This window comes from Lathamus discolor, chromosome Z, assembly GCF_037157495.1.
Source record: "Lathamus discolor isolate bLatDis1 chromosome Z, bLatDis1.hap1, whole genome shotgun sequence".
NCBI lineage: Eukaryota > Metazoa > Chordata > Aves > Psittaciformes > Psittacidae > Lathamus > Lathamus discolor.
Genome location: NC_088909.1, coordinates 47391464 through 47463552, shown reverse-complemented (window position 1 = coordinate 47463552; position 72089 = coordinate 47391464). Strand labels below are relative to the sequence as shown.

General features: G+C 36.9%; 1 long non-coding RNA gene across 1 annotated transcript; it reads left to right on the top strand.

The window, feature by feature from the left end:
* Positions 1-15180: 15180 nt before the first annotated feature.
* LOC136005615 (uncharacterized) lies at positions 15181-49882 on the top strand. Its single transcript, XR_010608815.1, has 4 exons — positions 15181-15257; positions 46251-46382; positions 47942-48064; positions 49185-49882. It is a non-coding gene; the product is annotated as an uncharacterized LOC136005615 (long non-coding RNA).
* The last annotated feature ends 22207 nt before the right edge of the window (positions 49883-72089 follow it).

Here is a 72089-nt window from a genome sequence, read left to right as displayed (position 1 = left end):
AGCTGTGCCAGGGGAGGTTTAGATTAGATATCAGGAAACATTTCTCCACCAAGAGAGTTATCAAGCACTGGAACAGGCATCCTGGAGAGGTGGTCCGTGCCCAAACATGTCAGTGTTTAAGAGGCATTTGGACATTGCCCTTAATAATATTCTTTAAGTTTTGGTCAGCTCTGAAGTGGTCAGGCTGTTGGACTAAATGATTGTTGTAGGTCCCAAGTGAAATAATACTATGCAATGCAATGCTATGCTATACTATGCTATGCTATGCGTACAAGTAAATGTTAGGAAAGTAACTAAGACAAACCCACATACACACATATATAAATATATAAAAGAAATGTTGTAGTACTGCTTATGCACTAACGGTAAAAATTGTGACAGCTGCCCTTGTCTGAATACACATTTGCTGAGATACAATGTAGTTCATAACCAAAACCAAATCATCGACGTTTTAGCCTAAGTCAGAATCATTGCAGTAGGCCTTCAAAGTGTGTGTTTTTTTGCTTTCATTTGTAGTATCCAAATAATGCGATTGTCTCAGTGATTTCACTGATTTCAAGTTAAAATGATGAAACATTCATGGAACTAGATATTTTGATGGGGTATTTGGCACCTAACACCAAAACCATAGATGTTAAGAATGTTTTCATATCTGAAATGTACATACTTTTTACTTTCAGGTATGAAGCAACATGAATCCAGGCAAAATGTACCTAAATAATTACTTAAATTTCTGAAAGGCAGTATGTTTCTATCTGCTTCATTCACCTGCCTGAAAGGCCATTCTGCCTCAGAACCAGCACATTTATTCCTGGCAATTACCATTGTCTTTCCACATAATTAAAATATATTTACCTGCAAAATAAATCACAGAAAAGCTTGTTTTTTCTGATTAGCATTTTAAAATTAAATAAGAGCTATAGATGCAAACCATCATAAAATGACAGCATCAGGAGGCTGATTTAAAAATGAATGGGAATGGAATGTGATTAATAGCTGCTGCTTTCTTTGTGCAGATAGTTTCAATGCAAGGCAAAGTACCTAAAAACACTTCCTGTAAAGTATACAAATAGCTGGCTTTCCTCATCAAACAAAAATAATTAATGCAGCAGAGCTCAAGAAACAAATGTCAGATATTTCTTATGAGAAATAGTCATGAAAGCCTCACTAATCTTCCCTCTTCTGGGGACACAGTCATGCACTGTAATAACTTCTCAAAATATTGGTTCATAATGCATAAAAAATCATCAGTTTTCATTCCTTTCCTGTACTTTTAACCTTAGAAAATAAAAGCAAAAGCCAATGGTTTGCCAAAGAAGTTAGACAAAAGCATGAGAACAAAAATGACATCAAGAAAAGCAAATAGTTTACTAAATGCTCTAAGTCAAAGTCTGTATATGTTTTCAGTGAGCCAAATTTAACCTTCTGGTATATGAACTTTAAGCTAGACAAACTAATACATGATTTTAAAACTAAATGTAAGTTGCATGCCTATGGTCATGTAGGAATCTGACCCTCTTGTTACCTGGAAAATGATTGCTCAGTGACATTAGTATTTGTAATAGGCAAAACATTACAGGGTTTTTGTACTTACGGAAAAACTACTAAAAGTAGGGTGAGCTCAAAAATACGTAACATATGAGAGACTTCACAACTAAAGGTACTAGTTATCAGTTACAGACTGACAACAGAATCTCAGACTCCCATAGCTGTTATTTATTCAAGATACAAAAGCTTCAAAGAGGGCTCCATAGAAATGACTCCTTTCTAGACAGATAAACAAAGAATATTTCAAAGCTATGAAATAATTTATATTAATCCTTTTAAGAAACATGAATTAATTACCCAACTGTGGTTGCATCTGGTTCCAAGTCACTAAGGCTGGCTAATGCACCACACCACCTTGGACACAGAAGTGTCATAGGAAGTGTGTCTCTCAGTGCTTCATAGTGTGAAGATATTTTCAACTATCTGGCTCAAGCACTGATGTTACTGCAGTTATTGTGAACATTTTTCAGTGATCCTTGGCAGTACCTCAGTATTCATCAGTTGTCCACAAATTACAGTGGACAGTGACTTTCATAACTACAGCTCATAATTAGCAGGTAGAACAAATACTAGCTGAAAAAATAGTCAATGTGTCTTTTACCATACACAGACTTGTCCTTCACTCACAATTTTTATTATGGCTTCCACAAATTACACAGATACATAATTGGAACATTTAGCCCTCCATCTCAATCTGCTGAAAAAGGATTTGAAAGTTATTAGGATAGTACTGTCAGAGGGAAATAGCCAGTACACAAAAGAGTGGAACTGTATGATTCACTTACCTGGGAAACCAAAATAATCCTAAAGCGAATGGATCAGATTCTGAAACTTGTCTGCAGTTCTCTTATTAAGAGAACTTGAAAAATTTTTATAAACAGAAACAAAAACTAAAAAAATAATTTACACATTGACCTCCAAATCTTCGTATAGTTAGTTGACTAGCTTACTAACTACAGGGACTTCTTCTGAGTACAAAAATGTGTCAGACCTCTGCTTGTGACCATTCTTTCAGCATTTTGTTCTACTAGGTTATATTATGCCTATAGTAAGCAAAATTAAAAATATTTAGCACAAAATCCAATGCAGACAGGAGAATATGTTTTAAAAATTAACAGCTAAAAATGACTAGAACTTAATGTAGCATGACAGATATATTTGACACTCCTCAAAATCAAACAAAATACGCAATTTTTGTGAAATGAATCCAGGTTGTACTTGAATGTCGCCAAACTAGAGAATGGCAAATATCAAACTGTGACAACTCAACCTTTCACCTTATTTTTCTGAAAGAAAATGGTTCCTGTGCAAGAATACTGCGTACAAAACAAAGATATGCTTTATAGTGAAATTAAAATAGGAAAGCTATTGTTAAAGTAACTTTCTACTGCAGATGCCTAAACACTGAAGTTGAAGCCATATGTTGTTTAGGATTGTTATGTAAACTTCTTTTTCCTTAAGAAACCCCTTAGGTATAGTAGTTTGAATGAATATTTAACATTATTTTTCAGAAATAGGGTAAGCCCTTACCAGAAAAGCTTACTTTTCATTATACTGTATGAAACAAAACAACACAAAACAAAACAAAAAAAAAAAACCCTGACAACCCGCAACAGAACAAAATGCAGTTTGTGGAGAATGTAGAGGGTTTTTTTTTGTCACTGAATAAACAAAAAAAATAATAGCTGTTGCTGTTGCAGGAAGCTTAACACAGTATATTTTTTAATGACAGTTTTCTCTCTAATTTTTAAATTTATCTGTCTTAGTAAAAAGTAGTTGGCAATCATTTAAGAGAGGAAAACACTTTGGAACCCTCCCCATCCCTCCAAATGGCACCAAAGATCTGAAATCTTCCTGCAGTCCCTTTGTCTTCAGTAAGGTTCTGATAATTTATCTTCTCACAGTTGTGTTCCCCTGTAACTATGTATAGTAATTCAGATTATTTTGTTCACTAGAAATTGCTTTTTGTTAATCACAAAATATGTTAAAGTCCATTTAAAGTTCTTTTGTGGAAATTAAATGGAAATTCATTTCAGTTGGTCGGAGGGCTCAGGATTTTGTGAAATCACTTGCATTTTGGATCTTCTTTTGAAGATTGTAATAAGACCAGGTAGCACTAAGGTTTTTGAAAACAGGAGTTCCATACTGGAAAAACCTTTGACATACACTCTAAAGCAATGCAGAGGGGATGAATTATGTTGTTATGGCAGATACTGTACTAAACTTAAACTTTATTCAAGATGCTACTATTGCACATGATGTTTGACCATATTCAACTTCCTTTTTATGCATGGTGTTCCCCTTCCAGAGGAAAACACATTTTTCCTTAAGATCATGCAGTGCTTTCCCCTCTACACATGTGGGATTCTCTTCAAAATAGCCAGGCAATCTGGGATGACTGAACTGAAGCCAGTTAGGTACAGGCAAGTATACAAATATGTTCCCCAAACCTAGGGCTGCAAAGTGTCACAACTCTCACTGTTACTAAACAGAAACATGGATGTAATCTTCCTAGAAGCATAACAGATGTCAGCAAATCACATTCCAGTATTTTCATCGCTATGTCATATCTGCTACTGCTGAAAATGTATCTGTATATGCAATCATAAATATGTTGTAGTGTCATTATTAATATTACACAAAAAAGCAAGTTTCCATTGCTCCTCAAAACTACCAGAATACACACAGTGAAGAACAGAGGTTGATACTGTGCATAGATTAATGAAGCATACAGAATACCTTTCGTTATGAAATCCTGACAGCCTGAACAGTGTTTAATCAACGATTATTTTCTTTATGCCTATATGTTGCATTTTTTTCTGTGCCAACATGATATTTCACTAAAACATATCATTATGTAGAAGAGTAATTTGTTCCTGTGCTTAACCACCCTCTCCATAATTCCCTACCCTCAAATGTTTAGTTAGTTTCCTTTACTGCAGTCTTGTTCTTCAGCTGTGCATCTCCCAGAAGAATCCAAATCTTGTCTTCCTTATAACTGCTCATAAGTCCTAGACAGCAGAAAGACACCAACCCACCCCACCTCACCCCACCTCCGTCCTTAGATTTTCCATTCTCACAATAACCAGATTTCAGACTCTCTTTGTACATCACATGCTCCAGCTCTCTGGCCAGCTTAGTGGTGCTCTGCTGGACTCTACTCAGTTTGTCAGTGCCCTTCTTGCACTGGAGTACTCCAAGTATAATGGTATCCCACATGCAGTCTCACAAGTGGGAAGTCACTTACATAATCTGCTTTTGTCCGTCCTCTGGGACATTTCTTGTACAAAGCTCTAATCAGTGCCCCCACTGTGTTAGATTAGCTAACAGACACAGCTGGGATATCACTTGCCCGTTCTCTGCTGTGCTGAAATGTATGTCCGTCAGAGTAGTGGCCTCGGCAAGCAAGTTTCTGCACCTTGGCTGAAGGGCTTTCTTCTTAATTGTAGTCTACTCTCTTCTTTTACCCTCCCCACCACAGACTGCTTCAAGCTCTTCCTGAGCATAACACAGTACTTTCTCCATTGCTAGACCAAGTGGATCTATAACCTTTACACATTTAGAAACTGGCAAATAAACAGAAGAGCTATTTTTCATCAGTGAGTGTGATGCTGTGATCCCACCCACACCCTCCTTAGGACATGAGTCACCATGAAGGACCAGGCTCTTGAGAAGAACAATAATGCATGACTCAGCCTAGTCAGTTTGTGAGTGCCAGTCAGGATGTGAGTTTACAAATCCAGATAAGATATAATTAAGTGCCAAGTGTTGCTCCGTCTTTTAACTTCTCTTAAGAAGAAGGGTATTGCATAGATGACTTTTTCAAGATATGGGAGAAGAGGTACTGTTATATCAACCTCCTACCAGGTACTAACTCTGGTGCTTGCCTCCAGGAGTTAGCTGTGATACAGACTTAGCTTTTCTATATCATGGAATAATCAGTATGTGTATGAGAATAAATATTTTATAATTTATGCAGGAAGAACTTTTTATATGTGATTAGAACTAAACCGACCATCTTATTTCTCTCCAAATTATATACATTAAAAAAAAAAAAAAACCCACACAAGCAAAAAAAAATTAAACTCTTCTCCAAAAGAATAGAGGAAGAATTCTAAAAATGTCAAAAAAATTGTCAAAAATTCAATGTTTCTGAATCTCTTAGAAAAAAATGTTACCAATGGACATACTGCTTCCCCTGCACATCACTCCTCTCCCTAGGTTTTTTCTGTAATTACAGCACATACGTACTATTGGAAGGCTCCTGATAAGAAGCATTTGGTGCAGAATATTCAGGAAATTTCAGAAAAAAGAATAAAATGTCTAGTTTGCTGAATTGACCATGCAAGACAAATGTGCTATATTTGTGCTGCCAAAGTTATTCATAATTCCCTTTGCTAAGAGCTATATGAGGCTTTCTGTTCTAAACCCTGTCCTACTTTCCTTCAATTTCCTGTCCCAGATCAAAAAATCATTAGCTGTCTGTGTTTTAGTGTGACTATGCTGTTATATTGTCACATGTAGATCTACAGTCAAATGCAGTTAGATTGACAGATGGTGCAAGTTGACTTTGTGATTCAAAAACATGGGAAATGCTTGGCTAGACATGCACTTGTGCAGCTGAAGAAGAGCAGCTTTTCTCTGTGCATGAAGTATTTGTATGTCCACCAAGAAAGATTTCTTTAGTTTATCCTTAGCCATTACTCCTGTCCAGTTTTAAATCATGCCCTAAATTGCAAGATCATCCTTCTATTTGTAGAGATAAATAAATGATGAGATGTCTTATAATATCACCATTTTTCACTTTGACACTAAACTCCCAGCTGTATCATTTCTTTGTGATCTTTCAGTTTGCATTAGACTAATTCACTGCTCCTCTTTGAGAGGTTCTAAGCCACCTAATGTAGAGTACGAGAGCAATGATAAATTTAGAGAGAGAAGAGTGGAAAGTTATTACTGAAATGATCGAATGAAGACTACAGAAAAGCAATCTACTTTAAAATAATAGTACAATATTTTCATTAAAAAAAAAAAAAACATAACTGAAACTGTATAGCTCTGAATACTCAGATGTTACATACTATTTTTCTTGGCTTGCTTCTGTTAGAAAGTTGTTTCATTAAAGAAAAAGAAAGCAAACCCCAAACCACCAGCAATCTTGTTGCATTAGAATAATTTTTCAAGTAGCTTAATTTATAATTCTTACCATCAGATGTACCTGCTTTTCTCTTCAAGGGCCATAAAAAATTAAGTTTTAACTCTCTGAATATAATATGTATTAGTCAGCATATGATGGCTGGAAGCTATTATTTCAATATTAATTTACATCTTGCCAAGCATTAGGGACTTAGAAACATTCAAGTATACAGATTTTTGTTACTTACATTCCCTTTGTGCACTTATTATGTAAATTACATTCTCACTAGTAAAAAAAAAGTATAACTGAAAGAAGTATAATTAAGATTCAAACTGTACTGTGTTCCATTACAGATAGTCCATGCTGAATAACTAGAGGGCTTTATTACTATATGAATTCATATTATATTTAGCTTTTGAAATGTAATTTTCAAAACCCTGTACAACTACCCACTCATGAAAACAGAGAGCAATATAATCTGAATTTTGGTGTAATTTTACGTGAAGGCATACCTGATTCTCATAGATAAAACTCATAGATACTCAACAATGCCAAGATTAGAATCAAAGATTTTTGGTTGAAGAGCAGGTAAAAGCCAAGGAGTATAGCACACCACAGCAGAAACACACGTGGAGAAATAATTTTTCTTGAAAAATAGTACCTTTAATTGGTTCAGAAACAAGACAGAAAGGAAGTAGTCATTTGTATTTTTGAAGTTAGGAAAAAAAAATATTGAAAAGTGTTGTATGGAGTCCAGAGTATAGATGGAAAAAACAATTTTTCACCACTTAAGTGCTCCATAATGCATAACTGGTTATAGTTCCTGCAAATGTGAGGAAAATTGCCCTGTCTTTTTCAATGACAGAGGGGTGAGCCATCTGAATTTGTAGTTGAATATGGTATGTATAGCTGGCTGTTATAAAAGAGTTTGTGGTTAATAAACTCATAATCTATGATTTATGCCTACTATGCAATAACTTCTTCATATGTCTGTACCCTAATATAGTCTCTGCTAGATTTTTCAGCTGAGCTTAATGGACAGTCACTAAATACATTATCCCTTACTGTTTACTCATTTGATCTGTAGACCTCAGCATGAAAAAAGGATGGCTCTTCTCACATTGTTGGTGTGAAAATATGTCACACATAGTAAGTATATGGCTATATAAAAGCATGGAAGACTAGAACTGAGGGTTATCTGCTGTATTTTAAAGATGTGTACTGAATGTGCAATAAAGTGCTGTTACAAATTTCACTAATGCTGAGGACTTCAACGATTGTAGTATAAGTAAAATCTTTATTTTCTTTCAAATCCTCTCAAGTTGTCAGCATATAATTTATTTTACAATATACTGTGCCAGGTTTTGAAAATAAAAATAAAGATATGGAGTTGTATAGAAATGCCACTATGTGCTTTTAAGAAAGGTTTTTTTGTAAAACCCTGTTCTTCTGCAAGCTAAAAAAAAAAAAAAAAAAAAAGAAAAAAGGTTTTAACATTTTCCCGTACTAGGATGCAATAGTTTTACCATTAAATGGATCGACAAAAGAAACAAAAAAACCCAAAAAGACAACCGCCCCCCAAAAAAACCCACAAACCAAAACACAACACACACACACACAGAAAAAAAAACCACAAAAAAATCCAAACACAACTGAGCAGTTCTTTGTAGAATCATATTGACATACAGTTCAGAGACACCATGATTTATTTTTTCAGTCTGATTACAAAGCACCCTCCATTATTGTCCTCTGTTAGTCTGAACAACTCACAGAATGTAACTTAACTTTCCTTTAGTAGCTAAAGTAGCATGAAGAGACTTAGAGTCTCTACTTACACATTTTCACCTGTTCCATTTTCAGCTCCTTACAGGCTTATACATTACATAGAGCAAATGCTGATTTTGTTGTCCTATCTGCACACTCTTTAAAAGTCTAGCCTGTAGTTTTTTGATATAGAATACAAACATTTTGTGTGAGTACTGTTTTGCAGAATTAAGTATTTCTAAATAATCTTTGTGGGTAGAAGCTAGATTCCCCACAAAATCATCAGGTTTACCTGTGTAAAAAGTAGCACGTGTTTATATTGCACTTTGAAGGTCCTCATTACACCTGGAAATTGATTTCCTGCCCTTTTCCCTTTCCTTCTGAATGCATGTCCATATTCCAAATTGAAAACTTAAGTTATATTCTACACTGCTGTTGCATACTATAAGCAATTATCTGTTATATGAGTTAGTATCATAAGATTATCAACCCATATTTAATTTTGGTAGACTGACCAACAACAAATGTATGCTTATTGAAGAACCTAGGTGTGGGTCACCAATCTAATGAAGTGCATTTCACCTATAAAGTTTTACATAAAACATATTGTTTAGAATTAATTGAGAAAATACACAACTTATATTTTCTTCCTACTGTTTTTTGTATTTTTACATGAGGAAAATTAAGAGCAAGGATACCCAGTCTGTGAGTGTGCATCTTCATTATTGGCTTTATAATGACAAAGTCTTATTTTTGTATTTTTTCATTTCTGTTATTGTTGTGCGGAAATTAATAAAAGATCACCATAAATTTATAATGATTCTTTCAGAATTGCACCACATGTATAAGGAAAGTTAATACTATTTTATCTTCTTATGTGACATGGAATTAATTCAGTTGCTCCTAAGTAAAATATTGTACTGTTCTCAATCTAACATATGAAGTAAATCCACATAATGCCTGTTCTGCAACTGTTTCAGATGCAAGTAACAAGTGTAAAGTGATTACACCATCAAACATAGCTGTTATTGTAAACTACACTTCATTATAATTTGAGAGGTTTTTCTTGGAAAACTGCCTTAAGCATTATAAACACGAGGTATCATGTTAAACATGAGCTTATCATCTGCATGCATTAGGGATCACAGTTTGTGTCCTGTGAAGTCTTTTCTTACGTAATTCCACCCCCAGAATCCCAGGTAAGATTTCATGCTTTCTATGTACAATTTATAACACTTGGTTACATTAAAATTGTGGCATATCAATAGCAAAAGCTAAAATGGAAAAGTGGACTTAAAAAAAAAATGTTTATGTTCCTTTTTATAATGCTGGTTAATTTCTATTTCAAAGCAGAAATATATGGGTTATATTCCAGTCAAGTCACTAGAAGTTTGAACATCAATTTTTCAAGGGTGGAGGTAAAACAACACTAGAAATGTCTGAAAAATAATCTTATTAGATTAAGTAGAGCCAACGTGATACTTTAAAAAACCCTGATTCATGAATCAATTCAAGAAGACATATGGTAATTTAGTTTTGCAGTAAGAAGCAATTTGTATCAGCTTTGTGAATCTTTTAATATAATAGAATTTTAAATGGGCTATCCAAATGCTTGTGAATCGTACAAGCTATTATCTGTCATCTGCGATCATTCTGATTAAAAAGATGGTATTTATCTGTACAGCAGAAATAATGCCTTTTTTAACATCACAATAGTTATAACCAAAACTAGTTCAAAGGTTTTCACCGCTGTGAATGGGTGTGGAAAAAGCTGCATGCATTATTAATGCATGAGAAATTATTTTAACTCTGAACAAAACAAGTGGCTTCTGGCTCTGGTCACCCACTGAGGAGATTCTGCACAGCAGCAAGCTGCCACTGGCACTCAACAGAGTGCCAGAAATCGCTCGGCACAGGGACAAGATACCAATTCCATCCTGTGCAAACTGGTCTGATTCACTGTACTTCAGTGCCTGCATCCCATCATCTCACAGGCACAAGACACTGCGGATCATCTGTTCTTACCTGAAGTTGATAATCAGCCAGTATTATGAAGAAGGATTGGTTGCACTTTACTTGTGTGCTAGCCATGATCTGTTACAGGGATGAATAATCACTGATCAAGTTACTTCCTGCCTCTGCTTAGCATGAATACTAGGATTGTCAGGCTTCAAACATATGCCCCTTGTGATAAACAAAGTTTACCTATACAAACTAAATAATACATATTTGAATTTGCCTTTACTGGATTCTATCCCCACCTTCTTTCTTGTTCTGATTAAATTGAAAATGAGGCTTATTCACAATGGAGTTGCATCCTTGGGGTGTTCCTGTAAGTACACTTCAATTACCACCACTGAGTATAGCAAGACATGTCCACTAAAATCCAGAGTGCTACAGAAGAGTGACAAATTTGAGGCCTCCAGATGAATGCCACTGGGGTAACACTTCACAACATGTATGGAGCTGGAGTTTGAAGATCAGAAGCAGGCTGGACAAAACAGAAAGAGAAGCCAGCAGGTGAGAGAGGAAGAATGAGAATGGTGTCTTCACCTGAGAGTTAGATGGGAAGTAGAAACTTTATGAGTTTGGGTGGAGTTGCTCCCAGAGTTTTTCATAGTGATCTGACTTACAGAGTTATATTTCTAAAGCAGTACTTGATTGGCTCTTTTCCTGAATATCTTTTAAGTGCAAACTTAAGAGTCTGTTGCGGGCATCAGTTTGTTGAGACCCAAGAATGGTAAAGCTATGATCCAGGTTGCATGTGCTCAGCCCAGTTTCTGGAGCAGAGGTGTGACCCAGTATATTCTCTGAGATATCTGGGCATTAAAGCTGTCAAGTAGTTTTTCTAGGAGATGCATAAGCTTATACCAGAAAATATTTTTTATCGCATTCATAGTATCACAAATATTTGACTTGCTATGACTCAAAGGCACTGATTTAAAATCTCTGCCAACTTAGAAGCTTGTTTTTAGACTTATATTTGTTGTGACTGAACAATGAAGTTGTAGGGTTAAGAGTCAGAGGAAAAACAGGTAGGTCTGAATGAGTGAGAGCTCTTTGTTCTTCAATGATGATTGCAGTGTCTCCCACCAGAGATACAGGTTAGAACCAGTACTGCTCACTAGGCATATGAATGTACGCATACTCTATAAAAATATGTTTGCATCCTACCAGCTGATTCATCCCATGTGTTCACTAGTATCTGGGTAAACAAAATTACTATATATGGCATTATTTAAGTGTAAAAACTTCTCAGCAATTTTAAATTAAAAGATATTTATTCTCTATCAGAAGGAATACTTCAGCAATTGTAAAGTAATTTGTCATCATAAATGTTATTGGGAAAATTTAACTCCTTGGAGATTATAATAATGTGAATGTTAAGTTCAGAGACAGTTTTGAAGGAGAAGAATGGCAGATGCAAGGAAAAAAAGGATGTAAACTTTTTCATAAAAGTTGAAAGCAAAATTTCAGTTTATAGAAAATACACATGGTCGTACCTAGTACAACCATATATATCTAAATTAAGATGAAGGTTTTCTCTCCAAAGTGACAGTATCACATATCGAAAGTAGCAAGTTACATTGTATTATTGCTAAAATAATGTTTTAAGCAATAAAGTACATTTAATGGGTATGATTTTTCTAACACTCAGAATTTTTAATTGCTTTCTTTTACAGCTCATTACTGAAATAGAAAATGTTCAGACTCTCAAAACAAGAGTGAAAAAGGCATAGTGTGATTTCCTAGAAGAATCTTTTACCTTTAAAAATATAAGGCTCTATTCCTCAAAAATTAAACATAATTATCATAGATTTTACACTTTTCTTAGTGGACCAAAGTACTGGTAGACTTTCAGATAAAGTCTTTTTAACAATTTTAGAAAACTCTAGCATCTTATAGGTCATATTTTCCTAGTGTGATTTCGTTGATTTTCCCATGATCAGTCTTCAGAATGATCTTTGTCCTGGGTTCAGCTATAGCAGTCATCTTTTTCCTTCTTAGTAGCTGGTGCAGTGCTGTGGTTTTGACTTTCAGCCTGGGAACAATGCTGATAACACTGATGTTTTTAGTTGTTGCTGAATAGACAACTGACCCAAACTAGCCAAAGGAGTATTCCATACCACAGCACATCATGCCCAGTATATAAACTGGGAGCAGTTACCTGGAAGGGCTTGATCACTGCTCGTGTCAGGCTGGGTACTGGTCAGTGGGTATATTCCCGTCCCTTGTTATTTCCCTTACCATTATTATCATTGGTGGTAGCAGTAGTAGTTTTGTGTTATACCTTAGTTACTGGACTGTTCTTATCTCAACCCGTGGGAGTTACATTCTTTTGATTCTCCTCCCCATCCCTCCGGGAGTGAGGGGAGGAAAAAGGGGGTAGAAGGCGTGAGCGGCTGCGTGGTTCTGAGTTACCAGCTGTGCTTAAACCACGACAATCTCATATGATTATTATAATAACGGTTAGATCATTTGGGCTTTCATTTTCAATTCCATACCTTTTTTTTCCTAACTTCTTTTGGAAGAAGTCTACCTTCAATCACATTGAAAACTCTTTACAGAATGAATTTGTGGGATGAAGCAACAAATCCTGCTTTCACAAAAGATTTTCCATAAGTCCCAAACCAGTCTGAAGGGAACTCTCCATATTAATAAAAGTAAAATATAGTACAGTTGGGTTTGTTGGATTTTTTTGGTTGGTTGGGTTTTGTTGTTTTTTTTTTTTTTTTTTTGGTAGGAGTGGTACAAATTATTTTTATTGGAAGGAAGCTTTTTACTGATGTGCAAACTGCATTTTGGTTTACAGTTAATCAAATAAAAGCACTAAACTGAGAGGTTACAATGTGATCCTATGACTCATTATGTACTATACAAAGAGTAATGTTTTTAATACATGAAATTGAGAATAAGAAGCTCATATGTTATGTACTAAGTTAAATGCACAGAAGTCAGATAAGACAGATACTCCATAGTATATATTCAGCAATATTTTAAGTTAAATCAAGCATTTCAGATCAATGACTCCTATCATTTCACAAAATGAACTATGTCTCGCCATGATTCTACAATCATTCATTTGATTAAACACAAACCCTATCTGCTAATGCTATTGATATGGTTATGAAAAGAGTTGTTTTAATGAGCTATTGGACCATGGCTTGGCAACCAGCACTCTATATAGAGCTGTAAATTTAATTCGTTATGCTGGCAATAGGGAACTTAAAATATGTAAAAGAATATAAATTGTTTACTTACGTTTAGTGTATGTGAACTGTGAAAGAGACCAAGCTGGCATTTTTTGTTTTATCTTGACATTCATTTCACCCATATCTTTCTCTGCAAGGGCTAAAACTGTGTTAAGATGGAATCTGAACTTTCTGATTATTCAGTAATTGAGCTGGTGGATAAAATGTGTTGTTCATGAAAAATGGGTAAACTGCACCATTTGTAAATGTAAAGGTATTTGTGTCAAAATAATCGATTTCACCAGAAATTACTAGTCTGTGCAGTCTGAGATTATTTACCAAAGTAATCTCAAATTCAGGAAAATCATAATAAATCAATCCTTGTGGATTAAAACTGCTATTTCTTGGTGCTACCCTAAGACTAGGGAGCTATCATGTGTTTCTGGAGTCTGTGGTGATGCACAGTCCCTTGCCTAAAATTCATGACATTTCAGCATTATACTGAGGAGCCACAAATGCTGCCATTTCAGGCAGCTCAGTAAAACTGACATTCCTAACAATTCCATGTTGCTGCGAGCCGTCAAACTGTGAATGTCTGCAAGACCTTTAAAGCCATTCATTCCAGTTTGCTTTGCGTAAACCAGTAAACAGAAAAACTATTCTTCCAAGCATGTTCTCTTATAAATCTTGAGACTGAATAAGGTGCCTTTTTGGATAATTTAAATAAATTAATAATCTTACCTGCAATTTCTTCTGAAGTGCTATCATGTTATGAAGGCAAACTGCAGATATTATTTGTCACTGTGTCTTTATTTCTGCATTCAGAGTGCAGTGAGGTTCTCATTCCATCACCTGTGGGATGTTATATTTGTGGAGTTTTTATTTATCATAAACTGAATACACTATGACTTGTTTAGGGAACAGCTCAGTTTATTGTTGATGAATCAACACCTATTTCTTATATACTGTGCAGCTTTTTTTTGACTCATGAGTCCTTTATCCTTAGAACAATTCATGCTCAAAAAGATGAAAGAAGCAAATTATTTTTATATATACTGTCTGTGTGTGAAATGAAAACTATTCTAGCTTTAGTCTCTTTTTTATCCCAGTGCAGTTCATAGCCTTTTTTTGTGTGTAAAAAAGAAATAAAAAAAATGCGTCTGTTATGATTTTACTCCACTAACTTTTTTACACCTCTGGAAAGAGAAATTCTCAATGTAACACACCTAGCAACTCTTCCTGGATGAGCTCCAAGAAGTTCTTATTTGTTCTTTAAATTGCTCTAATTTAACAAGTCACGTCGCAAACGATTGGATCATCACAGACACCCACAGATCTTAAAGCATTGAAAGAATTCTCAGTCATTATATACTTCAGATCCCTGAAATAAAACGTCTCGTTCATAATTACTGCAGTGTGAAATGTGTTATTTGTCACAATGTAACACTTTTATGTTCAACCTTTTGTCTTATTCTGGTTTTGGTACTAACAAAACAGGAATAATATTTGTACTGATTGCACTTGTTACCATATCTTTTAAAGATATCTTTTAAATGGAAGGGCAGATCTAGAGATGTCATCGGTATATCACGAAAACCTCTAAGCTGCACTTTACAGTAAGTATATATGTTTTATTAAAACTAGAAGATTAATGAAATGTGTTTATGGTCAATGCTATACAGTCAATATTTTCCAGAAGATTTATATATTGCTTCTGCTTTCTTTTGATGCTTTCAAAATTTTCATATCTCTTTCCTACTCTTTAGGTGACTTGTTAGCCTTGTGTAATTGAAAAATAAATTTTTTGTTACTACTGAGAAGAGTTTGGCTCCTTCTTTTTGTGACTCTCTCCCATTGACTGCTTATAAGCATGGATAAAGTACTCATGAGGCTTCTCTGCTCCAGGTTGAACAGTCCCAGCTCCTTCAACTATTCATATGAAAGATGTTCCTTTCCCTTAATTATTTTTGTGTCTCTGGCATGAACTTGCTCTGGTAAATCTGTAACCGTCTTGTAGCAGGGAGCCTGGAACTGGATCAGGGAATGCAAGCTTGACCTCGCCTGTGCTGAGTCCAGGGCATGGATCCTCTTCCTCAGCATGCTGGCAGTTTTCTTACTAATGCAGCCCAGGCAGCTTATGGTCACAACAGCAAAACGCTGGCTTGTAGTTAGCCTGGTAACCACCAGGACCCCCAAGGTCCCCTCTGTAAAACCACTTTCTAGCCGTCTGGCTCCCAGTGTGTACTGGTTCTTGGGGCTCTTTCTCCACAGATGCAGGAGTCTGGATTTCCTTTTGTTGAACTTCATGTGATTTCTCTCAGTCCAGTTCTCCAGCCTGTCCTGCTCCCTCTGAATGTCAGCACAACACCCTAGTGTACCCTCTACTCCTTCCAGTTTTCTGTCATCTGCAAACTTGCTGAGCCCATTGTCCAGGTCATTAATAATGATGTTAAATAGTACCAGCCCCGTATCAGCCCTGGGATAAAGCATTAGTGTCTTACCTCCAATCGGACTTTGTGCTACTGATCATAACCCTCTTAGCCAAGCTGTTCAGCCAGTTTTCAAGCTACCTTACTGTGCACATACCTAACTCATGCTTTATCACCTTGTTTATGAGGATACCGTTATACTGTGTGAAACATCTTACTAAAGTCAAAGTAAACAATGTCCACTGCTCTCCCCTCATCTACCAAGACTGTCACCTAATTGTAAAAGGTCGTTGCTATTGCAAATCAATGCTGACTATCCTCAGTCACTTTCTCGCCCTTCCTGTTTTGGAAGTGGTTTCCAGGTCTAGTTGCTCCATCAACTATTACTATAGTAAACACAAAGGAAACTCACACTACATCTCATGAAATTTGTGATGAAGCAGCAAGTGAGTTTTCAGCAAGTGTGTTTCTAGTCTGGGACACAGCTAAGGACATATAGCATCAAAAACCTGCTACTGGTATAAATAAAAATGATAACAAAATGTATATGTAGATACCATATCCAAACTTGAAAAGAATATGACTGAAACACAGCTCAGGGGAGCAAAAGTAAAATCCATCTTTAATATATTGGCTTGTGTTGATATCTTTGAAGTTCTGTTTTTCTCCATGAAATTTGTTAGGTGCATGTTAATAAAACACATTTAAGAGATTCACACATTTTTCTAAAAAGTCTTGATCTCTTGTAGATCATACACGATTTAATTTCACCACATTACTCCCATATGGAGCTCAATAATTAGCATTTGTTACAACAATAATTTCCTGTTTGTTACACCATTTGTTGCTCATGAAGTCAGTGAAGGTAGTTACACAAATAGCTTGGTGCACAGCAGTGTATCTGTCAAAAGAGTAGTGTTGGCCTACCTTAACTGCACAGTTAGGGTCACAAGCTTCGGAATGAAGGAAATTCTGCCAGAACATTAGGATAAATATACATGAAAACTAATTTGGAATTTAGTAATTCACACAAGTCCCTGAAATACCAGCCTCTGCTTTCTTTCTGAAAAATGAATACACAACTTTAAGTATTGAGATTTTCACATGACAGAATAGTCTGAATATTCTTCCTTCAGCACAGATGGTAGAAGTGGAATGAAAAGCTTGATTCTTATTAAGGTGTGGCTGGATTTTATTCTCACCAAAGTTGCCTGGTGTGAATGTGAATTGTTTTGACAAGAACAGTCAAGTAGAAGAGCAGCCTTCACTGAGCTGACATGTGTTGTCAATACAATAATTTAAATGAATAAATTTGACTAAACTGATCCAAAAAAAAGAATGACAGTTACATTAATGATTTTATGGGTGAAAAAAAAATAATCATACTATACAGTAGTTTTAAGAAAAATTAAGGAACTGAACAGCTGAATACATGTGCCAATGAGGAGGAGGAGGAAGAGGAAGGCAAATTAAATGTTCTAAAATTAATTTATTTCTTTGCAGTTAACAACAGCTAACTAATAACCTAGAAATGGTATTGTTATCATTGAAGGGGAACCTGCAAAACAATGCTGTCAGAGCACCTTTACACTGTTGTTTCTTTAAGTCTTTTTAGAGGTTTCTCTGGGTTAGTGATCTCCTATAAGGATACAGAATATCTATGGAAATGACCACCATAGAAATGCGATCTTTTCAGGCATTCTATTCTGAGGTGTAATGAGAAACATTTCAAGGCAAATCACAAACTGCTCTTGCATGTCACTGACTTGTTCAAAGCAGGTATTTCATAAGCTAGACAGTCCCAAGCAGTTAAAGAAAGTATATTTTTACAAATAGCAAAATGAAACAAACAAATATCTACCCTTCTGTCCAAAGTCAGTAGATAGGGCCTTCAGTAGAACATGTCTTTCAAAATGTTTCTTATACAGCATTCAGTCTTTCATAGCTTCTTTTTTTGCTTAGCCTGTATATGTAAAAACATTTTTGCTACAGAACACCTGGAAAATTTTCTCACATCACTAAACTGAACAATCCATATAATGCTTGTTTCCCATTCACTTTAGATTAGAATATGGCATTAAACTTCACAGTAGGGAATGTCTTTTTCGTGTACTCTCATTACTTCAACCATGAACACCTCGGTTATGCACACCACGTGTAAAGGAAAATTTAATTTTCATTAAGCAAACAAAAAAGAAAGGAATAGAGGATGGCTGTCAGATATGGTTATAATTTCCTCTCCTGGTTCAAATGACAGATAAATAGAGGCTCTGGTCCTACTCCCAGATGCAGTAATTATTATTACATCTGGAAATATATAATGGAGATTTTAGTATTACTATTGGGTTAAAATACCCAACACCGAAATACATTAAAAGAAAATATGATAAAATGTCCTGGGTTCAGCAGTAGCAGTCCTTTTTCTCCTTCTTGGTGGCTGGTGCAGTGCTGTGTTTTTGGTTTTTGGCCTGGGAACAGTGCTGATAACACCGATGTTTTTAGTTGCTGCTCAAATGTTTGGTCTGACCAAGGACTTTCTGAGCCTCATGCTCTGCCAGGGAGGAGCGGAGGCCAGGAGGAAGCAGAGACAGGACACCTGACCCAAACCAGCCAAAGAGGTATTCCATACCACAGCACTTCATGCCCGGGACATAACTGGGAGTTACCCGGAAGGGCTAGGGCACTGGAGGGTTGGATGAGGTATCGGTCGGTGCTCAGTTGGGTGGGGTGGGGTGAGTTATCGGTCGGCTGGTGGTGAGGTGTTGCATTCTTTCTCCTTGTTATTTTCTTTATCATTATTATTATTGGTGGTAGCAGTAGTGATTTGTGTTATACCTTAGTTACTAAATTGTTTTTATCTCAACCCATGGGAGTTGCATTCTTTTTGATTCTCCTCTCCGTCCCTCCAGGAGTAGAGGGAGTGAAAGAAGGGGGGGAGTGAGTGGACAGGCTGTGTGATTTTGTTTAAACCACGACATAAAATCTCTTTTTTTTTTGCAAAAGGTAGAAAGTTTGTAGTAAATTAATTGAATACGAAAGAGAGAAGGAATCTTTGTAGCTGAGATGACTAAATGATGCTTTAATAAGTCAATGATTCAATGCAAACCCACACCAAGCATTTGTGTGATTCTACACAAATAGCACAAGCTTTTTGCTTCACAGTAAGCAAGTTACTTGTGCCACACTTTACACACATGGTCAGTAAACGCATGTCTCTCTTCTTCTTCTGATGTAATTTGTTCTCTTGTGGTATAAATTAGATGAGTATTGATTCCTTCTCTTTTGTAACTGAAGTCATTAGGACATGTGCTTTTACAGTTTGAAACATTTCATAACATCAAGTCTCATAAAAAAAAACGATGAAACAGGTGTTTGTGTTTCAAATGCAGCCATAAGCTAGGTAGAAAACTCCCTATTTTTTTTATTAGTGCTTCAGGTTTTCATTGCTACTGACTTCCTCATCTGCGATGTGGGGATTATGTAATTCCCTAACATCACAAGAACTATTCATGGCATGACACAGAAGTATCTGAAAAAAATGTATATTTATACCTTCAGTTAAAGTCAGAACACTCTGCTTTAATCTGCCTTTTGAACCCTAAGGGAAAGATAAAGCATTGTTTAACTGAGTAGTGTGTATTACATGTCTATGGTGCAGTCACATCAAATACCAAAAGGTTTGCAGCGTTTTTCTGGTACAGTGCTTTCCAGTGTGTGACCTGAAGTCTTAATCTCATCATCATTCACAGATGTTAGACTGTTTTACAACTCATCCTCTGACACTGTGTCCATTTGGAAGGAAGCCCTGGCACTGGGATTTGACATATATATGATATATATGTATATATATATGTATATATATCTATATGTATATATATTAAACTTCATCAAGGACTGCAGTGATATGACAAGGATTTAAACGTAAACAGCAGAAGTTCGGTTAGATATAAGGAGGAAGTTCTTTACAGTGAGGATGCTGAGGCACTTGAAACAGGTTGCCAAGGAAGTTGTGAATGCTCCATCCCTGGCAGTGTTCAAAACCAGGTTGGACAGAGCCTTGAGTGACATGGTCTAGTATGAGGTGTCTCTGCCCATGGCAGGGGGGTTGTAACTAGATGATCTTAAGGTCCTTTCCAACCCAAGCCATTCTATGATTCTGTGATTCTTTGAAAACTATGTAGGCACAACCACAGGGTACATGACTTCCATAATCATGTGATTTAAAGACTGTACCAATCTTGCTGTCTTGGAGCTTAATAAAGATTAGATAGACAAAGCTAACTTCTGCTTTTCTTAATCACTGACTGAGCCTTAACAGTCTTAGTTATGATATTCTTGAGTGCAATACATGTGATTAACACTGTGAATATAAAAGGCTATGCATTAGCTGACACCCTTCCTTTTGTTTCTCTTGTCACTTTTGGTTTTATCCTAGAGTTTACAATGACCTCCATTCTACTTCTTTTGATGACAATGAGAATTTTGATTTTCGGTGGAAATCATCAGTTTATTTTAAAGATTTCTCCATCAGTTAGACCAAATGTAAAGTTCCTCTTCCCAATTTCCTTCTAATGTGTGTTTTTGCTTTAAATAATAGACTTAGTTGTGTGTTGCTAATTATTGCTTTCAAAATGCAGTGAGGTTGTAAAATTATTCTAAACAATTGTCAAAAAGCAAAATACATTTGTCTTATGATATGTGAATTAGGAATGGGGCTTGGGGTAGAAATACTTTCCAAAGACATGAATTGTTAAACTGAGCTTCTTCCATACTCAAGTTTACACACCTAGGAACAATACTTATTTCCTAGGAAAATTCTCATTAATTTGCAGATTCTTTATTACAGAAAAAGCCACCATGCTGCAAATGGTAAATTTTCCTAAATTGTATAACTGCAAATAAAACTTTCCCTATGGGGGGAAAAAAAAAAAAAGTATAAGGAGCTGTCATATGCACTGTGAAATTCTGACTTTTTTTCAATAATTAATGCAGTCATTTAACATGCCTCCTGCAGGAAAGTCCACAAAGGTCTGAAAGATTTATGCAGATTTACACAGCCAGTGCTACACACAAAACTCCTTGGAACAAGTACTTCAGCATCAGTCTTGAGTGGTAGCAGATCCTGTGTTGCCCTCAAGCTGATGTAATGCATGTATGAAGATGCAAAGAAAAAAGCTTTTGACATTGTGAATGCTCTCAGCACTGCAGCTAGTTTAGCTCCCAGTTTCCTATTTTCCTGCCATCCCACTGCTGCTGTCTTCAGTGAGGCAGTACCTGTAGAACAGTCCCCCTCAACATATGCAATTTTAGTTACATTTTGGTCCTGTTCTCTCTGAAACTCCCAGAGGAGTAGTAGATGGGCACCCTCTTTATGTTTCTCTTCTCTGCAATGGTAGTGCATGGTAAGCAAGGGAGACAACAGTACTCAAGTCTGTCTCAGCTGATTAACCTGAGCTGAGCAGGGTTAGCCAAAACCCTGGCTGGACTGTATTAGCCAAGGTGTGAGAGCAGTACTAACTTCCACCAATGACCGCGACTGAGAGGCTGAGAGCTGGAAATATATCCTGTGAGCAAAGGTCTTAATGGGTGCACTGAATATACATCAGTTCTCCCAAACAGCATGTCACTTGGACTGAAGAGCAGGTGACCCATGAAGTATTCTGTGGCAAACTATTTCCACAGTTCAAGTTTTAACCCATTACCCCTTGTCCTGTCACTACAGTCCCTAATGAAGAGTCCCTCTCCAGCATCCCTATAGGCCCCCTTCAGATACTGGAAGGCTGCTATGAGGTCTCCACGCAGCCTTCTCTTCTCCAGGCTGAACAGCCCCAACTTTCTCAGCCTATCTTCATATGGGAGTGCTCCAGTCCCCTGATCATCCTCGTGGCCCTCCTCTGGACTTGTTCCAACAGTTCCATGTCCTTTTTATGTTGCAGACACCAGAACTGCGCACAATACTCCAGGTGAGGTCTCACGAGAGCGAGTAGAGGGGCAGGATCACCTCCTTTGACCTGTTGGTCACGCTGCTTTTGATGCAGCCCAGGATACGGTTGGCTTTCTGGGCTGCGAGCGCACACTGAAGCCGGCTCATGTTCAGTTTCTCGTCGACCAACACCCCCAAGTCCTTCTCCACAGGGCTACTCTGAATCTCTGCCCAGTCTGTAGCTGTGCGTGGGATTGCTCCAACCCATGTGTAGGACCTTGCACTTGGCATGGTTAAACTTCATAAAGTTGGCATCAGCCCACCTCACAAGCGTGTCAAGTTCCTCTGGATGGCATTCCTTCCCTCCAGTCTATCAACTGAACCACACAGCTTGGTGTCATCAGGAAACTTGCTGAGATATTGACACATTAGTAATGTTTATTTGAAACATTGTGCGCATCCTCCTATATATAATGTACGATATCCTATGCAATATGAAACATCACTTGCAAATCCTTCCTTTATTCTACTGCATGTAATGATGGATGATGAGAATTAATTCTTCTTTGTGAAATAGTATGGACATGGTTTATATTTGAGGATGGGGACTTCAAAAATTTTCAGCACAACAGGGTAAAAAAGGAAAATGGAGATGTGAAAGCATTTCTGTTCAATCCAGATGACTGAGTTACTGTAAACACTGGTAGTGTGAGGTGCTTATATTATATCTTGTCATTGTTAAGCAAAAAGTGTTGAATTATATTTATCTTTACTATATCAAATCCCTGGTGTCCTGGAGAAGTTTCCTGGGGCAAAAAGGTAATATTAAGTTAATATTTTCCAAATCACTATTCAGCTCAGGAGAATCAAAGCTGCTGAAGTATAAACATCTACAACAACAATAACAAATATAAACCATGTTACCTCTTTGCCCTGGGCAACCATTTGCACTTTGTTCCCTTATTTCTAAATAAGGCAGAAAACAGTGTGTGGACCATGACTGGAACATTATTATGACAGCAAAATACAAAAGAATTTTGACAAATACGCTATGTTTATTTTTCTCTACTCTTTTGCCTTTATTTTTGGGAAAAAAAGTATCTAAAATATAAAATATATTTTAGTACACTACCTGCTGCAGTTTATTTCTGGTTCATAGCAAAATCAGATTGCTTCTCCATTAATGAAAAATGTCAGGGAATCTTGCTGGTTTAGAACCCTGTCATTGAGATCCACTGTTTCTAAAGATCAGCTGTGTTCCAAGTTAACCTACAAATTAAGTTTGATTTGTTGTTACTTTGCCAAAGCAGTTTTGTTCCTAGCACATTAATTCATGCAACTTTGTAAACTCTTACTTAATGAGGTCTTGAGTGCACGTGATGTGCATGATGGAGTCACTATTCTGAAAACAATTCTTTGGGACACTCTAAAATGGAATAGGTTAAAGTAATAAGCTCAATTTTTCATTTATGCTCAACCTGTTTTCTTGAAACATGGAATATTCATCAGCTATTCTTTTCATGTAAAAATAGCACTACAATCAAAGCCAGTTGTCCTTTCTCTTTATTGAACCATTGCTGAGTACAATAATTACAAATTCAATAAAAATGTAAGGGCAATTACCCTCTTCACAAGAGGCACAAGCTCTTATGAATCCTCATTAACTGCAAAACCATTGTTAAAGATGTCTTCTGTACCATCAATTTTCTTAAAATAGTAAGTGTTAGACAAAAGGTCCAGAGGTAAACCCCTGCACAGCACTCAGTCCTCCAGATTCTGCAGAACTTTGTGCTGGCAACACATGCATTTGTTATCTGTTAGTTTGTTCTCGTTAGATGCTTGAGCATTATGTTAAGAGTCCAGTACCAAGGTTTTGTCTAGAGTACTTCATAAAAAAAAAAAAATCTGTTGCAAAATAGCGATTATTAAAACAAAAACCAGAATATATTTCTTAGTGCCATAATCTAGGTACAGGACATGGTTCAAAGCTCCTCTATTAAATACTGAAAAAAGTTGTGACTAAAACTTAGAAAATAAAGCAACTTCTTTTTCTTAATGGAAGTGACATATTATTTTGACTTTGTGCATAGTTTCTCAGCACAGAACTACTTTTTAAACTAGCAGTAATCATTTTGCACCAGTAAAGAGTCAGTTTTTATGTTGCATATAACTCCTGAATCACCTCATACAGGCTAGATGCTACCTCATTCTCTACAGCTTTTTAGTTTGTTGGGGATTGCCCAGACTGAAGTCTTGTTATTTTTATTTCCTTTTTATTTTCTAATATCTTTGAAACATTTTATTTTCCTTTGCATATTACCAAAGTTATTGTTAGCATTGTAGTGGAAGCTTCTGAAGTGAGATGTTACCCGAGATCATTCCCACGGAAGAGACGCAATTCAAAAGAATACTATGTGAGTTACCTATGAATGAAGAGGCAAGGGATGCTTGATCAACTTATTTCTCTAGAATAAATAAAGACTTAAATGTTTTAAACAGACAAATCTTAAGGCCAAAATATTCCTACTACATTTGTATGTGTGTGTGTGTGTTTGGGTGTGCACTATGTGTGTGCGCACATGTGCATGCATGTGAGCGCACATGCATGTACACATCTGTGTTTTAAAGTAAAAGTGTCTCAGCAAAAAGAAAAAATGTTTGTTCAATTGGGATATTAATTTAATAGGTAGCAAAGGAAAAAGTACTGGACAGTCGTAATTTGGATCAGCTTATATAAATGAGGATCAGCTCCGTGAAAATAAATGACCGTATTCATCAAATTGATACATAAAGTCAAGACAGAATTAAGGCAATTTATTTTGATTAAAAAAAAATGATAAAAATACTCAGGATTTTGGCACTATTTAACCAAGATTTTCTGAACAGATAAAAGTGAATACTAAATAACCACATTTTTAACTATTCAACCATCAGTCAGTTACAAATCAAAGATGATACAGACATAGAACCACACTGAATCTAGGCAAGCAAGCCTCAAGAATAGCAGGGACCACTATCTTGAGGGTCTTAGAGTGGATCAGCTTGAAGTTCATGTGTAAGCATGAGGGAAAGATCATAAAATCGTAAAATGGCTGGGTAGGAAGGGCTTTTAAAGATCACCTACTCCACCCATCCTGCAATGATCAGGGACACCTTCAACTAGATAAAGATGTCACCAGTGACACTATGTGCACACGCTGTATTCCCAACCTCATATAATCCAAGCCAGTGAAAAGAACATTAGCAATGTTCTAAGGCCAACAAAACAACCAAAACCAAAACCCAAAACCCAACACACTTTCAGGCACATCCATTTACATTTTTAACAGTCTGCCTTAAAGTCTTTCTAAATCACTTAAAGGTGTAGTTACCACTGACATCCCTCAATGCCAGACTGGCATAAGACAAGTGTACGATAACTGTACTTTTGTCACTTTGCTGTTTGAATTAATACAAGTTTTGTGGACCAAAATATACACTGCAAGAAAAACTTTTAAGCTGATTATCTGTGAAGATTAGCACTAGTTAAATTTTATTCCAGCTAGAATACCTGCAGTATGCAAAATAAAGAGAAAAATCTTATCCTGTATATCTGATCTATGCTGCCAAGCAATGAAGGTTTAATTTTGAATATTCATTAAAACTGCATTATAATATATTTTATAAGAGGCTCCTGAAACAGAGCTGAATATTTTATAAAATTTGAGACTCTGTCTCTTCAGAAATATTCCATAAACTGAAAGATTAATGAAGTAATTAAATAAATTATTTGCTTGGCTTTAATAATTGCAATGACTAGAGTTAGAACACATTAAATCACAGAAGTAGCATTGTTTCTCTGCTAACTCACGTATTGCTGCTTAAAGCTGAGATTCAAGAACCAAATGCCAATTCTCTAAATGCTGCAATGAAAATCAAGTGATGGAAATGCTATCCCATGCAAGCAGTTTTTCTGCAAAGGCAGAAATGTTTGAGAGTAGTGAAAGAATACATGACCATATTTTTGGAAAGAGTAATAAAACTGTCATCCTGAGATTTAATCTAAATCTAAGGAGACATTCCCAGAGGCTATCAAATAAATTAAATGTCAGACATCCTGCTATAAAAAAACCCCACAACCAACCAAACTAAAAAAAACCAGAACCAGGAACAGCAACAAAAGCTAACTAGTATTGGGAGAGTTCAATTAACTGAAGTCTATCTGTGTTACCCTTCTGAAACAGCCAAAACTATTTAACTATTTTATTATTGTATTTCATGTTGAAAATAATGCAAACTGAGTACCAAACCAACCTGTTAGACAAATAAACTCCTTTTTCTTCTTTAATGTCACTTTCCAGTGACCTGCCATTTCACTATTATATACAATTCAGAACATATCTCTTTGAAGTTTTATTCACCTTCATTTTACCTCTGGATATTTTATTTAATAAAGAAATAATTCAGAGCATAATAAGTTCAGATGACTCACATCAGGATGATTAAGAAAGATCCTGTTCTATAAGTTGTGACTATATACAACAACAGATATTCTGGACTACTTAGATGACTGTGGTTTACCAGAAAGAAACACTGGACAGCTATGGCAAGTTTACTGATTACTTTCAATAAGTGCAAAGAGATAAACACAAGGAAGGTGGGAGAACTGTATAAACAAACTTGCAAACTTGTTAAAAGAACAACTAAGGCATGTACAACCTCAACTGCAAATAAATTGGATAACTGTAAGAAAAACATTTCAAATTGCTAAAATTCAGAATGACCCTGGAATAGAAACATGTAGGAAGAGAAAAATAAAGTAGGTTTTGGGTATCTTGAAGGGTTATAAAACCTGTTTGGCCATAACCACTTATAGCGATCTCATGACAGATAGTGGTATGAAATTGCTATTTCAGCAGATACCTCCTTATGCTTTTTCTTTTTTTTTTTTTTTTTGTTATTATTATTTTTTTAATTTTGTTTATTTGAATAGTTCCTGAGGTGTTTTCTACATAGTTCTGCATCTGGATCTGATTCCTTTACTGGACCTGTAATTGGTACAGTATACATGTAACCTGTTCTCCTCATACTATGTGATCACTATCTCAAAAAACGAGGCACCAAGAAACAGTCATTGAGGCATACTTCTAACAGGTTTAGAGAATATAGATTATTGTGTCTCAAGGGATGGATGGGAAGGTATTCCATGGAAGTAGGACTTTTCATATGACACCACCATTGAAACTTTTTTCTTCAAATAAACTTAACTATGTCCTTTTATTTTGATGCATCGTTGCAAAGAGAAAAAACAAGCATGAACTAACTGAAATGATTGGTGGCAAAATTACAGGCTGAATTACTGTCTGTTATTTGTTGTACTAAAATGAACAGATGGCACATACATTACAGAGCAGATTTTAGTAAAATGGGGTGCCTAATTAGTTCACTGCTAATAGTACCTGCTTTATAGAAAATATAAAATGTCTGAGTTAGTGATCCCTAGTATTTTAACCAGACTGTGCCAAGCTGGAAGAATAAGACACTCAGGCTGCCCATGACAACCTCATAAATAAGTAAGTATTTCAGATATGACAGGATACAACAAAAGTTCTCATGTGTGCTGCCAAGTAGTAGTTAAGGCACTAAATTTTTCACTGGCATTTGGCAATATTTTTTAAGCTTCCATATACCTAATTTTAAAACCAGCCAACAGGTGTTTTTAATCCAAACCAGAAACATTGCTGACAACTGCAATAAGATCAGTACATACATAATAGAAGATCTGGTCTTGCACTGTCTCAATCACGTAACTGTCCAAATCTCAAGAATCAAATGCTGGTGTTCTCCACCTACAGATGACCCACAGCAAATTTCTAGAGTGTGAGGTCACTAATTACCACTTTAGTTTCTTGTCTGTAAGGAAAACACTGAAGATTTTGACATAGAGATGTGTTTTCTTATTTTAGCCTGTGAGAAGAAACCTGTTCTGTACCCACAGCCAGGATTTTCTGGAGCTGTGTGGAGCCACTGTTATGGCTTTACAACAAAGGTAGCTAGCAGGATGGAATTATCCCCCTTCACTCTGCACTCCTTAGACCATATTTGAGCCCACCAATGCTCGAAAGACATCATGAAACAGACTGAGCTCCGCAGAAGGCCATTGAGAGGTGGTCAGGGCTGGAACATTGCCCCTTTGAGGAGAGGGTGGAGGATGGGCCAATTCACCCTAAAGAAGGCTATCAGTAGTAAAAGGTTAAGCTCTTCTCATATGTATTACATCATAAAAGTTACACAAGATATTCAAGATAGGGTCTAGCAATTGAAAAGAAACTGAGAAAACATCTTCTTGTGCATGCCTGAAGGGTCACTGGAAAGCAATAAATGACCGTATTTTAAAATGCTTCCCTTTCCCAGAGAGTTTATTGTTTCATCTCTATAATAACTAGATTAGCTGACTCATTCTTTAGTTCTCTTGTTATATGCTTGCACTGAAATCTTATTCTTCCCCACTTTGAAGGAGCCAGTTATTTCTTCCAAATTTGCTTGTGTTACCAATCTGCACTCAACTGATTTCAATTATAAAGTAAAAATTACAATTGAAAAAAAATAAAGGAGGGACAAAATTCTGTTCTTTGTGAAGAGTACCTTGTCATAGTTTTTGGTTTCATACAAATAAAGAAATACATTTTTTTAAAAATCACTGAAGTAGGATAAATACCTGCTGTGGACACATAATATTTAAAACTATGTAATTTTTTTTTTACCCTCTCTGTTCTGGACATACCTATAGAAGTAGTAATTCTATATGGAGAGCTAAAATTGTGCAATTTTGTCGATGGAAAGAAAGAGACGCAAAGATATTATTTATTCTGAATTATTACTTGTATGAATCTCACTAGAAAAGAAGCATACAACTTAACTAAAGCTTGATTTTTTGTTTTGGTTTGTGGAAGGTTTTTTTTACTCTTTTCTCATCAGACTAATATTTTGCTGTGTTTCTTCAAAGTTCATGTCACGGATCATCTCACAAAAATTCAATTATTGAAATAAAAAGAAGTAATAAGAAAAACATATCATGACATCAGCTTGGGAGAGAAAGGGAAATTAGGTCAATACTAACAAAAAATGAAATTAAAAAGACCAATATTTTCTGAAGTACTTCAGTAGAAGGGCTACAGATTTTATATTAAAAGTACCCTTAAAGTCTCTTCTGTTTCCATTTCATCTGAAACGGACCTAGTTCATGCAGTCAAGTCTGCTTTAAAATGTACACAAAAGTATGTAAGGACTACCAGAAAATTATTTTTAAAGGTTCACTGTTAATCAAAATCTTAATGTATATGAGCTCTTACATACTCTTTCTGAAGTCAGTAGAGCTATTCCTGTGTTTAAAAGCACACTTAAACAGCCCTCTGTACTTTACTAACCCTAGGCTTTATTTTCTGAGGCATCACAGGCAATGAATGACAAAGACTGAGCTATAACTATTCCTTCTAGTTTTCATAAACTCACAAACCCTTTTTTACTAAGCTGGACCTTGTCTCAAAGACAGTATAGGAATAACAATGCAGGAAAACATGATATGCTAAAATGAATGCAAATAATTTCAAAGCTTCTGTGGAGAAGCACTGTTTCATTTACAGTACTACTTGAGCCACATTAGCCTCTGAGCAACCACTGCTCCTCAGCAGACTAGTTGTGGTGGACCCTGTTGTCCAGTGTTACAGTGGAGGCTGCTGTTAGACAAATGGAAATCAGATTTCTCTGTACCGCTCTGGCCGCTTTGATAAAGTGCATGGAGCAGTGAAAGACTAGGAAAAACTTGCACATGTGAAGGAGCAGGGACACAAAACATGCCTTAATGATCAGAATGCAGAAAAAAAAAGAAAAGAGAAAGAGAAGAAAAAGAAATGTAAAAACTATAAGCAAGGCATACTTCAAAGGAGTCTACTTCCATTTGTCTTTCCAATCTTTCAGGCAGTAATAGTATTATCAGCTCATACATTGTATTTACTTGTGAAACTGTTGTTTTCTCTTACATATAAAACTTGATTTGTTTCATTTGAGTTATTGATTTATTTATTAACACTTATGTTTAGTCCCACTGTGCTTAGCATGAAAATAAACTCTTAAACTGAGGCACTGAAGATACTAAAAACATGCATCCAATAAGCTTTTTATCTAATACACTTTTTCCAAGAAAGCTGAGAATGTTATTAGGCTGATCTCTTATCAGCTGCTGATAAGGCCTGACCTTCTGTCAGCTGTGAAAACAGGATTATGCAGATCTTAACAGTAAACCTATATTCACTGCTGCTATGCCTAACATCACACTAGGGAAAAATAGCTGTAAAAGGCAGTTTTCTGATTAGGTTTGGATGTTTGCAAACTTCAGTGTGTCAGTGAAGAGGTAGTATTGGAATATTAGTGGAGCCAAGAAAGTCAGTTCTGAACAAAATATAATTGTTCTAATATGTCTGCATAGAGCGTAAAAAATCAATCAGCAGGTCCTATTTTTCCAAGAATAAAAGTTTTTAAGACACTCTATTTCATTGCCTGTGATTCAATGTTCTCATTTGTTAGCCTACTTAGTCCTCTAAAGTTGTTGCTCATTTGAAAAACATTAACAATTTGTTATTCACTTGGAGACCCATCATTAGATTGCTGCAGTTCTTCTAGAATTCTTCATCAAAACTGTAGCTGACTATGTAAAGTAATTTGTAAAGCTCTGGTGTCACACTGTTTACTACATAAATTTTAGTGGTAAACAAACTGCCTAGATAATGAGAGTGACAATAAAACTGCATGTAATACTTTAGTACAAATGAGATAATATTCAGAGGAAAAAATGCTGTTTTGAAAGTGTATATTTGACAAAAGTATCTTATTTTTCATGCAAATGGATAGAAGATGCCTCTGACTTAGAAGACAGATATAGATACAAATGGGGGAACTTACAGCTATACAAACAAAGGGACTTCTATACTGTCATGCTTCGCAGCACTGAAAATATCTGAGAACTTTGTGCACAGTTGGGAAGATATAAATTTGGTGGTTGGGTACTAAAGTCCTTCTAGAGCTTTAGGTCTAATGACCAGCTCAAAAACACTTTTGTGAAACAATCACCTATATTGTAGTCCATATAAAGTCAGAGTGACTGCCTTTATACACATGCAAACATAGCTTATCATTTCATCTTCCCTATAAAGCAAGCTCATCCAACCAAACTGAGTATCCTCCATTAAAAGGACACATGATTGTGAAGAGTATTGAATACCTAAATTCCTCTGAATATATTGGGAAGAAAAATCAAATTGGATTTCAAGGTGAAGCACAAAAAGCCCTCTACAAATTCGTAAAATCTAGCTCTTCCTCACAGAATGACATATTTCTTTGCCTCTGCTCCTGAAGGTGAAAGACACACAGGCTACAAATGTATGCTTCTTTGTAGAAAATTTATTTTAAATAACAACATATAATTATTAAAACCACATCCACTTAAATAGCTCATACAATACTAGGTTTAAGCGGAAAGAGTGGCAGTAAAACGTGCATGTCTATCAAGGAGATATATAGCATCTTCTCTTTAGGCACATGTAAACATCTGTCTAAAATGAGGACAGCTTGTTTCCAGCAGTGGATGGTGATTGCCATAAAGCTATGTATAGAAAGAAGTCTCAAGTCCAGAGGGTACCTGTGGAAAGGTCAGAAACAGCTAAAACAGTTAAAGTGATAATATAATGGTATAACTCATGGACACCATTTTCCGAATTTTCTGAAGCATTTGCAAATTGTCATTAAACCAGACTGATGTACCATTACCTGAAGTTGGAACAACAAAGTCAAGAATACTATTCCAATTTCCTATAGGCATGTTCATAGCTGAACTCAAATTCATTATTAATGCTCTCCTAAAGGATATTTTGAGAAGTATTTCAACTATTCAACCTACATTTGGGTTATCTGGGGAATTTTTAGAAGGAAAAGCCTGACTGTTAAATGAACGCTTATATATATATATATGTGTACAAGTGAAAAATATGTAGCTTACTTCATTAGCTACTGTTCAATGAACATTATTATATTATAAATATATTATAAGAAATTTGTTTCCACATCTGGCAAAACAAGTTGTTCCATTAAATATTCATATACTACCGAGTAAAGGAGAGGAGACACAGCTCCCCAGCACTCATTAGTGGAGTTCTGGCATTACACTACATATTTGCATGAATTAATTTTATATTTTTGGTTCCTGTTAATATCTAAATGCAGAAAATGTTAATCATGTTCTCAGAAGTATCACTTTCAGGAAAGAAAAGCAATCAGAAATGATCCACAAACATGCTACAAAACCCAGAAACTAACCAATTCTTGAAAAAGTGACATGTTGTATAGAACTTAGCTTATAGAAATGTAATCACAGTCTCCTCCAATAACATCACAGACATAGCTGGTACTTCTTGCATCTGTGGAATTCACAAACTTAAAAACACCTGAGTTGAACAGGTTAATTCCCATTAATGTACAGGCCCAATAACAAGTTTTCAGAGGGGCAAGGGGAGAGAAATACCTAAGTAGTAGGCAACCACTTTCAATAACACCTACTCGTTCTTAATAGTCTAGAAATTTCATGTTGTTGTGATCCAGTTTCACTTGCACATGGTTGTGGGGAGAGAAAATAAAACGTTACAGTAATATCGATAGTAATATGGGATCAAATAGAAGTACAGTCTATTACATGATTCAGGTAGCTTAAATAACTAAGTTACAAAGAATAGTTGTTTCCTTCTTTCTTAAACTAGAACATTTAAATTCTTTCTTTCCTGACTTCCCTTTCAGGCCTTGTGTGGCAAATGGCCAAAAGCCCTTAAACTGAAACACCAGTGACACTCAAGAAAATGGAACCACATCTGAACAGAAAAACAGGAACTCAAAGCAAAAGGAAAGCAGGACCTTTCTAGAAATATATGTGAGGAAATCAGAGTCCCAGATCTAGAAATCTCAATCATCAGTTGGCAGACAGTTGCGCACTTCAGCTGAGTGTCTTAATGCAAATTCCATCCTTGTCTGACCATCTAAAATATAAATTGCCTGCAAAAGTGTCAAATAATGTGTGCTGAATATCCACAACTCAAATTAATATTCTGATTGAAAAACTGCTCTTCTAAAACACAATGTTCTCGATCAGGTTGATCTAATACTTTGTCTGAAATTTCTAGGATGCCTCTCACTACATCTTTTACTGAAACAATACATTCCACTTATTAGTCTTTTACAGAACAACTTCCTTGTGCTAAAAAAAAATGCAACTTTGAACTAGCATATGTTGTTTTACATGCCTGTGTTAGTAGAGCGAGAAGAAGAATCAAAATAGTGTAATAAACTAAAAGCGGAGGAAACTTTTAAATTAATTAATTTACAGGGAGAGTTCACCTTTCAGAGTAGCATTGAGTATCTATGTACCCGTTTGGTATAAATACCTACTCATGTTGAGAAATTCTTTCATAATGTATCTATTATGAAGAAATTACATTAACATGAATAAGTATGTTGCTTTAACTCTCCGTTTTATAAATGCATCTCTAACTGTAAACTTCTCTGCTGGAAGAGGCTATTTTACCACTCATTTAACTAATGCTGAAGAATTTTCTATTTCTCCTGATCTAGGTCTGATGTTGCAAACACATTCTTTAGTAAATTCTGTCCGAAATAACTGTGACAGCTTATGATGTGATTCTTTTTCTAGAGGGACTAGTGAAATGAAAGAGTCAGATATCATAGGGTTTGGGGAATAAAGATAGTAAATAGGCATTTCTGAACTTAGTGGAGTCAATTGTATTTTTCAACATCTGTTTTAAAATAGGGGAAAATTATTCTGGCTTATGTATCTAAAATTTCTGAAGCACAAGTAGTGGGGTGAAGGACTGATACTCTGTATAAGAAACTAAAATAACCATGGCCTGTGCCATGCAGCTGCAATCTAGAAGATGTGAAGGCACTCTGAGCAAACTAATAAATTAGGAGGTGGCTGCTACTGGCTAGAGTACTCGCTGGCAACTAAATAAATGTCAGGGATGGTCTTTAAGAGATGTGAGAGGTGTTTTTTCTGTTTAATTTTTGCAGGCTATCCTAATAACAGAGTAAGCATAGGATTTTTTCAAAATAGAAGTTTGTGTTGATTTTTTCCAACTAATCTGTAATCAAAACCAGATTCAGTTTTCCATTGAAGACTGGGGTTTTTCAGTATTATTAGAATAGATAGAGTTTCATAGTATGACCAATTGCCATTAATTTTAATCTAATATTTTTATGTTGTTCATTTATTTCCCTGTGTATATACAACCTGATATTCTTTAGAGCATGAATGCATACTGATTTTTGCACATAGCTAAATGCCTAGGTCCAATTAGCATAATACCTTTTAATAACTACTAAAGGTACGCACAACATATTTCATGTAAGGAACTAGAATACACATTTTAACCCCTCCCTCCCCCCAGATCACCAATACATACATTTTTAATTATTTGGCTAATAAAAGGATTTGATTACATTTATTAAGATGGTAGGTAATGGACAAGTTTTCAAGGAACATTGATAGGTCAAGCAGTCATGAATAACAATTTCTATTGGTTCTGTCGCCCAAGGTACAAACCTTAGTGAAAACATGGTTAGGTCATTTCTGAATCTAATGTTAGTAGTACTCTCTCTAGTTTAACTCTGCATTTGCCAAGAATACAGGTTCTGCTCTCTACTCTCATACCTTTAAGTTTTATACAGCTGTTTAAATAACAGATTATTAATTATAAATTGATGAACACAGAGAATAGATCATCTTACATACAATAAAATTAAACAGGATATGTGTCAGAGCTACAAGGAAAACCTAAAAGAAAACACCATTCATACTCAGTTAACACAAACATCCTAGAATGCAGGCAGCTTTAGTAGTGAGCGGAGTAGGGGAGAGAGAAAAAAAGGCCTACAGGTCAAATAGGTACTCTGGGGTTCTGCATCTCTATGAAACAGCTTCAAGTTGTGGTCTTGTTGAACACTTAGAGGAAATTCCACAGGCAAAATAAAACTGTTCTTGATGAAGTTTCAGAATTCATAATTTATAATCTTACATAGGCTTTGTCTCACCAGAGCAAGCTGTGGTGTCAGTTTCTGAAATACAGTGTGTGAATGGCAGCATCAAATCGATGTTTTGTTTAAATCACACAGCACAATGTAAAGAACCCCTGAAGTCTCACAAGATATATATATTTATGCAACATGACATGTTCCTATGCTATCTGCTCCAGAATTTTTTATTTTCTATATCTCTATCTCTTAATTTTTCTTCTAAGGCAACAACTATCGCTACATATATGGTTTGTATTTAAATCTTCTCCAGGTTCTGTTTTCCATGTTTTTGACATGTAATTACCACGTTTGTTTCTGCACACTAGAAGGTAAAAATAGTGAGAAAAAAGAAAAAGAAGAAAAGGACAATTTTGTAGTCTGATGTCCTAAACTGTTCGTAAAACACTGTCATATTTGCTTCGCGTATCTCAGAAACTTTACCTAGAAAACAATACTGCTGCATATTAAAACCACTGGTTTACCACATTCTGTGCAGCATCACTGTAGAAAATCCGAGAGCAGAGACCAGCAGTATCTTACTCTGTTGCAGTACTGAAATTTTAGCCCAACACAACTTGCAGGCATTGTGCTTAGAAGCTTTTTGGCACAATGAGACAATCTGCTGGATGGGCGGAGGTACACAAACATGTGATGCATAGATAAGTTAAATAAGCTGCCTTCACTGAACACAATATAGATGCATAGCAGGACAACTTTCTTCACTGTCCTGTGTGTCATTATCCCCTCTTTCAACAGGACCAAAGCATGTCCTCTGCTATTCTGAAATAGAGACAGAAAACCAATTTCATTCAAAATTTTTTCATAACTGCTACATTTAATACATTTTCAATAGCATATTTTTCTCTTTGTCCAGCAGTATCCTGCAACAACTCTTAGGTAATAAAGAAAAACAGTTTTCTTTTACTCTGTTTTCTTTGCTGTAGTATTTTGTATTGCTGTTTTTTTTTTTTTTAATTTAATTTGTTTTTTAGGGTTGGTTTTATATTTGGCCTTTTTTTTTTTTTTTTTTTTTTTACTTTCCCTCATATTACTTTTTGTGACTTCTATTTCAAATAAGATTTACTGTCTTACAGTTTGGCACATATCTATGCTTGAATATTATGTGTAAATTATCTGTCAACCCTTGTGATGTAGAATTCCCAACAGTATTTTGTTCTCAGTTTGGATATATATATTTACACTTTATTATGCAACATGGAGTACTTAAGATTACATTCAAGGTCTATAAACAATGTTATAAAGAAAATCTGTAAAATGCAAAATGAAACAGCAAATTACACCTCTGTTTGAGGTTTTCTTTGTCCCTGCAAATGTCTGAAAAACATTCAGTTACGAATACGTCAAAAGACTTATGCCTAATCTCAAAGCTGGTGAAATGAGAAATCATCTTTCCTCATGTTTCAAGGTTACTGAATCAAAAACTCTTATGGTGATGGTCCCTCAGAATAAAAGGAATGTCAAAAAAAAAAAAAGAAAAAAAAATGACAGTATCTGCTTATAGGTAACGTACCATGAAATGAGACATGCCAAAATATAAGGCACCGGCAACTTTTTATGTGTGCAGCATCTGACCACTACCTTTCCTAGGTTAGTTCTACTTTTAACAGAACAGCAAAAAATCAAGGATCCCTGTCTAAATAAAAGAAACACACATATTCTATTTCTCTCTAATGAAAAACACACACACAGAGAAGGTCATGTTGAGTGAGAAAATCTTATTCATCTTTGCCTCAGATTTTCTGCCATGCTCTTTGTAGTTATTAAAAAATACATTAAAAGCAGTAATTTCTTGTGTCCATCAAATTAGAATTCACTGCGTGTTACAAAAGAATAGTGTAAGCATAGTTAACTTCAGCATTACAGCCCATAAGTAGAATACAAACTTCTCTGTAGGCAGTAAGATGGGTAACTTCACAAGTAAAAACATCTGACTGCAACACATCAAATCCTATAGCCTTTAACAGCAGAAAGGATACACTACAAGACAATCTGATTAAAATAACATAAGCTAAAAGACTGATAAAGCACTCAATTAATGATGAGCTGACACTCTTTACACAGATTCTTTCCTCTCCACTAAACTTTTTTGTCTTCTTTATTTTCAACCTGATAGCATATGGTTTAAACCAGACTATTCCAGACTGTCCGTCTTGAGATATTTTCCTACTGATCTGTTGTTTTTAAACTTCTGGGTACCAATTTAAGATATGTTTTATTTATCATCATCAATGAAAGTACAAAACGCATCCTCTACTCAAGGAAGCACAGCTATGGAAGAGAGAAAAAAAATAGAGATGCTTCTTAAAACAGCAAGTTACTTTTGTTGAATTAGTACCCAGAGATCTGTATGTGCTAGAAACCACAAGAAGACAGAGAATCAAAGCAGACCTGTGAGGAAGCAGCCACACTAACTGTATAACAGCATGAGCAGCTGCAGATTTTTTGATTTCTACGAGTAGCACTTATAACACTCAGGTGATTGTTTCTACACAGTGATCCTTAAGCATTATTTTCCTCTATCAGTATATAATTCAGTTTTATTGAAAAGAAACAGTTTTTAATTCCCTACTATTCAAGCATATACTGAAATAAAACCACAAATAATCTTTTTTTTTTTTTTTCTTTTTTTTTCACTGGAAACCCTAGGCTGTTTCCTCATTACTTTCTCCCAGGTTAACTAATTATAGTTTATATAAAAAAAAAATTATGTGAATTTACAATAGTGGGATGTGAGACATGGAGAGACAGACAGATCATTCCTATGTGTATGGGGCTGACCAATCAACACAGGTGATCTAAAAATGACCAAAGTTATAGTCTTGTTTCCTCAATGTCCAAAACTGAACAGCAGACTTCCAGTTAAATATCAGCAGAAATAAAATGCTTTCTTTTTATCTTTTTATATTAATCGATTAAGCAAAGCAAGAGAAAAAAACAACATTGAGAAATACTTGGGGATATTAATAAATGAGTGGCAGTAAATGATAACTTTCATGTTTTCTGAACTCATTAAATTCTCAAAGGTCATCATTGCAGATGGTGAAGAAAAAATATTTTAAAACCCCAGCAAACTAGATTTGCTCCATTAAAGCATTGTTAAATAAAATGTTATACAGTGACATTGCACTATTTATATAAATATAATTAAAAATGGAGTTACTAAAAAAAAAAAAAAAAAGCCCTCTGACAACCAGATATCATCTTTCCTCCTGTAATACAATCAATAAAACTGAAAATACAAGAAATAATTTTGTTCCTTGTTAGTTTCCTGATATTCAGAATTTGGGGTTGATCTAGATTGAAATAAAATCAGACCTTTATGAATTATGTCACTGTAAAAGAATTATAAGAGAATGGCCATTTTCTTTATCAAAACCACAGCTTTTCGTTTTGGGAAGGTTGAGAAGATAGACAAGGGTATTGTTTCAGCCTAGCTGTCTGAATCTGACAAATAAAAGGACTTGACTCAAGTATTCCCACAGCTCCCAGTCTGGAGAGCATGTTTTGACCCCAGATCTTCCAGAATGAGAAAATTCTGACCAACTGGTAATTTTGTAATTCCATTCTAATTATTCAAATTAAGTTGCTTTTTAAGCAGATGTGTTTATATCACAGATTTTTTTTCTCACAGATTTTTGCTCTGTTTTGAAGTCTTCCTCTGTGAAATATTATTTTACCAGTCTGTTTATTTCTTTCTCTAATCAATTGTACAGTATAAAACCAAGAATTTGGCATCTTCATCTTAAATAATCCATGAGTTGTTGCATGTGCCCTTTGCTTAAAGAATTACTTTTTAAAGCTGAATTAGAATTAATATTTAAGTCCTTACGGTTAGCAGACTCCTAATCTTCTAAATGCTATTGTAATATTGTTTATCCTCTTCTACTTAATGGAGTTGAGTAAGTGCAATCTCCTAATGTGGGGTGGGGGAGGAAGGGGAGGAAAGAGGAAGAATCCCTAAGCACCAGAACCACTAAAATCTGCTTTCCAACAGATTAGTTTTGTGGATAATGGCCTTTTCTGAATTATATGACTGTCGAATTAACTTAGTACATCCCAGCAATAACAAGAAATGTTCTGCATGAAATAATACTGAAACATTTATGATTTGTTAAGACCTAGAGTATCCAAGAAAAACAAAATGTTGTTTTCTGATGCCTCAAAAGGCAAGAGCTACATTTGCAGGTGTTTCTGGTGTGTTTATAATACCGTTTGTGTATATGCATCCTTTGATGTCTTTTAGTGAAAAGTAAATTGATGAGAATTGAATCTCCTTTGATGTGTCTTGGGTTGAAACGGGATGATTTTGCACAAAAGTTTAGTCCCATTCTGGGGTCTTTTTAAATACATTTTGGTAAGTTTTCGCAATCCTAATTTTAGTTACCACATTATCTTGCCACAATTTCAACTTCTGCACCCATTTTTCCTTCTTATGATTCTTTTTTTATTGCTGTGAAGTAGGAAAGTTTTCTTGTGGATAAAAGGCATTGTACTAGGAAAATCATAGAATCATAGAATAGTTAGGGTTGGAAAGGATCTTATCATCTAGTTCCAACACCCCGTGCCATGGGCAGGGACAACTCACACTAAACTATGTCACCCAAGACTCCATCCAACCTGGCCTTGGACACTGCCAGGGATGGAGCATTCACAACTACCTTGAGCAACCCATTCAAGTGCCTCACCACCCTCACAGTAAAGAACTTCTTCCTTATATCTAACCTAAACTTCAAACAAACAAACAAAATTCTTTACAGCTATTAGGGAAATGAAAATTCTCCCTGGGTGTTACAAGAACAGGAGATAAACCAGAGTCTCTGCAGGAGCAAGACATTACTGATGCAACTTTATTTCACAGAATCACAGAATCACAGAATCCCAAGGGTTGGAAGGGACCTAAAAAGATCATCTAGTCCAACCCCCCTGCAAGAGCAGGGTAACCTACAGTACTTGCTGTTAAAAAACATATGGTTTAACTGAAGTCTCTGTGATGCTTATACACGGAATTAATCAGTGCAGACTAGGTCCACCTCTAAACACTGGCCTGGGGGGAAGTCAGGATATGGTAGCTGATTGCCACATTAGAAAAATTAAATTATTTATTTTCTAAAGTTTTAGATACAATATGGCAATGCAATAGAGATATAAAATGTCCTTTCATGAATCATAAATTAACTATGAAATTTTTAAAATCTGTTCTCCACACTGATTTAAATTTTCTCCAGGAATAAAAACCTATACTGGAGTTCAGGATTTTGAAAGGGTTGCTTGGTTGGCTTTTTTATAAACCAACAGCCAAGTTTTGCCTTGTACTCCAGGCTCCATTTCTGGGCAACAGCCAGGCCCAAAGCAGGTTCAATGTAGCCCAGTATTGCTGCTTTTAGTATCTTTATTCTCAAAGAACTTGTCTTGGAACATAACATTCATTGCTATTTCTATGATGAAAATTAAAGGTATATTTACAGTGAATGTATTTACATACTGCATATTTCCAGAGAAATTCATCTTCAAGCTAAGTATTTTCAACACTACCTCCAGAAGCATGTTTAAAATGTCACGAAAAAAATCACACTTTCTTATTATGAGGCAAGTAACAGTTTAATTTTTAATTTCATTCAGGATTGCAACTATGCCATGTAACAGAGGCAATGTTATATACTTTGTCCTGTGCAAGTGACTGTGTGGGAGCATAACTGTCTGTCAAATACAGAAGTATCTCACACTTCAGAAAATATATTTATGAAAATGAAAAAAAAAGTCTTTGCGTTATGGTAGCTAAATAAAACTCTAAAATTATTGACTGTTGTTAAAAAAAAATCATTGGGATATAATTGATAATTTTAATTAACATGAAATGACTACACAACTTCTCTTTACCCTGCTGAAGTAGATTAATATGTCCAAATTTCAACTTTAATATTATTTTCTTTTAAATAGGATGATACCTCATTTCAGTCTTCTACTGCTTTTCCAGAAAATAGCAAATAGGTTTTTTTTAACTAAAGCAATATTTTCAATTTCAAATCTACTCAAAAAAGAGCTTAAAGAAATAAGAACGGACAAATAATAATATATAGATTATTTTTACTTATACTGCATTTTGCGAGTTGCAAGTAGCTGATCAATAAAGAGACATTACTGAAAAGTATAGTAATGCAGCATTTCTGTCATTCTCAGTTGATTTCCCATTTCCTTGAGATACAATCTTCTCCTTTACACAGGCAATGTGAAGGAAAGATGAAAGTAGAATTTTTGTTTTGCTTCAGAACAACTCCACATACAAGATCTTCCTGATGAGACAGTTAGGTCTCCTTACAGGAAGACATAAAATGATGAGGTGTTACAGTGTAGCTCTGTCTCTGTATGCCAAGAACACTGTCTACGCCTGAGTGAAAGAAACATTTACAGAGACCTACAGGGACAAAGGTCTCCCAGTTCATAAACGGTAAAATCATTTTCCAAAGTAGACCCAAATGGGAAGTACTGGTGTCTTTCAGCCATTGCTGCAGTCCCTGAATTCATGTGAAAAAATTAACGTCTCTTCCAAAACCTTCAAGAATTTTATATCGAGATATAGTGCAACTCATATATGAAGTTCTGTATCTATAGTGACATTTTTCCCTCTGCCTGTCCAAAAACTGTTGAAATGGGCATGGGTGCCATTTGTTAAATTACTAAAATGTTTTCCATTAGTTATTTCATGTTCTTTACCAAAAGTAAAGAACAGGAAAAATATATTTTTAAGTTACAAATCAGAAGTTTTAAGTCAAAAGATTCTCAGCTTCTTGGAACAGTTTTATAAGCATCAAATCATAGAATCATAGAAGATAGAATAGAATCATAGAATAGTTAGGGTTGGAAAGGACCTTAAGATCATCTAGTTCCAACCTGCCTGCTATGGGCAGCGACACCTCACACTAAACCATGCCACCCACACTTTTGTCCAGCCCGGCCTTGAACACTGCCAGGGATGGAGCATTCACAAGTTACCTGGGCAACCCATTCCAGTGCCTCACCACCCTCACAGGGAAGAACTCTTCCTTATATCCAATCTAAACTTCCTCTGTTTAAGTTTTAACCCGATACCCCTTGTCCTGTCACTACAGTCCCTAATGAAGAGTCCCTCCCTAGCATCCCTATAGGCCCCCTTCAGATACTGGAAGGCTGCTATGAGGTCTCCACGCAGCCTTCTCTTCTCCAGGCTCAACAGCCCCAACTTCCTCAGCCTGTCTTCATACGGGAGGTGCTCCAGTCCCCTGATCATCCTTGTGGCCCTCCTCTGGACTTGTTCCAACAGTTCTGTGTCCTTTTTATGTTGCAGACACCAGAACTGTACACAATACTCCAGGTGAGGTCTCACAAGAGCAGAGTAGAGGGGCAGGATCACCTCCTACAACCTGATGGTCACACTTCTTTTGATGCAGCCCAGGATACGGTTGGCTTTCTAAATCAAGACTGTTTTATCCTTTTCCTGTGCAACAAATTCTTAAGGAACGATGGCTCAGTGAAGATAAGAACTGGAGCAGAATTTCTTATCAGCTAATTCTCTTTTCAGCCCACAAGACACCAGAGTTTTCAATCCTGAGATGGAGATTTGAGAAGGGCAGAATGACTGTCAGAACTTAAGCCTGAAGGAAGTACTCAGATACCAGCTTTAATTTTGTCTTTGGTTCCTTTTGCAATAGTATTGTTTGTCACTGCATACATTTAATTTGCCTAAACAAGAAAGCATACAGGATCTATGGGCTGTGGGTTCATCTCTAGGAGTTTATTCCTATTTAGGCAAATCTACACAGTAAAATTCTACTTACTACTTGACATAGCATCAGTGCTTCCTGAGGCTGATGATCCTCAGCATATTCCTTCACCAGATCTGCTTATAGGGAGTTGTAATTTGTAATAACGATTGTTGTCCAAATGAGACACACTTACATATATTCTAATATTTAGAGGCACAATACAACATATGCAATCACAGTGGACTTTGTTTTTTCTGAAAATTGAGCAGCCAGTATGTCCTGTTTTGACAAGCAGAAAGAGTTTAGCCATGTGATAACAATCATGAGCACCACTGGAATTCAGCATTGATTTGCTTTTCATTTCATGATAGCATACTGAGAGGCTGAATGACAACAGATTTCCATGAGAGAGAGTTAACCATATTATTGAAAGGTAGATAAATGATATGAAGAAGAAATGAGTTAAAGAACTTTTGTGTCTTATTAGTGATCCAGACTATGGGGATCTAAGGGAAAAGTTGTTTTGTCATGAATTAAATGACTTCAAACACCAAGTGGATGGATCACTAATATGAAAGTAATTTAGTCCCAGATATCAGTGCTACAAAGATATTCTGAGCAACATACTCTAGCAGAGTTAAAAAAATATTTATACAATACCATCAAATGTACAATTCTATGTTTTTTTTAAGGATACGTGGTTTCAGCTATGCCAGTGAGCTATATATGTATACCCAGTAGTTTTTCCATTACCAGTCACCTCATATAGCAAGACATTTGTCCCTGCACATGGAGGAACATGCATCTACTTCACACAAGTTGTATTTACACAAATTCTAAAAGCCTCTGAGTGGAGCATATCATCAATAGCCACAATAGATTACCATTGTTCTATGAATTTCATGTATAATGGCCATTCTCAAATTTATGCAATGAAAAAAAAAAAAAAAGATTGGGAAGCTGAGTAAGTTAACCGAAGTAACTGTGAGTAGCACTTACCCTAAGTTAAGGACTTTTCAGTCTCTCATGCTTTGCCAGTGAGGAGGAGCAGAAGAAGCCAGGAGGAAGCAGAGACAGGACACCTGACACAAACTAGCCAAAGGGGTATTCCCTACCACAGCACACCATGCCCAGTATATAAACTGGGGGGAGTTACCTGGAAGGGACAGATCACTGGTGGATCAGGCCAGGCATCAATCAGTGGGTGGTGAGCAACTGCATTGGGCATCACTTGTGTTTACTGAGTTTTATTTCTCTCTCTCTTTTTTCTTAATATGACTGTTGTTGGCATTAGTATGTTTTATTTAATCACAGTTATTAAACTGTTCTTATCTCAACCTGTGGGCTTTACATTCTTTCAATTCTTCTCCATCCATCCAACTGGGGGTGGAGGAGCGAGGCAGGAGGAGCGAGGCAGGAGGATCAAGTGACTCTGTGGCACTTAATTGCCGGCTGGGGTCAAACAATGACAACATGCATGTGTAACCCAAATAGTCACATCTTTTATACCTCAATCCACATTAGAGGAGTAACACCTTTAGGACAGCCACTATTCTTAATCTCTTGTCCAAGAAATTCTGAATCAAGAATCAGGCTTGATTCAGAATTTCAGAAGTCAAAGACAGGCTTTGGAGCTCTAGCAGCCCCAACTCTTAGTAACATCATGATCCATGTGCAAAAGAGGTGACTCACTGATGCATAGCTCCTTTGGCAGGATTTACAGCTTTTGACATTTACTGTGACTAACAACACCCATCTGCACACATTTTTACTTCTGCTAGACAAAATATTAAGAGATATCTTTTTCATGTTAAAAAATATTTGGAAAAATTTGAGAAAAATCTGAGAAAAATATTTTCTATATTTATTCTTATTAATGCTATGTGGTAAAAAAGATCCTCAGAAATAAATGAAAAGTCTTGTGTGTATTCTGGAAGGGTTGTTTATGTTTTTAAGAGAACATATCAGAAAGAAAAGCAGAATTATTTACCTGGGTAGCAAAACTGTGAGTGTCCTATACAGCTGTGTTCTTTTTCCTTCAGGTTGTGTAGTAGATTTTTTCAAAAAAAAAAAAAAAAAAGTTCAACAGCTCAATTTTTTTTAACCTAATGTTTACAATAATGCATTAATTTTGAAATGCATCCTCTCTTGTTCACCTTTGTATAACTTCTACATATTAACACTTACCAAGTTTTCAGATCCAGATCTTGCTTAAAACGTCTTTGTATAATCACTTTGATGCCATAACCTATAGTCCCCAGATATTCCAGATCAAATGGGTACAGCTGTTACTTGTGCACAACCATGTTCCTTTTAAACCTGTCCTCCATTTACCATGAATTTAGAATTAATTCATTTGCTCAACTTGTAAATCTTGTATTCCTGATTTCCTTTCTCAAGCCTTAGACTCAACTTGGATGCTGTACAAACCCCAAAGAATGAACTTCCACACTAAACAAATAATAAAAGCCTTATAATTTTTTTTTTAAGGTGTACTAGTCAAGCTTACAGGAAAATCTAAAGTCTGTGTCTTCTTTGTATAATGCATGGAACAGTTTAAAAACTTCATCACATAACTGCATTTCCTTATGATGTTCTCAGTTTGTGGTGGGGAGTGCATTTTATTTATAGTTTGGGGTTTCTTTATTTTGTGTGGTCAAACTTTTTATTAACTCATTTATCTTAAACTGAAAACTTGCACAGCTCCTGCATGCCAGATGTGAGTTAATGTGTGAGCAGATGAATGCAGCATTATGAAGTGGGAAGTGAAGAATAATGCTGCAAAATATTGCTACATCCATTTGCTAATCATTTCCTGATGATTTTGACAGCTGCCTTATACAAGATAATAGAGCCTACACACTCTGTTATTTTCTGGATTTATTACTCATTCTATTTGATCAATGAGCTTTTACTCTGAAAGTTGCCTTTATCACTAAGAAAAATGTTGCTCTGAGTTCTATTGTTCCAATTATTATATTAAATATATATGGAAATAAACACAACTTATTTACGGTCCTGATTGCATTGGGCAAATTTAGTACTGGCAAGAGAGATGTTTCCTTAAATGGGAGTAAAACACATTCCTGAGAATGCACAGAAGAGAGATCACTATTCAACTGCAATATGCTGGATCCAATTTTTTCCATTTTGTTTTTTTCATGATTGCCTTGCATATCCAATGTAGTAAAAGAGCAAACTGCATCCATGTACTTAGTTACATTTTATTTTCTTAGCTGCCCTGATGCAAATTCTCTTATCTAGACAGGTCCTCCCATGAGTGTTGATAGTTTTTTGTGTGGTTCTGCTGGAGTACAGTTCTTAGTAATTCTTACTTACTAATACTAATGTGCAAGTCAATATTTTATTATGTTCTGTTATTGCTTGCAGTACTCCATTAAGCAATTACTAACGGAAGTTTCCAAAATGAACACTACAAAAGCATACAGAAACATTTTCACAAACCATTGCATGGAAAATTCACTGCTTATTTACTATGACTCACCAACTGCTGAAGACAAGGTAGGATATGTTAATAGCATTTGTCATTCAAGTGATGTGTAGACAAACTATAGTCAAGGAAAGCAATGCAATATGTGCTATGTGGCAAAAATCTGAGTGGCAATGATTCAGCAGTTGCCCATTCTGCACCTCCATTCTGTCTATGAGCACATCTGAGAATCCTTCTCTCAGATGCTTCTGAAGTTATGCAGCTTTCTCAGATTCTCCTGTTGTAATAAACCAGAACAGAATAGTTACAGATCTCACTAAGATCTGTTTTGCCAGTATGACAGTTCTTGCTCAAATTTGATATGTGGACAGAATACTGTTGATCTCATATATTAACTTTGACTGTTTCAATATTTATCATTCATCCACAAATGTAACAGTATAAAGGTACCTACATAGGTTCATTGATACTGACATATTCAGAAACTGTAAAATTTCTGGCCCACGATATTATTAAAGCAGCTGTCTAGCCACAAAGAAACTGAATTTCAAGTACTGGCCTTCCTTTTCTTCTTAAAGGAGATAGACTTGGTATATTAAGCCAACTTTTTTTATATACCAAATGTTTTTATATACAAAGGCTACTTATCCCTCTGGCAGATGGATGATTGACACTCTTCAATTTGGAATTTAATTTTAGTATACTAAGCATTCCAATCAGCATTTCCCTCTTTGTGATTCTGCAGGTTTTACTTAGCAATGATATATTGCTAAGTAAATTGCATATATTATTTTTAACCTAGTAATAATTGGTATCTCCAGGGATATTTGTGTCATGAACCATACTCTGTAATGTTTTCTTAGTTACTTGCTATAGACATCTGTCTGTAGTTCACAGTGTATTTTTTATTCTCAATCAAATGTACAGACTTAGATGTTGTTTTTAAATGAAACTCAAGGATAAGTAATTTTACAGTTTCAAGGTAACACTCTTGCATAGCTCTCATCCACCAAAAAAAAAAAATACAAAAACCACAAAACAAAAAAAATCATGATGTTAGCGTATTACAGACTTGGAGAAAATGCTTCTGTATTCATTACAGGGAATTTATTGATTTTTAAGCTTGCCTTTGTTAGTAATTCATGAGTTCTGATTTAAATTTTTTTTTGTATGAGTAATTCATGAAGCCAAATTTCTTGTTTTTTTCTGACATAATTTTAAGGCTGAATCCATTACAATCAGTTTTTAAAAAAGCTTTTGTGAAATATCATGCAAGAAAAGTTGTTTTAACTTTCATTTACTTTTAGTTTTGTCACCCACAGAGAATAGGCAATGGAATGTTAGAAGAAAAAGTGATACTTTACTTTACCAAATCGTGCCAGCTATTTTGAAACGCATCTTATAATGGGTCTTTCATGGTGCCTTATAAAGTCATGTTCACATGATAAGACAAATTTTAGAAATTATTAAAAAAATAATAAAATCATAAACAACTTTGCTATGTCATGATAATGTAGTTACCTACCATAACATGAAACAGCCCAAGTTTGCATGAAGGATGATACCATAGAACCTGAGATACAAATTAAGATGTTATCAGAAATGTTTGTTGGTTGTTTTTTTTTTAAAGGAAGGAGTTCAAAACCCATATGCTCCACAGAAAGAAACTAACATCAGGCACACCCGGCAGTTTGCTCTGGAGATGAACAAAGGGAATCGGCACATATTGTCATGTTGTCCTTGGGAACTACAGGTATACACCACACTTTATGGACTGTATTCAGCATACCTAGTCTAGAATTTTGTCGAGTTTCCTTGTGCTTTACCTCTTCCCCAGCCTTTTGTTTAGAAACAAAGACGTATGAAATTATCCTATTCTGCTTTTCTTAGAGCTCAGAATGTTTAAGTTTTGGCCCAGCTACATTTCTCAGCCTTCCAGTGACAGACCAGCTCTTCTTCCCACTTTCTCTTTGTGATTCAGTTGGTTGACTGATGTTCCAAAGGCACAAGTTAAGTTTAACTGTGTGGAAGATTTCTCAGACTGGAATATAACATCATTCTTCACTGGATTTTTTGAGAACTTTTGAGATAGAATTTCAGTAAACAGAAATCTGTTGACAATGTTTTCCTTCTAGATTATTTTCTGTACAGTTAATTTTGAATGTTTTTTCCATAACTTTTCAAGGAAACAAATAATTTTCAAATTCCACCATTACTCATCTCTGGAAATTAATAAATGATTTGACCTTCCTTAGTATCTCAGCACTTCTGGGAAAATTATTGGAAAATATGTATACATACTAGAAGTAGTCCTTTGCTGCTGGTATTACTGGCAGACGGACCATTTGTTTTTTCAAATGTTTTGGGATTAAATTTAAAAAAAAAAAAAAAAAACCATTATTTTTGAATAATGAATTTTGCCCTGAAGTTTTTAATAGGGCAGTGTATGGTGAAAGCTGGAAAACCAGAAAGAAGGATGGGATGCTCAGAAATATTTTTAGAAGCAAAAATAAGGCTCTCAAAACTTTTGGGGAGGTTTCTTCACTGGCCTTGCTCTTCTGAATTTACTTCAAACATTTCCAAAGATTTACCCTTCTTCAAGAAAAGATTGTAGAAATGGCACAATGCATATAGTCCAGGGATTATTACTGTCAATGAATCTGATTCTAGAAGTTTTGTTTTAACATCCTGCTTTAAAAATAACATCGCTTTTTGTTTCAAATTTTTATTTTTATGCTGCTACACTAGCATATATTTTGTTGAATTAATTTTCTGCTGAAAATTCAAAAAGATTACATGAGCAAATCTAGACCTTAAATATCTGATTACGCAGTTTAAGTATTTCATTTTTTCAATTATCACTTTCAATACAGATGTATTCAGGCAGGTGTTCAGCCATCTCCAGGAAAGCAGGGATCCATCACTGATAACGGGTACTTGGAAGACAAGCACCACCACTCCATCCCACTTCATCAGCACATCACATTGCCCCCGCTTCCTTCTCATTCCCCCAGCCATCTATGCTGAGCATGATACCATATGGTGTGGGATATCCTTTGGGTCAGTTGGAGTCAGCTGTCCTGGCTATGTCCGGCCTAACTTCTTGTGCACTTCCAGCCTCCTCATTGGTGGGGTGCGGTGAGAGGCAGAAAAGGCCTTGGCTCTGTGTAAGAACTTCTTAGCAGTAACAAAACCATCCCTGAATAATCAGCACTTTCCAGCACATAGCCCATACCACCTACTATGAAGAAAATCAACTCTATGGAGCCAAAACCAGGACAGTATAGTAAAACTAGAGGAAACAGAAACAGCAATCAGATTATAAAAAAGAAATTAAAAAATAAGTGGTAAGAGAATTAATGCAATGATATTAATTTAAAATTCCCATAAATTAGCTTTTCTTTTCTTTTGTAAATATATAAGTTATGGCTGATTTTTAAGCCTGCTTAATACACAGTGAATTTAAGATCAAAACATGTGAACTCAAAGGATTGAAAAGTAGTCCATGTGCTTATGTACCTAAACCAGAATTTGAATGCTAATTTTATGTACACAAGATATACTAATAAACTATGAGAAAAATTGGCTACATGGTCTTTGTCTTTGTGACTCATTCCCTTGAGATGTCTGATCACCAGAACAGATCAGCACTTGGAGCTTGAGTGACAGAAGTGAAAATTTTGTGTACCTGCAACTTTGCTGGCAAAGCAGACTTGGTAGCAATACCCACTAATGGTGATCCTCAGGACTCCCACGCTGCTTCACTGCATATCCCTATGTACCCTGGAGGTACATAGTTGTTTCTGAAATAATCTGGAAGCACCTTGAAAGTAGAACAGCTCTTTACTAAACTGGTAGGTAAAGCCCAAACTTCACAAACTGCACATTTTTTCATGTTTTATATTACTTATTTTTTATGTAATGTTATAGAACAGGAAATGTACTTCCTGTCTGTGTAGAGAAGATGCCATTGCTATTCTTCTTAAGTGATGCTGGGCTTCTAAGTATTGGGGAAAATTTATATTACATCAGTTGTTATAAAGGGAATTCTCTTGTACTGCCACTGGAATCTTCCCTTGGCTTCCCTTTTCGCACATGCAGTAGGAACATGGAAAATGGTTTGCCTAGGTAAGCTTCCTGCCCATCTCCCCTGCAGTTCATTATGATTTTTCCAATGATATCTCTTCTCTACAGAAAATCCTGACTTCCTAGATATTTGTCCTTAATTAGTGCTCTTCTCCCTGAATTTCTTCATGACTTGGGGTTTGGTGTCTGACTTACTTAAGTAAGTCAGGTGCCAAGTGGAAGAACCCTGAGGGACAAAGCATACATTTGGAAAGAGAAGGCTGGTGGATAACAGTGGCTATCCCTTTTGTTTAATGCAAAACATTTTCTAAAACACTGCAAAATTCAGGCATAAAGCAAAATTATTGTCTCTTGTTATGCCATTATTTGGTGTTGCTTTGAGCTATACATTATGACCAAGAGCAAATAAAATAACAGGTTGAAAAGCTAATTAAGCCCACTGAAGGAAAACCATTGAAAATTTATTTTCTTCAGCTTCTGTGACAGTAAAACTCAAGTCCAAATAACCCATAATTTGATGAAGCAAAGCCAAATCACTGGAAAGAGCACATCAGCATTCCTTAGACAACCCTACACTGGAAACATGCAGTGAAAAATGAGGGGACTGCTGCTGGTATCCACTAGCCTCCTGTTTCAAAATACCAGCTCTATACATTTTTTTAAATTGTAAGCTTTTTCTGCTTTTCCACAAAAACATTCATGTTAGAACAACATTCTTTTCACTTATTATGGCTAACACCCTGCTTAATCAGAAAACCTTGTTGTGTTATTCATTTTGTCACTGATATTTGTTATGAAATTTCTCTAATATTCAGTCCATTTTTTGTGATTAGGCTTACGTTTGTTAAACTTTTCCTTCTTTGTTTCTATAAGCTTTCTGACATCCAGGAATAACAGTTGCAATGCAACACTGTGTTCTAGTTTAATCTTCTATCTTTTGACACTGAAATCACTTACTGCACCTTTATTTAAAAATATACTGTACTCACATATATTTTATGGGCTAACCTTTTGCCATTCCAGTTTTCTTCTAATACGATTATTTGTTGGAGTTTATTTTGCAGTTTTTTCTCATGTTTACTCTAAAGCGCTACTCCTACAACTGTGAGGCAGCATTGTCAGGTATCCCTATTTCAACAACCATTCTTTATTTCATCCACTGGTTCCTTAACTAATGGGAAGGATGTCAATATTTGTACATCAACCTTAATCAAAGTCAATGGAAAGCAAGTTCCAAATGCAAATTTGGCCTGAAGTAAATTTTTCTTCTAAGAAAAACTAGTCAAAAGGAAAGGTAAATGTTGCCACTGACTTCTTGTCAGATATAAAAGTGTGAGAGTGCACTTTTAAAACATTAATCCTAACTCATGGGCATTAGTCAGCTGTATTTAAAATGTTCAGATTATATTGTACAGAAGGAGAGCTTAAAATGAGATGGCAAGAAAACTCTGCCATGGCCTTTAACTTTCCAAATAAAGCCTTGGGAGAATTTGCAAGCCCATAGACTGAGAGGGGTTTCAGCACCAGGAGAGCGTTATTGCAAAGATCTACTGGTGCTTTCAGAGCTTCACAAAAGCTTCATGAGCATATATAGTGGAACTAGAAATACACACAGAAATTCTGAGAAGTGAAAATGGAGACAAGAAAAAATTACAGAGGAGAACTGAAGTAAAATATCGTCTTTGATCTGTCACTGAGGCCATAACTTGGTTACAGAAGAACTTGGACATGAAAAGTAAAAAGTAGAAACTGACTACATAGATTGACAATCGTGACATTAGTCACTACCCACAGGTTTTGCACTCCATGAAGCTAACTGAGCACCATTGTCAACACAGAAAGTAATTGTTAATGTACAGCTTATTACAACTCACATATAAGGAATTTATTCATTGCTCAGTGCAGACTATCAAATATAACAACAAGAAGTGGGGCTGGACAAGATAATTCCAGTATGGTATCTATGAACAAGAAATACTGGCTGTCAGAGAAGCTATAGAAGCATACAGTAATAGTAGGTATAACGATACCAGAATTGATGTAATAATATCAGAGTGACTAATATAACATAGCTATCATAGTAATGAGGTGGATTACTAGACTGTCAGCAAATTAAATAGCACTGTTTTCCAGGATTCCATATTTTAGCTAAAACAAAATACTGAAAGAAAAATAAAGCTTTGAATTTTGCCATGTACCAGTACCACTTTCAATTGAGAAAACAATTAGAGATGTGTTTGTAAAGATTGTGGCTCTGAGGCTTCAGAAACATGAACACATTGTAATAATTCCAATAATTCTGAAGGGGAAATTAGCCACTCGCTGCTTAATTTCTTCCAAGGCACTAATGAAATTTTATGCAGAGTTAAACAAAAGTGTAAAAGTATATAAATTAAATCAAACATATTTAAATTTGCTTTTACATAGCAAAACGTCATTATGTCACTACCTTTTAAAAATACTAATCCATCTACAAGTTATCAACAGACAAGATGAATATTACTTGATGGGTATTTGTATGTCTCATATATTACATAATGAAGAAAAAATACACTATATGCAATCAGGTTGTAATTATTTATTTTTTTTTATTATAAAAGCTCTAAAATCAAGACCTTAACATCCAAAATTTCAGAATTGAGGGGCATATTCCTGTTTACCAAATTCAAACGTTCAGTGCTGAGGCATGATCTGGAACCATAATGACTATTGGGAAAATAGAGGCAGAGTGTGCAACATGCAGGCATAGGGAAAAGGGAGGAACAAAGGGAACCGATTAGGACTGACACTAGTCACAAAAAATTCACTAGCAAAATCCATGTCTACAGATTCTCTCAAGGCCCCGATAAAACCAGAATCACAGCAACCTTTCCATCACTGGGATATCACTTATAAGCTCTTGGCAGACATACCACCCACAGGAACTGTTCTGTCTCAATGCAGGCATCTTTCAACAAAGAACTTTCAACAGTGAACTGTGTCCTACTTCTAGGTAGGCATGCTAAAGGAAAGAAAGGAAAAACACTCAGTAAGAAGCAACTCTATAGTACTTAACACCTACATTCAGCTGAGGCCAAAACTAACAGAAGGTTAGCCTCTCACCCATGGACATTTTGATAAGAAGAAATAAGAGACAAAATGTTGCTCCTATGTAATTTCCCACCAATCAAGTTCTCAGCAGGTTGATTCTTTCCAAGTGACATCGTATTGCCTCAATAAGAAGCAATTACATAACAGAAGAGCATCATCCCAAATGTGTTCAGTCTGAACAGATGCACTTATCAGAATTTAAATAAGTACAACCAAATCTGCAGACAGAAATTATGGAAAACATACCAAACCCAGTTCTCAACTCTTGCTTATACAGTTTTGTTTTTCTTGTCATCGACAGACACAAAGGTGAGCAGACTTGACACTTTTTAACCTTCCAGAAAATTGTGGTTTAAGAATCACAATCTTGCTAATTATTTCTCTATGGGGAAGGAATTATTTTAAGACTATTAAGTTCATCTTTTTAACAGCTGATGAAAAAAATTACATCTTTACAGCACATCAAAATTCTACATGTCATAGAGCAAAAGGATGGTTTAGGAGATAATCACAAGGGAACTGCTGTCACCTTGCCATGGTAATGTTTTTTTTCTATCAGGATCTAATCAAAAACTCAGTGGCTGAGTGATAACACAAAGAATCAGAAGCCAATTATTTTCTTTATGAAGAAAGCAAGCTTTCTTCATATGTGCATTTCTTCAAATGTGCATTCTTAAAAGCATGAGTTTTTAAAATTCAGATATGCCAAAGAGCATCACTGGGATGCACAAAGAAGTAAACCTACAAAAACTACTTTTCTCTGGAGATTACACCAGACTACAGAAAAAATCCTATAGAAGTTCATCAATATATTTTAAAGGACAAATCACTACGTTCTTTTTATTTCCCCTGTCTATATCCTGAAATGGGGTACAGACAAGGGAAGAAATACTTTTAAACGACTACAGTGGAATGCCAGTTATGTAAAGAACACACATATGGAGATGAAACATGAATTATGCAAATACAGAGTAAAGGCACACGTGTAATTCCACTGATACAGGAACCCAGTTAAAAATTCTATAAATATATTAGCTCACCACATTTTAGTAACCTTCCGCTTTATAGTTTGGATCTGTTTCAGTATATATTTTTGCAACAGAAACTACAACCTAAGATTCTGTTCCATTAGCCAGTTCAAAGTAACTGAGAGAAAAGCAAGCTGTTTTGTTCTTTCAAAATATGCTATATACCAGCATACTTATTTAAATTACGTTGGGGAACAGGAAAAGAAACAGCTGCCAAATGATATTTTAGTTCTTTTATTGGCAGTTTTACACACAGGGTTAAGAAATAACTTTGTGAAATTACACTGACCTATAAAAAATGTTTTTCTGAAAAATGGAAATGTAAAAAAGAATGTATGATCCTGCTTCAAAAACAAAAGGGAAAAAAACAGATGAGAAAAAGCATTTTTCTTTAGTTGGTGAAGACTGTGTGCATATTTTCTCCATGAACTTCTTGTAGTACATTTTTAACCTTACGAAAAACAGGGTTATGTAATTAGGAGTTTCTTGTGTGCCTACAAAGATACATGTCAGCTTTGGGTCCCCTGGTGAATTCATCCAAATTAAGCACTTTAGTAAAGCTCAACAAACAATTACATTCCTAAAAGATTTCTGAGAAATTTATGGATTCATCAACAAAAATCCAGTTAATTGGCTGATGTTGTCGCTAAGCCAGTCTCAATCGTATTTCAGTTGGCACTTAAACAAAGTCCCCACTGGCTGGAAAAAGGGAAACTTCATGTCCTTTAAAAAAAAAAAAAAAAGAATTAAAAAAGAGGACCGTGAGAACTACCAACCAGTCAGCCTCCCCTCTGTGCCTGTTATGATCATGAAGCAGATCCTCCTGTAAGTTTTGCTGAAGCATATGGAAGACAGGGAGAAAATTAGAGACTGTGAACAAGGCTTCAAGTAGGGCAAGTAACTTAGTGGTCTTCAGCAATGGAGTAACTACATCAGTGGAGAAAGGAAGACTTACACATGTTGTCTACTTCGACTTATCCAAGGCCACTAAATTGGAGAGGTATGGGTATGACATGAACAAATGGACTGTTAGATGGATAAGAAACTGGCTGGATGATTACATCCAGAGAATTATGATCAATGGCTAAATGTCCAAGTGGAACAAACTAATGAGTGGTGTCCTTCAAGATCCTTACTGGGCCCACTACTGTTTAATCTCTTCATCAGTGATATAGGCAATTACTAAAAGCCAGCTTTAATCTCAGCCATTGAGTGGTAAAACACCACTCAACAAACTCAATGTGTTTCTGTTACACTGCCATATTCCTCACTTACCAGGTTTCATTTTTAAAACATTTGTGTCACTGTCCATAAAAACACTGCCCAAGCAGTCAATCAGCACTTATATTAAAATTTGCAGGAAGTCGAACATGAAGGTCAACATTGCTGAGGTGAGTAGCTCGAGATTCGAAACCGGAGCCGGGGGAAGCTCAGCGTCCAGGAGCCCCAACCCAGAGGGGCCAGAGCCACCGAGGGAGCCTCAAGGCCTCGACAGGACCGGCCCGGAAGCCGGCAGCTCCGCTGACGCGAGCAGGGACTCACAGGGGGCGGAGCCAGGACCAGCGGCACCAGCCCTGGGTGGGTAAAAGCCTGCCCCAGGGAGTGCAGGCGAATGGGGTGGGTGGGGGTGGTTTGCGCGGGGGGTTGTGAGCACTCGCCGTATGGCCAGGGTCCGGTCTGGAAGCTCTGCTCTGGCTGCCCCGGCGGTGGCCAGCGTAGGCACCCAGTCAGAGCAGGTGACAGGGCAGGCTGCAGTGCAGAGCTCGGGGTGTAGAGGGTGCCTGCACTGGGCTTGTGAGGGAAAGGTGCGCAATGGGCAGGGCTGCGCTCGGTGTTCCCTGGTGGAGGCCCTCCTGCAGCAGGGGCTGAGCTGCGGGACGCTGTCAATAGGCTGCAAGATGTCAGGGTAGCTGAGAGGAAGTAGGGCTGCTTGCTACAGCCCCAAACTCTGCAGGGGCCTCAAGCGTCCACTGTATCTCATGGAGGTAAGAAGGAGGCCGTTAACCTGGGAAGCTGGGAAACAGCAACCCCCCTCCCCCCCAAAAAAAACCAACCAACCAAAAATTAAGAAAAGCACAGGGAAAAAAAAAAAAATAAAAGGAGGAATAGGACAATTAAAAGCAAGGGGCTTCCTCCTAAATCTTATGTCCCTACCCAGAACTGTTTTGTTGGCCTGCAGGGTGCTGATGAGGAAATGCACTCGCACCACAACCAACCAGCTGGTGCACTGGTAAAGAGGATCTCTTGTTGTGCTGCCAGGAAAATGCGGCGGGCTGTAGTAGTAGAGGACTCTACTCTCAAAGGCACAGAGACACCCATCTGTCAGCCTGACCCAGCCTCAAGGGAGGTGCGTTGCTTACCAGGGGCACGGATCAGGGATGTTGCAGAGAGGCTGCCTGCTCTAGTAAGTCCCACTGACTATTACCCACTTCTAGTGGTCCATGTGGGTGCTAGTGATATAGACAGCAGTAGCCTGGAGAACATAAAGAAGGACTACAGAGCCCTGGGAGAGGTGGCTGGGGGCTCTGGAGCTCAGATTGTCTTTTTGTCAGTTCTCCAGGATAAAGGGGAGGACCTTAAAAAGGCTATGAGGATTGGCCAGGTTGATACATGTTTGGAAGGGTGGTGCCATAGTCAGGGGTTTGGGTATCTTGAACACGGGACCCAAGTTATTAGGCCAGGTCTACTGGAGGCTGATGGAGCTGGTCTGTGGTGAAGAGCAGTTTTGGTAGGAGGCTAGCCAGACTGGTCAAGGATGCTTTAAACTAGATGTGTTGGGGGAGGGGGGCATCATTCCGTTCCAACACAGCCAGTCACTTGCCAACATCTATAATAAATGTTTGGAGCTATGCAGATATTCCAGTGGCTCCAGCCAATGAGCCAGCTTCATTTGGAGCTTCATTCAGATGCCTCTGTACAAACGCCCGTAGCATGGGGAACAAACGAGGAATTAGAGATGTGTGCACATCTACGGGGGTATGATATAATAGGCATCACAGAAACATGGTGGGATGGCTCCTATGACTGGAGTGTTGGAATGAAACGTTACAGGCTCTTTAGAAAAGACAGGCCCTGCAGGCGGGGAAGGGGAAGTTGCCCTTTATGTTAGGGATAGGCTGGAGAGAATGGAACTCTCTGGGGACAGGCGAGCAGTCAACAGAGAGTTTGTGGGTCAGGGTTAAAGGGAGCAGTGATGGGAGACATTACGGTGGGAATCTGGTACAGACAGCCTGATCAAAAGGAATCTGCAGATGAAGCGCTCTACAGACAGATAGGAACAGCCTCATGCTCACAGTCCTTTGTCCTCATGGGGGACTTCAACCACCCTGATATCTGTTGGAGGGATGTTATGGCCCGGCACAAGCAATCCAGGGGGTTCCTCGATTGTGTGGAAGACAACTTCCTTCTGCAAGTAATAGAGGAGCCGACAAGGAGAGGTGCCATGCTTAACCTCATGCTCACCAACAGGGAAAGGGTTGGTTGGAAATGTGATGCTCCAGGGCAGCCTTGGTTGTAGCTATCATGAGATGGTCAAGTTTCAGATTCTCAGGACAGCAAGAAGAGTGTGCAGCAAGCTCACTGCCCTGGGCTTCAAGAGAGCAGACTTTGGCCTCTTAGGGAACCTGCTTAGTAAGGTTCCATGGGATATAGCCCTGGAGGGCAGGGGGGCCCAAGACTGTTGGTTGATAGTCAGGGATCACCTGCTACAAGCTCAGGAGTGTTGCATCCCAACTAGAAGGGGGTGCAGCAGGAGGGCCAGGAGACCTCCTTGGATGGATAAGGAGCTGCTGGAGAAAGTTCAAAGGAAAAAAAGAGGCTTATAAAAGGTGGAAGCAAGGACAGGCAGCCTGAGAAGAATACAGGGATGTTGTCCGGGAAGCTAGGGACCAGGTTAGGAAAGCTAAGGCCCAGTTAGAATTAAACTTGGCTAGGGATGTTAAGGATAACAGGAAGTGATTCTATAGGTACGTAGTGAATAAAAGACAAACTAGGGACAATGTAGGCCCCCTCCGGAAGCTATCAGAACTGGCTACACAGGATTTGGAGAAGGCTGATGTTCTTAATGACTTCTTTGCCTCGGTCTTCACTGGCAAAGGCTCTGACTGCACCACCCAAGTCTTGGAAGGCAGATGCAGGGACTGTGAGAATGAAGACCTTGGGCCCACTGTAGGAGAGGATCTGGTTTGAGACCATCTTAAAAATCTGAATGTACACAAGTCCATGGGACCTGATGAAATCCATCCATGGGTCCTGAAGGAGCTGGCAAATGAAGTTGCTAAGCCACTGGCCATCATATTTGAAAAATCATGGCAGCAGGTGAAGTTCCCGACGACTGGAAAAAGGGAAATATAAGCCCCATTTACAAGAAGGGGAAAATGGATGATCCAGGGATCTACAGACTAGTAAAGTCTTATGTCTGTGCCTGGCAAAATCTTGGAGTAGATTCTCCTGGAAGGCATGCTAAGGCACATGAAAAACAACAAGGTGGTTGGTGACAGCCAGCATGGCTTCACTAAGGGGAAATCCTGCCTGACCAATTTGGTGGCCTTCTACGATGGGGCTGTGGAACTGATGGACAGGGGTAGAGCAGCTGATGTCATCTACTTGGACTTGTGGAAAGCGTTCGACACTGTCCTATGCAACATCCTTGTTTCTAAATTGGAGAGACATCAATTTGACAGATGGACCACTGGGTGGATAAAGAACTGGCTGGATGGATGCATGCAAAAAGTTGTGGTCAATGGCTCAATGTCCAGCTGGAGACCAGTAATGAGTGGTATCCCTCAGGGATCGGTGTTGGACCGGCCTTGTTCAACACCTTTGTCGGTGACATGGACAGTGGGATTGAGTGCGCCCTCAGCAAGTTTCCCAGTGACAGCAAGCTGTGTGTTTTGGTTGATATGCTGGAGGGAAGGGATACCATCCAGAGGGACCTTGACACGCTTGTGAGGTGGGCTGATGCCAACTTTATGAAGTTTAACCATGCCAAGTCAAGGTCCTACACCTGGGTCGGAGCAAGCCCACGCACAGCTACAGGTTGGGCAGAGAAGAGATTCAGAGCAGCCCTGTGGAGAAGGACTTGGGGGTGTTGGTTGATGAGAAAATGGACATGAGCCGGCAGTGTGCACTCACAGCCCAGGAAGCCAACCGTATCCTGGGCTGCATCAAAAGGACCATGACCAGCAGGTCAAAGGAGGTGATCCTGCCCCTCTACTCTGCTCTTGTGAGACCTCACTTGGAGTATTGTGCGCAGTTCTGGTGTCCGCAACGTAAAAAGGACATGGAACTGCTGGAACAAGTCCAGAGGAGGGCCACGAGGATGATCAGTGGACTGGAGCACCTCCTGCATGAAGATAGGCTGAGAAAGTTGGGGCTGTTCAGCCTGGAGAAGAGAAGGCTGTGTGGAGACCTCATAGCAGCCTTCCAGTATCTGAAGAGGGGCTATAGGAATGCTGGGGATGGCCTATTCATTAGGGACTGTAGTGACAGGACAAGGGGTAACAGACTAAAACTTAAACAAGGGAAGTTTAGATTGGATATAAGGAGGAAATTCTTTCCTGTTAGGGTGGTGAGGCACTGGAATGGGTTGCCCAGGTAACTTGTGAATACTCCATCCCTGGCGGTGTTCAAGGCCAGGTTGGACGGAGGCTTGGGTGAGATGGTTTAGTGTGAGGTGTCCCTGCCCATAGCAGGGGGGTTGGAACTAGATGATCTTAAGGTCCTTTCCAACCCTAACTATTCTATGATTCTAGGAAAATCCTGTTAAACTCCACTCTGATGTGTGTGATGCACACTCATTAGTTGGTCAGAATATCTGTGTGAGTATCATTCAGCTAACTGCAAAACAGAGTAATTCAAAAGTACATGCTGAGATATTCTGCTGTCTCAGAAGTACGTGTTCTGATTAGTACAAGTCCTAATTTGCAACTGCTGTTACATTTACATGAATCTTTGGGATTCCCTTCTCTCATTTAATTTTTAAATTATTCATTGTAACTTTTTTAAAGTTCTGGCTAAAAATAGTTAAGCTAGTGTTCAGATAAAAGATTTAACCTGCCACTTCCATCTTCTATTTTTTCTATTTGTTTTGAGAAATGTTACCCTATATACAGGAAATCAAGAACACTGATTAAATATTGATTTTAACATCTTTGGGGGGAAGTAAAATGTAAAGTATGAAGAAAGATAATTTACCTACAGGAAGTGTAAAAATCTGAATTCAGACAGTAGATACAATGTAGTTTGTGTGTGCATTTAAATGCAAGTTTCTGCTCCAGTACTTATGATTTTATTAAAGGAAGCTGTCTTTTGAACCAGAGGATGCTGATGGTATTGAAACACCTAGTTTTCATTGATAACAACAGTCATTAAACTTCTAAATAACTTTGGGAATCTGTGCTTCCAGTCAATGACAGAGATATGCTTCCATTGTTTGGAAATAATCCAGTCCAAATTAAAAGCAATATGCCAAGCCATGAAAGTCATGAGGTCTTCTAAGAGTTCTGCTGAAAAGCTAATAGAAAGGGTAAGTAGCAATTTCCTACTTATTTTTTATTACTTTGAAAATGTCCTATATGCACAAAAATATTTTAGTCATTTGAGTACAGGTCATTTTTAGGGAAGAACAGTCAGGAGAAAATAAGTGGTGGAATTTCTTCATGCATTTTTGAACAGCTTAAACACAGTAAAATGTGGAAATACTACTTTACAGTAGTGTTTCTTAAGTGGGCAGAAGACTTACATGAGATTCACTTATGCAGTCTTCTAATCCATAGAGATTATGGTCAATTAAATATCATTTAAGATTACTTTATTTTGTTCTTTCTACTGCGGCTAAGCTTGTATTTCTTTTCAGCGGAAAGATCTAATCTCGTCGGTTCTAAACTATTTAATACTAAGAGTGGGATCTGGCTCCCTCTACAGGACCCTTTTTCCAAGACCTATTTTGAAGCCAACTTACGGTGAAGAGTTGTCATCAGTAAAGATTTCAACATGATTTGTTATTCAGCCTACAAAGTATTTCCTGTTCTAAAAAAATTATTTTCAGGTGGTTATTTCTTGACCAAGTCATTACTTCAGCCTCCACAGTAATTTTTTTCACAGAAATTATCTAACTATCTCAGGTGAATTTCAGAGAAAAGTTTTAGGCACAATTATTTAACCATTCTCAATTACATAAAAAGCTGGAGCATTATGTCTGCATGCAAGATGAGAAAACTGGAGTTTCATGGATAAGCTACCTTAGTTTTCCTAATTTTCAAGTGGGAGAACTTCTGTCTAAAACAGTTTTGTGCAACTACATTGAAGCCATCATCATATTTGTCTTTGGTATTTTTTCCCAAATACGCAGCAGAGTTACTTTAGCTTCAGAATCCTTGAAGGATTGTTAGCTATTTTTATTAATGTTAGCTATTTTTATTAATGATCTCATGATAAATTCAGCAATTGATTGGGGAAAAAAAACCAAAACAACATACTTCCTGAAAAAAAAAAGATGACAAAAAACAACTAAGAAAAAAAACAGCTGATGCTTTTTCACAGGATTTATGGATGGCAGAAGGTTTTTCAAATTAAATCAGGAAATCTCTGAGATGAAAAATGGTAGTGAACTCAAGAACTGCCTCAAAAATTATTTAATTATCTAATTCTGTTAGCCAAGAATTGGGGGAATTGGGGGAATTTAATATTGTAACAATTTTTAATGTATGAATGGTAGCAGAAACTTTGACTAGTGCGACTTAAAACAGATTGGGCACCATTCTTAGAAGCAGCCTGCCTGCTACTCCTAGGTTGCATGCATAAGTGTTACTGCCCTAGTACTAGGGTGTTAGGATATACTGTGTACTGGAACAAAGTTACCAAAAGCTTGTCCAAGTTCAAATCAAACTTTCAGGCAGGACACACACATTATCAGTAAGAGGAAACTCGGAGCTGGCACAGGACTTCAAGATGGTGTCTCACAAGCGTGGAGTTCAGGGGCAGAATACTCTCCCTTGATCTGCTGGTCACACTCCTTTTCATGCAGCCCAGGACACGGTTGGTTTCCTGGGCTGTGAACGCACACTGAAGCCGGCTCATGTTGAGCCTCTCATCAACCAACACCCCCAGTCCTTCTCCACAGGGCTGCTCTGAATTGCTTCTCCACCCAGCCTGTAGCTGTGCCTGGGATTGCTGCGACCTAGGTGTAGGACCTTGCACTTGTCATGGTTGAACTTCATAAGGTTGGCATCAGCCCACCTCACAAGAGTGTCAAAGTCCCTCTGGATGGCATTCCTTCCCTCCAGCGTTGACAACTGAACCACACAGCTTGCTGTCATTGGCTAACTTGCTGAGGGTTCTCTCAATCCCGAAAACAAATCTTATTTTTATTTGTTTGAGAATAGTAACACAGGCTTTCTTTAGAAGCAAAATTTAGTAAATAAACATGAAATTCTCAGGCTAATCAGATCAGTTTCAGAATGATTGGCTAGTAGTTATTCAAGCAGTAAAAGTGCAAGCAGTGGAATATACATCTGGTTCTTAAGAGATTTAGATCCAGCAAGGTTTATATCTGTATTGAACAGACTAAGTTTCTCTTTTCTTGTGGCACTCAGTAGAATTCTGTCCTGTTCTTGTCTACAGAACAGCTATTACATAAAGCACTGACAAATTAAGGGGTATCACCATACCTCTGGTATTTTCTTTAACATTTTCAGCACTGCCAGGCGGTACATTGGTACGCAGCAGCCACAGGACAATGGCATCTGGAGAGTTCATGTAAACAGTTCTATTGTAAATTTCATGTCAACACCACATTACTTTTCATATGTAGGCTTTTCTTCAATTTCATCACTCCTACACTCTCCATAAAATCTCTAAAAGCTAGCGCTAGGTGTACTATCAGCCCAGAAAAAACTGGACCAAAGCAAAAGCAAACTGACCTCTTACTTTGTGGAACACAGAACAAAATCAGTAAAATCTTTAATATAATTACATTAAAGAACAAGTAACACTAATAAGAAGAGCTCACTACTAGAAAGAGTGCAAATTAGTTTCATTTTCATGCATTGGCATATAAGTATTCTTTGCGTAATATAGGGTGAAAAATAAACTAAATCTTGCCGCTTTCAGTACAAGATCGTATGCCTAATAGTCTGTCCTGTCAGTGGCTATATAACAGCAGATAGGTAAATACATGCATGCAGTGACAGAGAGTATCTATAGCCAGCTGAGTAAAACATTTTGGGCTCAGTAGGTTAAGCGGAGACAGATCCTCCTACTTCCATTGTACACTTTAGAAAACATGTCACCTCAAAATAATTGCTCCAGTCAGGTCTATGACTAGTTCTTTGCTTAATGAAGTGCCAGCAGTAAGATGCATGAATTTCTATGATAACCCACAGTTGAATACAGGATAAAAGTGTAGTGCCATGGGTTTTTCTGAGACATTAAGTAAATAACAAAGAGGAGTGTGATATGGAAGATTTTACATTTGTTGAGGTAAAAAGATGTCAATTACCAAGTCAAATGCGGAAAATAACACTTAGAGATTTGAAAAGGGCTTGCCTGATTTTTCTAGCTATATCACATGCCTATTTAAAAGAAATTATCTTTACTTACAAACTATGCGTCATCTAACAAAGTGGTTTTTGAATATATGGAGAAGTGAAATGGTGCTTACTTTAATTTTGGAATCTTTCTTCTTAAATGAAACATAATATATCAATATGACACATGGAAAATGATACCAAGAACCAACATTTTTATAGAACCATAGAAAGTTTGGGGTGGGAATGGACCTTTAAAACCCCCAGTCTATATTGATTGTGGAGATTGCCCCAACCCACATTCAGGACCTTGTATTTTTACGTGTTGAACTTCATGAAGATCACGTGGGCCCACTCCTCCAGCCTAACCAGGATCCTTCTAGTAAACCAACTGCACCACTCATCTTGACATCATCTGCAAATCTGCTGAGGGTGCACTTAATTCCACTATCTATGTTGCTAAATAAGAAATTAAACATTATTGGTTCCAGTACAGACTCTTGAGGGGCACCACTCATAACTCATTTCCACTTGAACATTCAGCAATTGACCATAACTCTATGGACAGGACAATCCATAATTTATTATCCAACAGCCTATCCATCAAACCCATATCTCTTCAATTTAGCTGCAAGAATTCTCTCTGTTTCACCAGTGTCGCACTATGTGACACTCTGAGCTCATTCAGCAGATTATAAGCAAATTTAGATATCTTTAGCATCTCATATATCCAAGCTTCAGAACAATTTATTTCCTTCTCTGAGTATTTCCTAAATGTCTGTGAATATTTTGGTTTTTACAGTTAGCTGTGTTTTGTTGTGGGTGTACTGCAAGTAATAGATAAGTATTGAAAGCCTGCTCAGGTAAGTCAAATTACTATAAAGGGAGCACTGACATGCATTTTGCCTTTATCAGACCAGCCTTCTGAAAATTAAATCCATTAACACAGAAACATATATATATATATATGTTTAAATAACTTATTATAACATGTCAAGATTCTCAAGATTGTTCGTTCTTCATGATATGTACAAGACATAGTTCAACATGTGATGTGAACTTTAAGGTTTTTTCAACTATTCCACTTCCTTTCTCATTCTGTAATTCTGAGGAGTAATATCCCTGTTTCTCCAGATCAGTTCTGAGGTGTGCCTCGTAATTTCTGCAGCCATATGCCCACAGCTGCCTAGATGTGCTCTAAAAGAATCACTTGAGGAACCTAGCTGCGCACAGTCTATATATTGTTATCACATAACTACAGTGTTCGCAGTGTCAGGGGAACTTAGTTACCACAGATGCAGGAGGTCACTCGTGAAAAGAGAGACAGAAGATTAAAAGGCAACTGCTTTTTTCAGTGAAGAGCAGAACAGATTTTCGTTTCCATGCCTAACTTCCCAGTCATTGTCAACAACATTGGGGTACTATATGTTTTGACTTAATTTTTCAATTAGTAACTTTCCATTTTTCAAGGTTTAGTTCATTTTTACAAAATAATTTCTCAAACTATTTTGAATCACATTATTTACTGGCATGTAATCAACCATGGATATAAAAATTAATCTCCTGAGCTAGCAATTACTGACTAAAATGCAATCTTCACAATAATTATAGCCACCAAAATGGAAACAGCATTCTGGGAAAGAGAAGTCATTAAAGCTATAATGTCTAGAAAACAGAGGTATATTAGACTGTGTAATTATAATATTTACTCTTTCAGTAATTGAAGTGATGTGGAAGAATGAATACAGAAACTGGAAAATAATCAGTTCTACACAAACCTTAGCGTAGCGTCAAAATGATCAAGACTAGAATGGGGAAGAAAGCTTTTGTTATATCAGCAGTCAGGTGTCGCATCTAATCATTCAGGTCATTTGTTTTCAGGACAGTGAGTATTACCTACATCCTGGAAAACATCACAGGATTTAGGCATGACAGTCATTTATGTTTTACAATGTTTATTTATGAATATTAATGTGCATATATAATCATTCACAGATATATAAACATACATCTAAGGTATGATTCCTAAGGTAGGAATCATTGTGGCACTTTATTTGCATTCTTGTTATGCAGCATTCAGCCAGAAAAAACTTCCTGATAAAGAGGTCAGGCCAGATGTGCTCTAACATCACAAGGGTAACACCACAGACCAGTCTTTGTTATGTCTATAATGTTGTAACATGAGCAACATTTGTTTTCTGCCAAAAATCACCAACACTATGTCTCTGTAAATATTTTCTCACAGCAATGTTAAGCAGATTTAATTCTGTTGCTTTCATCTTCTGAATTGATCTTTTTCACAGTATTTGCCACTCGGACCACAGACATTTAAATTGCTGTCAGAGTCAACTGAAGCAACCACAAGTCAAATTCTTACCTGTGTAATTCTGATACTGTAAAAATAGTTGGACCTAGGTCACAGTCCCACAAAACTACACATTGATCAGTGGTGAAAGACAAGTCAGTCACAACTATCAAATATTTACAGATTAAATCTGCAGCTCTGCCCAATTTCCTATGTAACCTTTTAAAAACAGATGGAAATCCAAAGTTCAAGTGCTTTTGCTGGAAAACAATCATTCCAGTGTTATTTATTTTTGCTATTTTAATTTATTTTTAATCCCTTGAAGAGAAAGTTTCCTCTAAGAAACTATGAAGTTCAAGGCAACGGTTTCAAAATTTGGAGGTATTGAAATCGAAGAAAAGAGATGGGGTTTATTAATTTTCTTTTAGAGAAACTAACAAGCTAATTAGATCTAGATAGCTAGATAGCTAAATAGGGTGCTGCATTTAACAACATTGAGTGGATTCCTGGAAACACCAGAAAAAAAGCCAAACCTGCTCTCATCTTAAACTGTAACAAACTATTAATGATGATATGAGTTTCAATAAATGAATCACATATAAATATATGCCATAAGAATAAATGCTTAAGGAATTCCTTATGCTTGATTAGAAATTCTATGCATAACATTTTAAAATTCCAAAACTAAACTTGAAAAATCCATATTATATGAATTCTCTGCTTCATATTAAAAATTAATAAAATGAAATTAATATATAAAATCAAGAAATTACTTGAGTCTGAGACCTCCTGTAATCTAGAATTTTCAAAAAAGCTTTCATCTCCACATTTTCTTTATTTTGTATGTGGTCTGTATGGGATGGAGTTGACTTCTCCCCACAGCAGTCTTCATAGTGCAGTGCTTTGTGGCTAGAATTGATAACACACCAGTGTTTGGTGTGCTTGCACAGCATCAGGGCTGTCTTTTCACCCTCTACTCCCCAGCCCCCAAAGGCTTGAGATGAGCAAGAAGCTGGAAGAGGATGCAGCAAAGACAGCTGACCCAAGCTGACAAAAGGGACATTCGGTACCATATGGCTTCTGCTCAGCCATAAAATCGAAGAGTAAGGGATAGGGAAGAACTTGTTAAGGTGTTTTCTGAAGCAACTGCTATGCATACTAGGGCCCTACTTCCCAGGAAATGGCTGGAATTCACCTGCTGATGGGAAGTAGAAAAAAAATATTTTTGCTTTGCTTTGCTTCCACATGTGGGATTTGCTGTTCTTCTTTCAACTGCCTTTATCTAAACATGAGCTGATCATTTTACTTCTCCCTCTGTCCTTCTGAGGAGCAGTGTGGTGGGCACCTGGTGGCCAGCCAAGGCCAGCCAAAGCCAGCCCTTGTTTTATTAATAAACAAATGGTTTTTTTTCTAGACCATTACCTAAATCAGTTTTGACTAAGCTGCAAAATATTTCATCATGAGAAAATTTGATTTTCCCATGTGAAAAAGATGCATCACAATGCTTTAACAATATACAGTTTTTTAAAACATGAGATATCTTCAGAAGTTCATTAACTGAAAGCCCTTAACTAAAATTCACATTAAATGTTACGACACATAATTTTCATACTAGGCTATTGCAAGTTTTCACTCAAGGTAAGTTGTCCATATCTGCCATAAAAAAATTATTTTGAGAGCAGCACTGTGGAGCAAGTATTCAGCCTCTGCAAAAATTCAAACGGACAGTAATTATATAAATGTACTTATTTTCAAGGTTTTCTTTATAGACTTAACAGATAAGTGCTTTAAAAACCAAGCCAGAATAGACTCTGGAGAACTGGGTGCCTTGATCTTCTGATTCAATGGATACTTTTTGTGACTTTCTTGTTCCTTAAGCCCTCATTTCATATTCTGCACTTTGAATAACATTACCAAGAGGTCTTCTTTCAAGAGGTTTTACCAATTAATTTCTATGATGGAAAGCTAAAATAAGTTTTTTAAGCAGATTTCATTGGACAATGTATATCACAAAGAAGGCTGAAAGGAACAGTAACCTCTTTGACAGTTTAATAGTGTTAGAAATAATGAATATGCTACTAATATTGTCTCTGTAGAGGTCAGATTTTAAATATTAGCATTTTGGCATTATGGGGTATTGATTGATGTAAGCAGTTCTTACAGAGCCCAGAATGTTTGATACCTTTTTAAGAAGAAAAGCAGTATGAGCTGCCTGGGACAAGATAGAACTTAATTAAATAAAAAAGACAGAGTATAAAAAAAAAAATACAGAAATAGTGCTTTCTTTTTAAAGCCAGCCAAAAAAGAAAAAAAAAAAAAAAAAAAAAAGAAAGTTCCCAGAGAATAATTTCTGGATACAAGCACACTACATTTACATTAAAAGGACCTTTAAATATTATTTTATCCAAATAAAATAAGTAGGACTCCAGCATTGTTATATAACATTAGAACATGGAGACTTTTAAAGGAAGGGCCGCGCAAACTGCCTCGACCCTCTGCCTCGACGCTCTCTGTTTGCCGCGCAAACTGCCTCGACCCTCTGCCTCGACGCTCTCTGTTTGCCGGCTCTGTTCGCCATCAGCAAGTTTGCTGATGACACAAAACTGGGAGGAGTGGCTGACACACCAGAGGACTGTGCTGCCATTCAGCGAGACCTGGACAGGCTGGAGAGTTGGGCGGGGAGAAACTTGATGAAATTTAACAAGGGCAAGTGTAGAGTCTTGCATCTGGGGAAGAACAACCCCATGTACCAGTACAGGTTGGGGGGTGACCTGCTGGAAAGTAGCGAAGGGGAAAGGGACCTGGGGGTCCTGGTGGATAGGAGGATGACCATGAGCCAGCAATGTGCTCTTGTGGCCAAGAAGGCAAATGGCATCTTGGGGTGCATTAGAAAGGGAGTGGTTAGTAGGTCAAGAGAGGTTCTCCTCCCCCTCTACTCAGCCTTGGTGAGGCCGCATCTGGAATATTGCGTCCAGTTCTGGGCCCCTCTGTTCAAGAAGGACAGGGAATTGCTTGAAGGAGTCCAGCGCAGAGCCACAAAGATGATTAAGGGAGTGGAACATCTCCCTTATGAGGAGAGGCTGAGGGAGCTGGGTCTCTTTAGCTTGGAGAAGAGGAGACTGAGGGGTGACCTCATCAATGTTTACAAATATGTAAAGGGTGGGTGTCAGGATGATGGAGCTAGGCTTTTTTCAGTGATATCCAGTGATAGGACAAGGGGCAATGGGTGTAAACTGGAGCATAGGAAGTTCCACGTTAACATCAGGAAGAACTTCTTTACTGTAAGAGTGACAGAGCACTGGAACAGGTTGCCCAGGGGGGTTGTGGAGTCTCCTACACTGGAGATATTCAAGGCCCGCCTGGACAAGTTCCTGTGTGATGTACTGTAGGTTACCCTGCTCTTGCAGGGGGGTTGGACTAGATGATCTTTTGAGGTCCCTTCCAACCCTTGGGATTCTGTGATTCTGTGTGAAGTGCCAAAATGTGCTTGGTGGCAAACTACTATAAACACTTAATAAAGAGGTTAATGAACATACGGGAAACTTGTGTTATAGAGGTGACAGTGCAGAGATATCAAAAAAGTCCTTTTCATGGCATATTCTCCTATATACTACTTGTGACAACTTTTCACAAATACAGTTTTTAATGATGATTGTGTACCTGTTGCTAAGCAATAGAATGATAAAAAATATTAAGCTTTATTTATACTTTTCAGCTTGTGGTAATTTAATTTGTGTGAATATTTACTCAAGAAGTCAATAAAGACTTCTATGAACATTTGCTCCAGGATAAACCGATCCTTTTCAGCTTAATTTATAATAACTGACAGGAAACTCTGCTTCATCTAAAGAGCCACGTTTATACTAGAAGATTGTCCTAATGGCACAGAGGGAGATTACCTTAGTGGAGTAATGCTACTGTAGTTAGAACCATTGTTAAGTGTATTGGCAAATTTTTTTGTCAAGTCAAGAGTCAACAATAGGGGTTGTGTGAAGCTAATTCTAGCTGAGATATCTAATTCACATTATGGATTTCGTATAGTACATTTTAACTGAAGTAGGCTGTGGAACAGACTTTATTACCAGGTCAAAAGACAAATTTTGTATAGTAAAAAAAGTGAAAACTCATATTTTTTTTAATTTATAGTTAAGATGATATTCAAAATATTGCAGTGCACAAGATTCTGAAATAATCTTCTTTATGAAGAACTTAGATTTAAAAATAAGCAAAGTACAGTACATCAAAAAGAGAGTACAGGAGAACATTATGTATTCAACTTTGCATTAATCTAGAGTAGCATATTTATTTGAACACCCCCATGACTAGGTGTCATTAAATTAAAGAAACAGATGTTGCGCCCATCTTCATGCTAGTTTACAGGCAGACAAAAGCTCATGCATTTGTCTTCATAGCAGAAATGAAGACATATGGAAGCAGAAGTTTTAGAATAAAACCAGAGCTTGCATCTATGCAACTATCTATACTTATGTGTCTAAACAGGGCTCCATGTACAAAGTGTATGTGCTGTCAAATATCTATGAATCTTATACACCTCAAATTAAGCAGACCAAGCTGTGTCTGCTGGCAAACTAATGTGAAGAGATTTACATTCCTAAAAGGATGAGATCTGGCAGAGAAGAGCTGGTTGATTGTTCGCTCACATAAGTATAACCTTTCGGAGGCAGAGTCAGAGCAAAGAAAAGGATTCTACAAGGGACTGTGTTAATTTATTCATGTGGGGCATGTATCTGTCACCCTTTGTGCAAATTCACGGTGTGACATTGCTGGACACTCATTCTATAGGCAACAATATATTTTTAAATCTCATGCTGGGCCAAAGATCTTTCTGACATGACCATTTATGCTCTCGCCACCCCAGCATTGAACTCTGCTTCCTCCCCTCACCATGCCCTCAGTCTGAAGTCTCACTCTATAAATTAATGAAGCTAAAGGCAGTACAGAAGTTGTTGGCAGCTACTCAGTTATTAAGCACTGTTTCACAGAGGAAGTCCATTATTTCCCAGAGGTCTGCTGACTGTACTGGCCCAGAGTTAACGAAAGGATGTTGGTTCCAACTTGTAAAATGCAAGTAAAATGCAAATTCCAACTACTCCTGAGACTTTGTGGCAGATGTTCTCATTAAAATGTGAGCAGGATTCTGAAAAGATACTTTTAAAGTATATAAATAATGAAATCAGCCATTTGCACTTGAAATACATTTCACTTGTCCCACCGGTGACCAAGTTTAACGGTCCTCAGAACATATAGACATATAGAGAGATTTTCAGGTAAAATCGAACTTTGATATGGCTATGAGATTAAACAAGTTACACTCATAACTCACAAGGTTGGACAGTTTTAGTATAATTTGAAACAGAAATTTGTCCATTTGTCCAAATGCAAAATTTAACACATGATCACCTAATGTGGTATTTAGTTGAAAATTCCTTTTAGTATTGATTGGGCAGTGAGAGCCCACCTTTTAATTCTCACTGAGAGCTTAACTCATCAGCCAGATTGAAATGGCCTGCTATGGACGGCAGAGGACTGACTACTGAGAAGCATTTGCAATGGTGAAGGGAGAAACATTTTTAGCTAATTCTCTTGGATTTTGAGTGAAGTCATCTGCACAAAAATTATACCTCCCACAGGATTTAGTATGTCTCATGAATCCACCCTCCTCTATCTCTCCAGCATAGAGGCATGCCTTAGGAATTTCTGTCTGTAGGTCACTCTAAATCA